This window comes from Chrysemys picta, chromosome 2, assembly GCF_011386835.1.
Source record: "Chrysemys picta bellii isolate R12L10 chromosome 2, ASM1138683v2, whole genome shotgun sequence".
Taxonomy (NCBI): domain Eukaryota; kingdom Metazoa; phylum Chordata; order Testudines; family Emydidae; genus Chrysemys; species Chrysemys picta.
The window spans coordinates 215,990,542-216,052,055 of NC_088792.1; the positions used below are offsets into that span (position 1 = coordinate 215,990,542).

A 61,514-nucleotide genomic window follows, 5' to 3' on the forward strand; every position below is an offset into this window, starting at 1 on the left:
CTAGTAGAAGCTGTTTAGACATGCACTAAAGAGGATTATACACTACAAACTTTTGACCACACATTACATTGGGATAAAGCTACTGCACTTAGTATATCACGTATGTGTGTGCATGTGTGGGTCCCTGTGTATGTGCTGCACGTACTCACCAGGCATGCTTTTTTGATGCACAGTGCAGAGCACAATGGGTAGGTATCCCAATGTGCAACTCGTCATTATCCAGTTCACTGACTTTTAGGAAGTTTTGGCAATGCATGGTGGGGCAGAAAGGAGTCACGCAGGGGTTACTGGGATTGAGGAGTCAAGTTCACATCATGCAACTTTCTCCATTCCATAATGCCATCTCTATCACATAATTTTCATGCCTATTTTGAAAATCCGATGAATCCACATGAGACATTTTGCTGTCCACCATCTCTGACAGAAGCATGGAGCCTGCACAGCTCTGTGCTATTGTCATGAACGTTGCAAGCACAGGACGCATGATCCTCTGGTATTTGCAGAACCTCAAGAAGAGCCATGGGGAATATGATGATTTCATGGAGGACAGATTGCTGTGGGACATAGCAAGAACCAGTACCAGATTCTTAGTGGCATTCATTGAGCAGATGTAAATGGTGGAGCCCACAAAACAAGCACTGACTGGTGAGATTGCATCATAATGCAGGCTTGAGATGACAAGCAATGGCTGCAGAACTTTTGGATGCGAATTCCTGGATCTGCGTGCCAAGCTCACCCCTGCCCTCCAGTGCAGTGACTCCAGAATGAGAGCTGCACTGAGAGTAGAGAAGTGAGTGGCGATTGCACTGTGAAAACTTGCAACACTGGATTGCTACCAATCAGTGGGAAATCATTTTGGAGTTGAAAAATGCACTGTGGAGCCATTGTCATGCAAGTGTGCAGGGCCATTAATCGTCTCCTGCTACACAGGCCTATGATTCTTGGCAACGTGCAAGAACTAATGGCTGGATTTGCAGCAATGGGGTTCCCAAACAGCGGTGGAGCAATACACAGCACCAGGGCCGGCTCTAACTCTTTTGCCGCCCCACTCAAAAAAGAAGAGTGCTGCCCCCCCCCCGGGAGCGCCACGCCACGCCACCGTACCCCCTGCAGTGCCGCCGAAATCCCCGCCCCCACAGCGCTGCGCCGTGCCAGCCCCCGCCCCTCCTCCGAGCGCCAGCCCCCGCCCCCCCAGTGCCGTGCCGCTCCAGCACCCGCCCCTCCTCCAAGCGCCAGCCCCCGCCCCCTCAGCGCCGCGCCGCGCCAACCCCCGCCCCTCCTCCGAGCGCCAGCCCCTGCCCCCCCAGCGCTGCGCCAACCCCCGCCCCTCCTCTGAGCGCCAGCCCCCGCCCCCCCAGCACCACGCCACGCCGCACCAACCCCCGCCCCTCCTCCGAGCGCCAGCCCCCGCCCCCGTCCCCCCAGCGCCGCGCCGCACCAGCCCCCGCCCCTCCTCCGAGCGCCAGCCCCCGCCCCCTCAGCGCTGCGCCGCACCAACCCCCGCCCCTCCTCTGAGCGCCAGCCCCCGTTCCCCCAGCGCTGCGCCGCGCCAGCCCCCGCCCCTCTGAGCGCCAGCCCCCGCCCCCCAGCACCGCGCCGCACCAGCTCCCGCCCCTCCTCTGAGCGCCAGCCCCCACCCCCCCAGCGCCGCGCCGCGCCAGCCCCCGCCCAATAAATAAATTAATAAAAACCTGAGGGCCGCCCCGACCCAAGGTGCCGCCCCAAGCACGTGCTTGGTTGGCTGGTGCCTGGAGCCGGCCCTGCACAGCATGCGCATCCCTATTTTGGCATCAGATTGCCCTGCCACAGAGTACATCAACAGAAAGCTACAAGCAGGGACTTTCTTTCCTGACTGGTGGATTATCATTGGTGATGTTGAAATGCCAATAGTGATCCTGGGGGACCCAGCCAACCCCTTGATCCCTTGGCTCATGAAGCCATACACCAGCCACCTCCACAACACCAAGGAAAGATTCAACTACCAGTTCACCAGGTGCAGAATGACAGCTGAATGTGCTTTTGGTAGATTGATGGGGCACTGGCATTATTTACTCACCAGATTGGATCTCAGTGAAAAAAATATCCCATTGGTTATAGTTGTCTGCTCTAATCTGCATTATATCTGTGAAGCAAAGGTTGCCCCCAGGGCAGAGGGTGGAGGTGAAGCAGCTCTCTGCTGAGTTTGAACAGCCAGATACAAGGGCTGTCAGAAGAGCTCCATGAGGGGCTCAACAGCTCAGGAAGGCTTTGACAGAGCACTTTAGCAGCACGCCACAGTAATGTGTTATGGTGTACCGTGCTCTCCCTGGCCTTGCAGTTTGGGGGCCTGTTAGGAATTACGTGGTGCTTGGTGCACAACTGTATGAATAACACTAACAATGCACCTATTACTTTTGAGGTGCTTGCTGCACATTTATGATCTGTGTTTGACACTGATCCTATGAGTTGTGTCAAAGTGCACAATCACAAGTAAGTGGGTGCTTTCAATACCGCCAGCCATTCTGCAGCATATCTTGGGAATGAAGAAAGATGAATTATTTTCCAAACAATAAGAGTTTTATTGAGTAAAAAAAAAAAACCAGGTTAAAATTCTATGCAAGTTACAAGCAAATACATTAAAACCTTAACAGATTTATGGAACAGAGCTTAAAGAGGAGGGAGGAAGATTCATGTCCATTTTAGCCACATATACATCAACCGTGGCTCTCACAAATCAGCACATTTGAAGTTATGGTTGTCCTTAATGTCCTTCGGAGTGGAGTGGTAGGGGTAGGGATGCGATTCCATATGCCATGTGTAATGTTGAGGGGGTATGTAGGAAGGTGCTCTGCTGCAGCTGTTCATGGACTGCGAAGGCAGGTGTGCCTGGGATTGTTGAATCTGTTGGACCACAAGAGTCTGCAGCTTCTGTGTTTGCTACCAGAAAAGCCCCATCATGTCTTGGTGCATCTTCCTCTCCAATTCCTTGGCCTTTCTCCTGACTGCTCCTTCCTTTTCCATACAGTCTGCAATATTCATCCTCCAGACCCTCTGTTCATGGTCTGATGCTGCACTGGCTTGCGGGGGGGGGGGGGGGGGGGGGGGGGGGGAGGGATCTTTCTGAAAGTGTCATCCCAAGTCCTCTTCTTTCTTCTCCTTATCTGGCTCAGGCATTCCTCAGGTGTGGAGAGGGAACCCTTCAAGTCTGCAATGGCAGCAGCTACAGGTAAAACACACTGTCGGTATAGCTCCCAGGAAAGCAAAAGTTAAGATTCAGAACTCCCTCCCCTGGCTCCCCTAAAGTTGAAAACAAGACATACTTATTGATACTTCTGCTTCGGGGTGCTTGTGTACGGTGCCACTCACAGCTCCAGCCATGGTATGACCCGCCAGAGGTGAGGGAAATAAGGAGGGAATTGCTCAGTTGTGTGAAACTATGGGTACACAGGCCAGGGCAATGGTACTAAATATTGGCACCATTTTCCACAGGCAGTAGTGATTTTAGCTGATACCTCAGTCCTGCGGGCAACAAATGCAAAGAAAGCACAGCTGCTACTGGTGTCCTGAAACCGCCTGGGCCTTTACGCTGCTACCCTGTCTACTGCAATAGTTATTGTCAATTGGCAAGGGAAAGTGTCCTACTGCAGAGGAAGAGATAAGGCTCCCATCCCTAGAAACCTTCAGCAGAGGATAGCAGAGTACCTCCATGAAAGTGTCACCAAGATCTCTCAGGAGGATTCAAGGGACATCCCTGTGTACATAAACTGCTCTGCCTGGCTCCTCCGCATAACTCTACTGTGGGAATGAAAAGCCAATAACAATGCTACCTCTCTTTGTTGTTCCGCTACCTCTTCTAGTATAAATAAATTAATGAAAAGTTGACAGCTGTGTCCTGCTAATTTGAGGGCACCAGCACTGTAATGGGAAATAAATTTACACTCTTACCTGAGGTTCCATCTCCTGCACCGGGCTTGCCTGTGCTCAACTACCAGGACTGACTGGACTGCAGTGGAATCTCAAACAGGTCCTGGCTCGCAGCATAGCTGGACCCCGGTCACGTGTTCCCTATCCTCTTCTTTCTCTTCTGCCTTCTCCTCATCCTCACTGTTCATACCATGGGCCAGTGACTCAGGATCCTCAGAGGTATCCATGGTGGTGTGGGGAGGGGTCTACACCAATTATGGCATGCAGCTTTTTGTAAAAGCAGCAGGTCTGCGACCTAGCACCGTATCTACTTTTGGCCTCCCTGGCCTTCTAATATGCTTGCCACAGTTCCTTCGCTTTCATACGGCACTCCTGCTGATCCCTGTTGTAGCTCTTCTCCTGAATTCCCTGTGCAATCCACTCATAGGCTTGGTCTACACTACCCCCCCTAATTCGAACTAAGGTACGCAACTTCAGCTACGTGAATAACGTAGCTGAAGTCGAAGTACCTTAGTTCGAACTTACCTTGGTCCACACTCGGCAGGCAGGCTCCCCCGTCGACTCCGCGGTACTCCTCTCGCCGAGCTGGAGTACCGCAGTCGACGGCAAGCACTTCCGGGTTCGACTTATCGCGTCCAGACTAGACGCGATAAGTCGAACCCAGAACTTCGATTTCCAGCCATCGAACTAGCTGGTAAGTGTAGCCAAGGCCATAGATGTCCACCTTTCTACAGCTAGTCCATAGCTGTTCTTGGACAGCCTCTTCTCCCCACAGACCAAACCAGAGCACATCTGGATCATGTAACGGGATGGTCAGCTGGGCAGTTGTGCATAACAAAGGAGAGCTGCTACGTATGCTTACCAACTTGAACAATCAGGAAAAGGCACTTCAAAAATTTGCAGGGCTTGAAAGCAGAAGGGGCCTTCTGGTCCCCATGACCCTGGGCAGTGGAATTAACAATTGTAACCAGAGCGCTCAGCGTCAAGCATTGTGGGACAGCTTCTAGAGAACTGTTAGGGTCAACATAGGTAACACATTGTCTATATTTGTACTGCATCAAACTCAATGCATTGACCATGGCTCAATGCCACTTGGGGATGTGGTGTTACTACATCAGAATAACAGACAATAACAGACATTGGGAGACACATTTAAGTGTAGAAATTTGCACAATTAGGTCAACAATAGGCAGCTTATGTCAATCTAACTTTGTAGTATAGAAAAGGCCTCTGTTACTAATGGATTGGAAAGCAGGTCATCACCCTTCTGTGATATAAATACATCATCCTGCTTCTTTCCAAATATAAAACAGAAATAGTTATAGAACGCTTCTGCCTTTTTTGGATCATGAATAATAATTTTATCACCTCCATCTAGTATACCTATATACCCTATATACCCATGCCAGGATTTTTTTGTTCCTAGAATACTTTAAAAAAATCCTTCTTATTGTTCTTAGCCATGCCAGCCATAGATTTTTCCCTGATGTGATTAGCTTCCCTTTTCAATTTTCATTATATATCTAATTTATATTGATTGCTATCTACTTCGCTTCTTTTCCATTTGTTATGTGGATAATTGCTGCCTCCACTATTTCTCTTAACCAGGATGGACTTTTAATCAAAGTTGTCCTCTTTCATGTTTGTGGAATTGTGGTATTTTGGTAATCTAATAAACTCTTCTAAAATAAATCCCCATTTTCATTCACATTTTTCTGTCTAAATTTTTCCTTCCAATCAATTTCACTTATAATCTTCCTCACCTCACCTTCCTCATCATCATCATCATCTATAATTTTTAGAAATTCTAGTGATGTTTTACTATTGGCTCCATGAGACCTCCATTTTATGTCTCCCAAATTAAAGTCCCCCATCATATGCAATATTTCTTTCCACACATTAGAGATAGGTGTGTAATTGCTTATTAATTCATTTTGCTCTTATCTTGCATGATATAGTGTATTTCACACATTATTCATACAGAAAGTAGATCAGTGTGGTTAATCTTTGAGCACAGTCTAATTTACCAAGAAGCCTATAGTTTGTTAGTCACTGATTACTTTTCCTTGCATTCTTGTTGGAGAAAATTGAATTGATATACACTGAGTATTGGCTAATGACATTTTTATCATGTAGCATCACTAATGTCTGCCATTGACTTTGAGCTGACATAGGGTGAGATTACACCCATAAAATGACTCCACAGTTACTCAGGTATAAATTATATTAGAGCAGCGATTCTCAAACTGTGGGTCAAAACCCCAAAGTGGGTCACGACCCTGTTTTAATGGGGTCGCCAGGGCTGGCGTTAGACTTGCTGGGGCCTGGGGCCCAAGCCCAAGCCTGAGCCCTGGGCAATGGGGCTCACACTTCAGCTTCAGCCCTGGGTGGTGGAGCTCAGGTTACAGGCCCCCCGCCCGGGGCTGAAGCCCTTGGGCTTCAGCTTTGGCACCCCCGCCTGGGCAGTGGGGCTTGGGCAGGCTCAGGCTTCAGCACCTCCTCCCCACCTCCACCCCTGGGGTAGTGTAGTATGTTTTGTTGTCCGAAGGGGGTCATGGTGCAATAAAGTTTGAGAAACCCTGGATTAGCGTTTGGCCCATAACAGAGAATATACACATTGTTTCCTTGCTCTTTAGCAGCATGTAAAAGTAAGAGAAAACAGTAACTGGTAAAAGGAAGTACATTTACTTACAGAAAATACTAAATTCCAGGAGTCTGACAGGAATGTAATCCTGACCTGATCAATTTGTCAGCACCAGCATTTGAGCTCTTAAAATATATCATATGCATTAAGGCATGTTTAGCTGCATTTTTTAATAGAAAAGTACATCATTTGATATTTTGCCCGCCTATTATTTGTCATGAAATATAAATATAACTTCTATTACACTTATTGTAATCATTCATCAGTAGTGTGATGTATGAGCATATACTACATGAAGAGGAAGTATTCCTTTTACTGTCATTACATCTTTTATTTGGTAAGTTAATGATATTACTATAAAAGTTACTTATATTTAAACATTAAGGAGATGTAATCACCCCTGTAAAGTATGATGCCAGAAAATTGGAAAAAAATTGTATTTTACTCCCAAATCAAAGCTGCAACTTAAATTTACAAAAAAAACCACTTTAACAAGAGCTGGCTAATTCCAGTCAGGTCTGGATACAGCTATGTAAATTATCTATATGAGAGGGTATTCTGGTTATATCTGGGATATGTCAAACCTTTTGGGGTCTCATTTTTATTCCTTACTAAAAAGTGGGTCACATTTGGTTTTTCTCATATAAAGGTATTAAACTACAGAAAATATAGACTGGAACTTGAATACTTATCCAAGCTTCATGATAATTTATTTATATTTTGTTAATATTAATAAAATTGTCCCATTTTCTTAGGAAAAATATGTAGCACAAAAAAATAACTGGCACATCCCAAATATATCTTATATATCAGGTTCCATTCTTAACCAAATATTAAAAATCAGGATAAAAATCTGGATACATTTCTGTGCATTACTAAATTTGGAATATAGCAATCTAAAACTTAAAACTTCCAGTACTTGTTATATATTAATAATTTTCAGAATGCCACTTTTGTTCAATATATACTTGCATATTAACAAATGCAATAGGTGAAATTCTGCTTTCATTTTTATTGATGCAAGTCCTGAGTATCCCCGCTAGCATCAATTGCTCTGGGTTTATGTCACTGGTATGATTACACTGCAGTCAGGAGGTATGATTGATCTAGCTACATGTACTGCAAAGCTAACTCCGATAACAATAGCAGTGACGCAGCACACCACGTCATGCACTAGCCACTCTAGTGTGTGCCCAGAGTTCTGGGCAGGTGGGGCTAGATGCCGTGTTGGCTTCACAGCTGTTGTTAGTCCAGCTAACTACATCAAAAATAACTCTAGTATGTCTGCAGAAGATGGTGCAATCACACCTCCCAATTGCAGTGCAGACATACTCACAACAGAGAGCAGTATTAAGACCAATGTGAGAAGCTCAGGCTTATTCACCTTTTTCATAATTATCTCCCTGTCTCTTACAAATCCATCAGTGGTCATTTCCATGTGGGTATGAGAGATCCAGGTATGGAGGGACTCCTCTATGAGAGGGTCTGGCAAGAACAATCAAGGCCTTGTTCCCCAATCCTACATTCCCTGTGCCTCAAAAACTCCCAGTGCAATCAGTGCCCATTTTGGGTGGGCAATGAACACAGGATCATGCCCTTTGTCCAGCAACAGCTAAGACAGTGGTTCTCAAACTTTTGTACTGGTGATCCCTTTCACATAGCAAGCCTCTGAATGCGACCCCTCTTATAAATTAAAAACACTTGTAAATATATCTGACACCGTTATAAATGCTGGAGGCAAAGCAGGATTTGGGGGGAGGCTGACTGCTCACAACCCCCTATGTAATAACCTCGTGACCCCCTGTGGGATCCTGACCCCCCAGTTTGAGAACCCCCGAACTAAGACAATGTACTGCTTATATCTTTCTGGTAAATAATGTTAACTATTTTTATTTGCCACATGAATTTCTAAAGTGCTTAACATCAGGGTATTGAGTACAAAATCAGAAGTTAGGACAGGTAGAATAAAAAAATAAATCTCTTCAAAAATTCCACCAGTGCAGGAAGCAAGACAATGAGAAATTGCTGCAATACTCTATAGATTCCTGTTGTCCTTGTTTATAAGCTCTATCTCCCAAGCTGTTTCCTGAATTTGAATGATTCGTTTTAAAAATCTGCTCCACCTTCCCTGCATGTGACATCTAAGCCATTAGAAATGAAAGGGCTGCTTTCAAAATGATCTGTCAGCAGAAAAGCAAATTAAAAATCTTATCTTCATTAATTTAACACTGCAAAGCAATAGTAAACTGCATCCTAACATAATACAGAATGAATGTACTGACCTTTCAAAAAATGAGAGGTTATTTTACTTTCAAGACCATTAATCAGTGAAGTAACAATGCAATTCTACTGATAACCCACAGCCTACAATTTTATGCACTGCAGAATACTTACAGATTTTAACACATGACAAGAAAAAGTAAGCATCATTTGTAAGAAAACATGTCTGGTTGCACCATTTCTTTGTTTTGTTTATTCTTCTTATATTTGAGGATTCATTCCAGGATTCTTTCAGTCTTTTTAAAAGTATTGAGCTTGTTCCCCGTTGTTGTTTCATTATGACATATGCAGAAAGGCCCCCTCCCACCCACCAAAAAAGTATTCATTTTCTGCTTGTTTCTTACATTATAAATTCAGGGTTTGTCTATCCGGCAAGACTTTATAAAAAACTAGTGAAGTAATGACACCACAAGTGACAACAAATGGAAAGGTGTGCAGTTGAGAAGGAAAATTATTTTTATCCATTTAAAACTTTGTTTTTTACTAGCTTTTGAAAGCACTTTTATAATTACGGTGTCTAATGAACTCTTTGGACAAAGGATATCTTTGTTAAAGATTCAACACCATAGGCATATTCAGGACATGTCTACATTGCAGGGATTATAGTTAAGGCTATGATTTAGTCACAGAGGTTGCGGAAGTCACGGAATCCGTGATTTTTAGCGACCTCCATGACGTCAGCCTGCAGTGGTTGGGAGCTGCAGGGTACCCCATCCCCCTCAGGGGCAGGGAGCTGCAGGGTACCCCCACTGCCTGTGACGGCCCCCAGAGCTCCAAGCCACCGCAGGTGGTAGGGTATCCCGCAGCTTCCGTCCCAGCCGCAGTAGGCAGTGGGGGAAACCCCTGAGCTGTCGGCTACCACGGGCTCCCAGAGCTGCAGGCAGCCAGGACCCCGCAGCTCCCAGCCGGGGCTGGTGGTGGGGATACCCCGCAGCTCCCAGCTGTGGTTAGGGAACTGCTGAGCTCAAGGCTGCTGCGGGCCTCTAGAGCTGCAGGCAGCAGGGGGTACCCGCAGTCCTCACTTAAGGTGGGAAAGCTCAATAACATCACTCATACATGAAGTCTATCAGAAAAACCAGAGAAAGGCCAGACTTGAGATATCTGATAGTTTAGGGTTACCATATTTTGTGCCTCCAAATGGAGGACACTCCACGGCCCCCGGTCCCGCCCCCAGCCCCGCCCAACCCCGCCCCCTCCCCAAAGTCTCCGCCCCCTCCCCTGCTTCCCGCGAATATTTGATTCGCGGGAAGCCTGAAGCAGGTAAGGGGGGTGTGGGGGGAGGAGACGCGGCCCAGGCTGGCCCCCCGGCGTTTCCAGCCTGAGTCGGCTCGGGCCCTGGGGTGCCGGCCCCGGCCGACCACCCCCGGCCCGCCCAGCACTGCCGGCCCCCGGCGGCCCGGCGCACCCCCCGGCTCCCGGCCCGGCGCACCCCCCGGCTCCCCGCGGGCCCGGCTGACCCGGCTCCCCGCGGGCCCGGCTGACCCGGCTCCCCGCGGGCCCGGCTCCCCGCGGGCCCGGCCGACCCGGCTCCCCGCGGGCCCGGCCGACCCGGCTCCCCGCGGGCCTGGCTCCCCGCGGGCCCGGCCGACCCGGCTCCCCGCCGGCCCGGCCGACCCGGCTCCCCGCGGGTAGGGTGACCAGATGTCCCGATTTTATAGGGACAGTCCCGATATTTGTGGCTTTGTCTTATATAGGTGCCTATTACCCCTCTCCCCCCCGCCCCCCAGTCCTGATTTTTCACAGTTGCTGTCTGGTCACCCTACCCGCGGGCCCGGCTGACCTCCCGATTTTCCCGGACATGCCCGGCTTTTGGGGATTTCCCCCCGGACGGGGATTTGAGCCCCCAAAAGCCGGACATGTCCGGGAAAATCCGGACGTATGGTAACCCTATGATAGTTTGAAGCTAAGCAAACAAACAGAAAAAAAACAACCTTAAATAAAAAACTACACAACTTTACAGGCCTCCTTTATGCATCATAAATAAGCAAATAAAAATGTGCCCAATCCCAATTTTTCAATATCTTTCACAGGTCACTTTAAGAATCTTCATTGGAAGGCATTCTAAATCAGCCAAATGGAGCAGCTCAACCTGGGTTACGCTGTGATTTACTAAAAGGCAGAGAGCTCTGCTTCCACCACTACCTCAACATCTCAGACTGTTACTTTGGAGTCTAGCCTGTTGGATTTTGAATTCCAAAAGTTTGGTGCCTTTTCACAGACTGGATAATTAATCTGCAAGCTAGCATGGTTAGTGGGAAAGGTTTTTCTAATAGGTAAATACATACCTTTCCTGGGGGTGTATCTGCATGCCAGTGCAGCTGCCCTGTGGTTGCATTAGGCAGAGGAGGAGATGGATGGGTATAATTTGCATTCCTCCTGTGCCCACAGAAGTGAATCTGGCCCATGGCTGTTTGCATCTGAAACAATAACTTAACGCAAAGGAAAATTTCTTAAAAATGTGTTTGCACCTATGTTAATAGCCCTTGCATAAAAACCTGCTAACTGCTGTCACCATTTTAAGCACACTGTCAAATAGACCGACACCAAACAGGGTTACGTGGCAGAGTGGTTAAAATCACCTCTTTTCAAGCATCCTTATATTTTATTTTATAACATTATTACTCATGCATATACTGCCTTCCACCCGAGCAGCTCTATGATCTCATTGGGTCATACTTCATTTTGATCTTTGTCATACTCCAAAAATACATACATAGGTAGATAGATTTGACCCTGACCTTTTAAAGGCACCTATCACCACACTATCCAGATACCTGTACGCAATTAAGGAAAGTAAAACGTCATCCAAAAGGATTATTACTCCCCTCCCCCCCAAAAAGATTTTGCCATTTTCTAAAGGGGGGTCATTCTTCCAAGGGTTGTCTTCTGGACAACGGAACTCTGCTGGTAATATAATATGGATCCATCACAAAACAAATTGGTAACCAACTGTTAACTGAATTTACAAATTCCCTGTGCTTATGAACCAAAAAAGAGCACATATGATAATACTGTACGTGCACAAATATCTATTGTGTATGTATTGTTTAGACTAGAATTGCTAGAAATAAAATAGTAAGCAGAGCATAATAAAAATTTAGGGCCATATTCTGCCAGCCTTACTCACACTGAGTCGTACCCAATGTAAGAGCAATAGAACTCATCAGAAGCGGTAGCATGTCCCTGCAGCCTCTAGGCCGGGAACTGCAGCCAATGGGAGCTGCAGGGGCGGTGCCTGTGGGTCCTCCACCTAGGAGCCACTGGGACATGCCACCACTTCAGGGAGCCACGCAGAGCCTGGGCATGCAGGGAGCCTTCCTAAGGTAAGCGCCACCTGGCCAGAGCCTGCACTGCCTCTCACACCCCAACCCCCTGCCCACCCCGAGACCTCTCCTACACCCAAACTCCCTCCCAGAGCCTGCACCCTGCACCCCAACTCCCTGCCCCAGCGCTGAGCCCCCTCCTGCACCCTAAACCTCTCATTCCTGGCCCCATCCCAGAGCCTGCACCCCCCAGCTGGAGCCCATGCCCCCTGTACACCCCAGCCCTGAGCCCCCTCCCGCACGCCGAACCCTTCGGCCCCAGCCCGGAGTCCCCTCCTGCCCCCCAAGCCTCTCATCCCCAGCCTCACCCCAGAGCCCTCACCCCTTCCTGGAGCTCTCACCCCCTCATTTCTGGCCTCACCCCGGAGCCTGCACCCCCCAGCCAAAGCCCTCACCCTTTCCTGCACCCCAATCCACTGCTCCAACCCGAAGAAAGTGAGTGAGTGAGGAAGAGCGAGCAACGGAGGGAGGGGGGATGGAGTGAGCGGGAGTGGTGCTCAGAGAAGGGGCAGGGTAAGGGTGTTCGGTTTTGTGCGATTAGAAAGTTGGCAACCCTAGCTTAGGGGCCAGCCTGCTAAATAAAAATATAACTGGGTGAAGTAGCTTAAAAAAAATAACACTTCACTCCATTTATCCCCCAACTTTCTCCCCTTAAAAAAACCCCTAAACTAAACAGAACCACTATTAAAAAAAAACAAAAAAACAAGGGCTGTCAAGCCATTCATCATGCTGTTAAACAATGGAATATCATTTATTTAAATATTTTTGGATGTTTTCTACATTTTCAAATATTGATTTCAGGTACAACACAGAATACAAAGTGTACAGTGCTCACTTTATATTATTTTTATTACAAATATTTGCACTGTAAAAATGATAAACAAAAGAAATAGTATTTTTCAATTCACCTAATACAAATACTGTAGTGCAATCTCTTTATCATGAAACTTGAACTTACAAATGTAGAATAATGTACAAAAAATAACTGCATTCAAAAATAAAACAATGTAAAACTTTAGCGTCTTCAAGTCCACTCAGTCCTACTTCAGCCAATAGCTCAGACAAAACAAGTTTGGTTACAATTTGCAGCGGATAACGCTGCCCACTTGTTTACAATGTCACCTGAAAGTGAGAATAGGCATTTGCGTGGCACTGTTGTAGCCGGTGTCGCAAGATATTTACGTGCCAGATGTGCCAATATGTCCCTTCATGTTTCAGTCACCATTCCAGAGGACATGCATCCATGCTGATGATGGGTTCTGCTCGATAATTATCTAAAGCAGAGCGGACTGACGCATGTTCATTTTCATCATCTGAGTCAGATGCCACCAGCAGAAGGTTGATTTTTTTTGTGTGTGTGTGTGGTCGTTCAGGTTCTGTAGGTTCCACGTCGGAGTGTTGCTCTTTTAAGACTTCTGAAAGCATCCTTCACCCCTCGTCCCTCTCAGATTTTGGAGAGCACATCAGATTCTTAAACCTTGGGTTGAGTGCTGTAGCTGTTTTTAGAAATCTCACATTGGTACCTTCTTTGCGTTTTGTCAAATCTGCTGTGAAAGTGTTCTTAAAACGAACATGTGCTGGTTCATCATCCCAGTCTGTTATAACATGAAATATATGGCAGAGTGCTGGTAAAACAGAGCAGGGGACGTACAATTCTCCCCCAAGGAGCTCAATCACAAATTTATTTAATTATTTTTTAAATGAGCATCATCTGCATGGAAGCATGTCCTCTGGAATGGTGGCCGAAGCATGAAGGGGCATACGATTGTTTAGCATATCTGGCACGTAAATAACTTGCAATGCCGGCTACAAAAGTGCCATGCAAACACCTGTTCTCACTTTCTGGTGACATTAGAAATAAGAAGCAGGCAGCAGTATCTCCCATAAATGTAAACAAACTTGTTTGTCGTAGCGATTGGCTCGACAAGAAGTAGGACCGAGTGGACTTGTAGTCTCAAATTTTACATTCTTTTATTTTTGAATGCAGTTACATAACAACAACAACAAAATCAACATTTGTAAGTTACACTTTCACGATAAAGAGATTGTACTACAGTACTTGTATGAGGTGAATTGAAAAATACTATTTCTTGTGTTTATCATTTTTTTACAGTGCAAATATTTGTAATAAAAATAATATAAAGTGAGCACTGTACACTTTGTGTTCTGTGTTGTAACCGAAATCAATGTATTTGAAAATGTAGAAAACATCCAAACATATTTAATAAATTTCAATTGGTATTCTATTGTTTAACAGTGCGATTAATCACAATAAATTTTTTTAATTGCAATTAATTTTTTTTTAGTTAATCGCGTGAGTTAACTGCGATTAATCGACAACCCTAAAAAAACCAAAACCTCATCAGTCCTTGGGAGGGGAAAAGGTGGAGAGAGAGCGTAAGTAACCATGGGTAACTCTATTAACTTCAGTAAAGTTACATCACAGATCTGTTTGGCCCAATCTCTTTAGACTTCAGATGAGTATTTTTAGGTCTTGTCTTCATTGCAAAGTTAACTCAAGTTAGGACTCAAGTCCTGCCCCTAAATCAAGTCCTGACCAAAAAGAAAACCCCTTAATTTCTGTGACAGCGTACCCCATAAGGCTTTATGGGGGGACGTTTATAAATGTATGTATGATATAACTGGCTGTATGCTTGCTTGATTTCTAAGTAAGCTCTGTGAGGCATTTGGTCAGCTTTTTTAGGAAGGAATTCACCAGGTTAAGTACCTGATCAGGAAACACTTGGGGAACAATGCATCTTGGAATGCTCCAATCCACATGAGAAGTCTTCCTGGAGACATGCAAGATGCCATGTGGACAAGGGCGTCGGCCTGCAAAGACTGAGTCATGCAGGGGCATGTGACTTGCCCAGGTGACTCCAAAACTCCATCTTGGAGCTGGACTTTGCAGAGGAGGGAGGAGGGGGGTCTCCACCCACAAGAGAGAGTCTATTTAAACCCAGGGGAGACCCCTCCATTTTGTCTTCAGCTGGCTAAAGAAGGAGCCTCTCCACCCCCCCCAGGATACTTGAAGGAGACTGAAACAAAGGACAGTAACTGCAGGGGGTGTGAGTGATTGCTGGACCCAGGCTAAAAGGAGATTAGCCTGTAAAAGGGAGCACTCTGGAACTGGTGAGGAAATTATCTGTATTCAGGTTGATTAGGCATAGATTCGCACATTTTATTTTATTTTGCTTGGTGACTTACTTTGTTCTGTCTGTTACTACTTTGAACCACTTAAATCCTACTGTCTGTATTTAATAAAATCACTTTCTATTTAGTAATTCACTCAGAGTATGTATTAATACCTGGGGGAGCAAACAACTGTGCATATCTCTCTATCAGTGTTATAGAGGGCGAACAATTTATGAGTTTGCCCTGCATAAACTTTATGCAGGGTAAAACGGATTTATCTGGGTTTAGACCCCATTGGGAGTTGGGCATCTGAGTGCTAAAGACAAGCACGCTACTGCGAGCTGTTTTCAGGTAAACTTGCAGCTTTGGGACAAGTGATTCAGACCCTGGGTCTGTGTCTGGAGCCAGACGGGAGTGTCTGGCTCAGCAAGACAGGGTGCTGGAGTCCTGAGCTGGCAGGGAAAACAGAAGCAGGGGTAGTCTTTGCACATCGGGTGGCAGCTCCCAAGGGGGTTTCTGTGATCCAACCCGTGCAAAGTTAACTCAAGTTAGGACTCAAGTCCTGCCCCTAAATCAAGTCCTGACCAAAAAGAAAACCCCTTAATTTCAACCTGGTGCTGCTTTTAACTCAAGTTGGCTGGCCTAGTAGGGGGTACAGGCTAAAGCTCAAGTTAGCACAACTCATCACACTACTCAGGCTAAGTCTACTCATTTTATGCCACTGTCCTCCCAATACCTTCCTACAATTCCTCCCCATGTGCCCCTGAGAGACAAGTTCTTGCACAAGATTTCAATCAATCAATCAATCATCCAGAAGTTGTATTTGGAGAGCAGAGAAATAGGGCCCTCAACAAGATTCAGGGACAACATCCTGAGAAGCTCAGAGCTTATTTCTTCTACCCCCATTCTGGCTGTTTTGTGGTACACCTCTACCTCAATATAACGCGACCTGATATAGCACGAATTCGGATATAACGCGGTAAAGCAGTGCTCTGGGGGGGCGGGGCTGCGCACTCCAGCGAATCAAAGCAAGTTCAATATAACGCGGTTTCACCTATAATGCGGTAAGATTTTTTGGCTCCCGAGGACAGCGTTATATAGGGGTAGAGGTGTGTTTATGTATTCACATTTGTATTGAGCAAATAAAACTGGCCAACTGTTTTAATGGTAGGATTTCAGCTGTAGAGTAGTTTATGTTATAGCCTGAAATGTATCCAAATTGTTTCTTGGTTAGTCAGTAGAGGGAAGAAGTCTGCCCAGTAACAGAATATTATCTGTATACAATAAATTCTTGTGTTTCTATCTGTCCTGATATGCTATATCACCCTTCCCCAATGGCGATTTGATAGGTAGAGTGGACAAAGAGCAATCCGGTTTTATGCCATGTGACATTAATAGGGGAGGGGCCCCGACAACTCACCTGAACCATGATCACGGATGTTTACAGAAGACTATTCCGTTTGTTAGAGAAACAGAAACACCTTTTAAACCCTGTCTAAAATACAAACATAATCCAGATTAAAACCTGGCTGTGAAACATGGCTGGAGGTCAAATCATGTTAGAACATGGTTTATTCTTGGATAGAAAACATGTTAGGCCTGATGTACCAGTCCCTTGTGCATTGTGTAGTTGTTTGCACTTCGCAGAGTAGGTGCAAAATGCCACCATCAGTCTCAGAAGTCTGATTTGGTAGTATTACTTTGCACAGGTGTAAATTACTATACAAGGGGCAAGGGAGTGAAGATTCAGAACCACTACAACTGTGTTACAGAATTGTTTTAGCCTAGGTGGGGGTGTCTACATTTTGGACATTTTCCAAAGATTTCCCAGTGTTGCTAACACCAGCTGAGCTCCAGCACTGTTAGCAACATTTGGAGCTCTAGGTCCAAATCCTCAGGATCAGTGCTACTGCACCTAGCAAGAAAGAAAAAAACTATAATACAATTTTCCTGCATTCATAGTCAAATGTGGTGGTGGCGGGGTTAGTGCAGCTAGGTCCTTAGACCTTTTTAAATGTATAGTTTGAGTAAAGGACAATTATGAAAAACTCATTATTCTCAGCCAGTTTTCACATGGTTAATTTACATACTGCAGACCCATTGATTAGATTGCTAATTAGATTGATTAGAGGACACGTCAATCTCTCTGTACATTCAATAACAGATTTAAAAGCAGCCGTCCCTCAACAAAAAAAGACTTCAAAGAGAAACTGCAGAGCTTCAATTCATTTGCAAACTTAACACCATTAATTTGGGCTTGAATAGGGACTGGAAATGGCTGGCTCACTACAAAAGCAATTTTTCCTCTTTTGGTATTGACACCTCCTCATCAGTTATTGGGAGTGGACTATATCCACCCTGACTGAATTGGCCTTGTCTACACTGGTTCTCCACTTCTAATCATAGAAGATTAGGGTTGGAAGAGACCTCAGGAGGTCATCTAGTCCAACCCCCTGCTCAAAGCAGGACCAACACCAACTAAATCATCGCAGCCAGGGCTTTGTCAAGCCAGGCCTTAAAAACCTCTAAGGTAACTCCCTTCTCTTCATGTGCCAGTATATTTATGCCTGTATCTGTAATTTTCACTCCATGCATCTGAAAACGTGGGTTTTTTTACCCACGGAAGCTTATGCCCAAATAAATCCCTTAGTCTTTACGGTGCCACTGGACTCCTCGTTGTTTTTGTGGACACAGACTAACACGCCTACCTCTCTGATATGCCACGATACCACACCTTTATACCAATTTATATTAATATTCTGCCTTAAAAGACACCTCCAAAGCCAATTCTATCACATTTCCAATAAGACTGGTGTCTGACTAGATAATTCTTCCAGTTCCTTATACCACTTTCTTTCCAATTTTCCCAGTTTGTAGGCTCCAGTTTAATCTTGGGGTAAACACAATCCTGATATAACTGAACTGCCTGATGTGTTGTGAATCCATTTTTTCTCTCTTGAACAGGTCCTGAAATAGGGTATTCCCCCACCAGCCCCTATTCCTGGGCCGACAGGGCTCAAATTAAAGGCTATGTCCTCCGATCCCTCCCACTACCTACGGTGCACCAGCCAAGCAGGCTGGACCATATCCAGCTGCTCTGTCTGCAAAACTAGCCAGAGATCATAACTACATACTCCTGCTCCAAACAGGGCATATCCGTAGCCTTATGTTCTACAGTGATGTGTGTTCTATCACCTTGCAAGGATGAGGAACCCCAGTGAGCCAACCTTTACTCCACCTAGGTCCGCCAGGAATAATGGTAACTAATGTCCCTGACGCCTGTCCCCCCGCTGCCTGCAGCTCTAGAGGCGCACAGCAGCCTGTCCCATCTGTGATAAGATGAAATCGTTGCTGCATGTCCACCTTCAATGTGCGAGATTGCAGCCCCTCTTTTGGCTCCTTCAGAACCTCCTGCTGAGTTTCTGTTTGCACTTTACTCCACATCTATTCTGCTATGCACTCCCTATCTGTGATCCCAAGAAATCATATGACTTCCTAGTCAACCTCCTCCTAGCACTGACCATGATGGCCATACCTCAGTCAAGGAGGAGGACACTCAACCGAGACGTTCTTTGCAACTGTAGGGCCTACTTCCATTCCCTTGTCATTTCACTGCTCTCAGCAGAGTGTCTCTGGGCAGCATCCACTGACTCCTTGGACTCCTTTATGAAGCAGTGGATGCTGTCTAGAGTTCTCTCTGCTGTCTCTGCTTATTGTCCCCATCTGGTACCCTTGTTTTGAACTTTTGACCCCCACTCCTATTTGTGTTTTATCATTTGTTGTCTCGTGGAATCTTGTTTTCTGGGCTCTGTGGCCCCTCCCTCAATTGAGGAGGTGGGCCTCTTGTCTAGGTGGACTTAGGCCCACCCTCCCAAAATTCACATTAGCCCTCAAACCTTCCTCACACCCCAATCCACCCCTATATCCCTCTTGCATTTGTTCTCTTTCTACTGAATACCAAACTCTTAGATGTACTATGATTTATCATGTTGAAATTCAAAAGCATCTAATTGCCTCCATAGTTCATTGTGCATTTGTGACCTTATAGCCACTTCATTTACATAAAGTAACCTAAGCATTATCTTCCTGTCCAGGTTTTTAAGTAATTTACATAGATGTTAAAAAGGGTTGCAGACAAGTTAACCCCTTGTTATCCTGAACCCTTAACTATTCTTATTTTAGCCTAGATATTGCTGTCTGAATAAACCTCCCCTACACTCATTCCTTCCAAGGTATTACAGCTTCTGCCATAATTAACTTCTATTCACAATATCAAGTGCAGGAGAAATCTGCCAAACAAACCTACAGCTTATTGTTTTGAAGCCAATATACAGCCCTTAAATACTCTTAGTGAACACACACGTGCACAGTGATGCTGCAAAAGCAGGGTTATTGTGGGTTTATAGTCAGACCAGGGCCCTGACATTCTACCAACCCCCAGGCAGATTATTCCTGCCAGGGGCAGCATTAATATGTGGGACATGGGCTGATCAGGTCAAGGGGCAACATGCTCAAATGTGGCATTTTTACTGCCTGCACTTACAGGAGTCACCCTTGCTACCATCAGTGTTGCTGTACTAATGGAACATTATGGATAAAATTTTTCCTATTGTAGAAACTCCAATGACATTACTTTATCAACAAAGCTGTAGAGTAGGATGCTGCGAGCAAACACACCTATTAACTGACTAGAACTGCAATAGAAACTGATCATCATGCCGTATTATATTAGTGATGACATATATACACATACCCAACTGGAATGTTACCATAATTATGATTTATTTGCACTACTTTAAAACAAATAGAACACTTTCCATTAAATTCTTTATGCAGCTTCTGTCACTCCTGTATTGTTACAAGTTTAAGGAATAATACATGGACATGTCCTTATTGCCGGGCTTATCTTCCTTCGGAAGGAATTCCAGCTACTGATATTGCCAAGAAGATGAAAAGTGTATACCAAAACTGCACAGAGTGTGACACACAGGTTTGCAAACCTAACATTCATTACTGATTAACTCTAAAGATATTCTGTACACAAGAAGTGATAAGATTAAGGACTCTTTTCTAGGCTGTGTCTACAGTTAAATTGCTACAGTAGCACACTGCAGTTGGTGCTTCAGAGTAGCCATACACCGCAGCAATGAGAGGGGTTCTCCCAGCGCAGTCGTTGAGACAGTAGCTAAGTCAATGGAAATGTTTTGCCATTGACCTAGTGCTGTGAACACTGGGGCTCAGGTCCCTTGAACTATGTCACTCTGGGGTGTGGACTTTCACACCCCTGAAAGATGTAGCGGGGTTGACCTAATTTTTTAGCATAGACCTGGCCTCAGGGCAAGCAGAATATTTTGCTGTAGCGATGCCAGTCAATTTCCTCATATAAACAAACTCTAAAATAAACCCAGTCAGACCAATTGGACCTACTTATCCCAGGTCCAGATTTGCCAGGATTTACCTTAGACTGTGGCCTTGTTTAGACTAGAGAAAAAGTGCTTTTTTAAATTGAGTTAGCTCAGCTGCAAAACCTTACGCTATAACAGGTGTCTCAAACACGTGGGCCGCATGCAGCCCATGGGGTTCTTTCGTGCGACCCGCCAAACTCCCCGCGCTCCCCCCCCCCCGCCTACCCCATGTTGCCGCAAGCCCCACGCTGCTCCCTGAAGCAGCTGAACTACTGTATGTCCCTGCAGCCCTGAGCAGGGGGGTGGGAGGCAAGTAGAGGGCTCCGTGCTCTTTCAGCTCCCATTGGCCAGGAACTGGGAACCGTGGCCAATGGGAGCTTTGGGGGAGGTACCTGGAGGAGCAGCAAGAGCAGCACATGGAGCCGTTTCTCCCCCCACCCCTCCTCCGAGACTCTGGCTGCTTCCTGGAGTGGAGCGGAGACAGGGCAGGCAGGCAGGGAGCCTGCCCTGGCCATGGGGCGCGGCGCTGCCACCCTGCTCTAGGTAAGCGGTGCTGGGCTGGAGCCCGTACCCCGCACCCCTTCTGCACCCCAACCTCCTGCCCAGAGCCCCCTGCCACACCCTGCACCCCAACCCCTGCTGCACCCCTCACCCCTCCTGCACCCCAACTCCCTGCCCTGAGCCCCCTGCCACACCCTGCACACCTCTTGCACTCCCTGCCTTGAGCCCCCGCTGCACCCCTCACCCTTCCTGCACCCCCTGCCCTGAGCCCCCGCTGCACCTCTCACCCCTCCTGCACCCCACACCCCAATTCCCTGCCGTACCCTGCACACCTCCTGCACCTCAACTCCCGGCCCTGATCCCCCTCCTGCACCCCCTGGGGTGAGGACTTCGGGGAAGGGGTTGGAATGGGGGCAGGGAACGGGCGAGAAGAGGTGAGGCGGGGCAGGGGCGGGGCCTCATGGAAGGGGTGGAGTGGAGGCGGGGCCGGGAGCAACGAGGGGGGGTGTCAGTGATGCGGCCCTCGGGCCAATGCACTAGTCCTCATGCGGCCCTCGAGGTCATCTGAGTTTGAGACCCCTGCGCTATAACAACCTGCTAGAATCAAACTAAAGGTATTAAATTGCATCTACATTAGAGTTACTGGTGTTTTCCCATCAAGTTAAACTACCTCAATTGAGCTAACAACTGGAAAAACAAAAACAAAAAAACCCACCTTTTTTTCTTAATTTAGGCAAGGCATTTGTGTTATCATTTACCCCTGTGCAAATTTGCTTGTAAAAGCTACCATTGTCCACATGTGTAAATCACTAAACAAATTGCAAAGCTGTAGAGAATTAGACCCATCATTTCTAACTTTGCAGGGCAGAGCAAGAGAGTGAATTAGCAGGTCTGGACAAGGAAGACAGTTGATTGGTACTTTACTCATATACATTAATTTGAAAGTTTATACAAAACCAAAACATTTTTTCACTTTGTTCACAACTTTTCACTGCTTACTTGTCCCCTTTTCATTCTGCATAATGAATACCCCACCCTGTTTTGATTTTAAGTATAGGCCAGAACAGCATCTCCTTCCTCATTCTTCTTTCTCAGTGTCTTACTTCCTTTTGTCTTGTCAGCTGCAAAATAAAACCTAATTCTTCTATATCAGCTGTAAGCTGAACATATTGCAGCGGAATGCCAAAATGAAGGGATAAATTTAGGCAGGGCTGTTGTTATCTGATTAGTTAGACAGATTACAAACAGCATGAGAAACATATCAGGAATGTTATATTATAATAGTGTGATTTTTAATTTTTATTTTTGCCTTGTGTTTTGTATTTCAGAAAACTATTTCACTGGTAATGGATGGTTTAAGGCAGGATCTTAATATTACTACATGTGCATTTTTGTATTTTTTTTTATTTGAGACATATCAGAGGCAACAAAAATGTCATTGATATGTCAAAGAGTACAAGGCTCTTGTTGTTTTTCTTTGTAGAAAATACTTAAAGGGCCCGGTTCACAAGATTTACTGTAACAGGGTCCTGAAGTAAAGTGAATGGGCCAGATCTCAGTTACATCAGTGTAAGACCCAAATCCCAGCCCCAGTGAAGCCAATGAGAGTATTGCTACTGACTTCGTCAGGACTAGGATTTGGTCCTCAGTCTAGTAAAAGTATAGTTGATTTTAGTGGAGTCAGTCAAGATTTGCACCAGTGTAACAGAGCAGAATGTGATCAAATAGGTCTTTTTACCTGCATAAGACGCGGTGGGTAGGGCCCACTATCTCCAACAGTTCATTTCACGATCTAAAGTGTTAGTCTGAAAACCAGGCCAAAAGCCTCAAACTGCTAGATATCTAGTTCTAATTAATTTTACATTCAAAACATGCACTTTTTTGTTAGGTAATGTATTAAAATAATGTGCTCAGTCAGTAAGATCTTGTAACTCCTGAGAAGTTGGGCTAATAATAGAAATTATGATATATCCTTAATTAAAGTTCTACCAGTCTAATGAAAATAGCTCTTAAGCACACTGGCCTCTAAGTTTTCAGGCTTGGTTTACAATAGGTTGATACAGCTATGGTACTCAGTGGGGTGAAAAATCCAAGGGAAGGGAAAAAACCCTTCCATCGCTGTAGTCTGCATCTACACTACAGGGTTATAGCAGGGTAGCTACAGCATCATAGCTATGCTACTGTAGTGCAGCTAATGTAAACCTGGCCTCAGAATGGCAAAGATAATAAGCTATGCCAAGTGAACAAGACCACCGGGTATATGACATGTCTGTTGGGCTAAAGAATAACAGGTTGCGTTTTAACATTGCCTAGGTATGTCTGAGTGAAATGAGAGTTCATTTAAGGACTTGTGAGCAATATGTAGAAAAATATGGACCTCTACAAGAACTCGGAGACACAGTAACAAGGTACAGCCCTTTGATGATCATAATGTGACCACTGTGCTGTTGAGTTTACTATGTATTGGTGTTGGGATAAAATAGTACGAAGTACAGCTAGTCAATTAAAAAAAGAAAAAGGTCAAAATTTGGAAGTTGTTTCCATTTCACAGGGTTTGACATGTAGCCATTTTCACTTTTTTCACAGTCACTTTTTTATCAAAATGGTCATCAGTTTTTTTGTATATTGAAACCCCAGTAATGATTTTGAGAATGTTTTCAATAAAAAACAAATATGAAATGTGACACTTTGCAAAAATACAAAAAATCAAGTCAACAGCTTTTTCGTTAACATTTTTATTTTTGAAAAAAGGCCTTTTTTAAATCAGATTCTTTCTTTGAAAAATTTCAACCATCGTATAGCATAAAGCTAAGAATCAACATTTTTAAATATTTAGGGTAATTAAAATCCTCATTACTTTTTGGAAAACAAAATCTACCCGTGTTTTTTTATAAACAAAGAAAGTCATTCATAATTATACCATCTTTGTAATTCCCAGATATGCCTGTCCATTTTGCCAGTGTGAGTGCATGAAGATGATCTAATGGACCATTGTCTCACTTACCATAGAACAGAAAGGAGAGCAGTGGTAACTATCTTGCAGTCAGTTATATGTGCAAATGTGTACTTTATTGAACGTACATATTAAATTGATTGATTCTGTTTGGCTGTAGATAGTAGTAGACATGACAACAGGTAAAAAAAAGCGTTAATTACAAACTTGGCTTGGATGACACAGTAATTAAAAAAAATAAGTGGCCTGGTCCCAATCTGTACCAGTGATTCCACCCCAGCTAGCACGGGTGCTAGAAAATGGTATCAAAAGTTCTATGCTAGAAATACACCCAATATGTCATGATGGCTCCAAAGGATAGTTTATAGTTAGCCCTTTGGACTAATTGCATGCATTTTCAAAATGCCATGCCACCAACATTTTTACAAGATTCAGTGATTCTTCCACTTTTAAAATTCTGTATTCGTCATTTCTCTCCATGGACCCAACATCCGCGCCTAACCTCCCAGACTCCACTTTCTGTGCAGTATTTTCTGTCTATCTTGATAGTCCTCTTGCCTAGCACAATCTATGGATCATTGATCTATGGATCATTATTTGAGAACTACTCCAATGATTCATAAGAGCTACAAAGGACTCACAGGACAAGGACAAATTATTCCAGTTGTACAAACAAAAATACATAGCATGGCCCCAAGCCTAGGGCTCTGTGAGGCATAAGGGTCTGACTGTGGGGATCAAATTACAGGATCAAGACCTCTATATAGGCCTGATCTTGACAAGTTCTGTGCACGACTCTCATTGACTTCACTGGGAGTTGAATTTGCTTAAGACCTGATCCTGAGGGATGCCAAGTCAAAAAGTTAACAAACTTGAATGACTGATATATGACACAACCATCCCTCATCACTAACAAAACAAAGGACAACATTCTCTTCTCCCTTATGGTGCAGGTTAGTTCTCAATCTGCTTAACTACTATCGTATTGATGTTAACATTTTGGTAGGTCTGTGTACATCGGGGTGGGCAAACTTTTTAGCCCGAGGGCCACATCTAGGTTTGAAAATTGTATGACCGGCCATGAATGCTCACGGTTCCCGGCCAATGGGAGCTGCAGGGGCAGTGCTTGGGGCAGAGGCAGCGTGCGGAGCCCTCTGGCTGCCCCTACATGTAGAAGCCGGAGTGGGGACATCCCACTGCTTCCGGGAGCTGCGCGGAGCCCTGGCGCATGCGGAGCAGGGCAAACCTCGGACCCCGCTCCCCGTTGGGAGCTCAAGGGCCAGATTAAAACGTCTAAGGGGCCGGATGCGGCCCCTGGGCCATAATTTACCCACCCCTGGTGTCTGTAGTACTGAGAGTACAAATTAAGGGAAGAATAAATAAGGTTACAGTTAAAGATTGGGTTCACCATTAAGAGTTACTACCCTAGCAGACCATATTTTGCCAAATTTTAGTTGTGTGGTTTTAAATTAGGTTCAGCATTTATTTGTTCAAGTCCACTGATTGTCCAGCACATATAGAAGCCAACTTGGTAATCGCCAAACAAAAATGTTATATTTTTTAGCATAAATATGTTTATTTATAGTACTTAGAGCAAATGCATAAACAGTAGCTGTGTGCAGTTATGGGGCAGAATAAGCCCCTTAAAACTTAGTTAACCCTCTTGTGTTAAAAGATCTCACTCCACAATTAAACAAGTTTATCCCTTATAGTCCAGTAAATAATATACATCACACAGCATTTCATTAAAATAGTCTAACATCGTCCTTGAAAACCTCACACAAATATACAAACTATAGTTTAATTTAAATAATGTTTAGATTATAGAACAAACCCCAAAAAGAGTCAAGAAATTTCTCTGTCACACTGATGTCATAGCAACATGATCTATAAATGTAACTATCTGGTACAGCAAGCGGATAGACACTGTTTATTGCATAATTTGCTACCAGAATCCTGCCACATAGCAAAGAGTTCTCCAGGGCAGATTGGAGAAATACTCCATAGGACAGTGGTTGCAGTTAGAGACTGGCCTCTCCCCTTAATCTTGAAACCCTAGAAGGATAGGACTGGAAGGGACCTCAGTATGTCATCTAGTCCACTCCCCTGCACTCAAGGCAGGACTAAGTAATAACTAGACCATCCACCCTCCATGGGATGTATTGTGTGGGTTGGCACATTAGATATCTGTTTCTGAGCGTGCTCACTTGAGGTTCATGGAGAGATTCTAGTCTGCTGTTTCTACCTCCTCTTTCATACCAGAAGAGCACAGAGCAGGATTTAGCTCTAAAAGTATTAATCAATAAGTTAGCCTTTTACACTTTTCTATAAGTATGTTATTCAAATGCTGTTTTAAGTGTGCACTAATATTTTTATGATATTATTTGAACTAAATGTTGCAACAATTACAATGGTTAGCTATATTGCAGAGGACCAAAAATTACGAAGGAACTAAAATCTCCTTCCAAAACAATGAAGGCATTTTTGTTTTAAGTAGTACAGTAATCCACCACATATGTAAGTGGGAGCCCCATTATTTTCAGTGGATGCCCCATTATTTTCAGTGGAAGAATAAATCATGCAGCACATAGGTTGGGAGCACAACAAATAACATTTCATTTAAACACTCTTGGGTTAGCCAGTACCAGGGAAGGAGTTAAGCATGAGATGAGGGCAGACAGACATCCCCATGGGTATCTACTGAACAGAAAACACGCAACTGGGATTAACCTAATTTTACTGCTGGACTGCGGGTGTATTGCGTCTGGCAGTAAATTTATGTCACTCAGAGAATGCCATTTAGCTATTACTGTTCCAGACATTTCACTCTCCCCTTATCACTGATATTTCCTTCTGCAATGTCTTTGTAATGAAAACTCAATAGTTATAGTTTTTTCCCCTTCTTACAGTACTGTCCAATTTGTCGTTTAATACCTGGTGGAGATCCAAGCTATTTTAGCAGGAATTTTATAAGGCATCTTCAACTCAGACACACATTCAACCATGAAGACTACATAGTGAGTAAATAATCATTTTTATAAGCTACTGTCCTGACTTCTTTACATATGTCCCTCCGTACCTCTGACAATCAATATGTCATGTGAGCGTATGCATTAGATTGCCAGAATGTCATGCTTAGGGCACGTTGTGATGTTACGAAGATGTAACAGATATGAATGGGGGCAACACTCTAATGGTAAGAACCCCGACTCTAATGGTAAGAACACAAGACAGAGTTGGGAGACATGGATTCTTTTCCCAGTTCTGCTACTAAGTCATGGTGTGACTTTTGGCAAATACTTAGGCTTGGTCTACACTACCCCCCTAATTCGAACTAAGGTACGCAACTTCAGCTACGTGAATAACGTAGCTGAAGTCGAAGTACCTTAGTTCGAACTTATCTTGGTCCACACTCGGCAGGCAGGCTCCCCCGTCGACTCCGCGGTACTCCTCTCGCCGAGCTGGAGTACCGCAGTCGACGGCGAGCACTTCCGGGTTCGACTTATCGCGTCCAGACTAGACGCGATAAGTCGAACCCAGAAGTTCGATTGCCAGCCGCCGAACTAGCGGGTAAGTGTAGCCAAGGCCTTAGCCTCTCTTTGTTCCTCAACTTACCCCACTGGCTTCAATGAATTGAGCTATTAAACAACAGCTACTTACACTTTCATAACTCAATAAAATTTAGACTATACATCACAAGAGTCAAAACACTATTAAAAATTCCAAAAAACATTTTTCTGTGGTTTCCTTTATCGCCTTGACTGATGTCCATTCAGACACCATCCTGAAAAAAAGAGATGAATCTAATACTTTCTAAAGTGAGGGCAGACCCCTGAGAAAGTGCTGCCAGACTTGAGAGAACCACATGTGCCATCAATAAAATGTTAATCTATACTACGTGCATATAAGAGCAATACACCTGGGTTGGGTAATATTTTATTGATGGCTCATGTATTTTTTTATCTTGTTTGCAACAGAGTGCTGAGATATGCAACATTTTGTTATTTATATATGTAATTATATAATATGCATCTCTATGTCTGGGGCCTGTAATAAATAACATAGGAGTTACTGGTGTTTGCATATCATATTTTACTTGTCTGTCTCCTCTGGAATTCTTCCTTTTATAATTAAATTTGTTTCATAGTAAAGATTTCTCCCACTATAAACTGTCAGTGCTTAAAATTGAGTAGTATAAAATAAGTCCCCAATCCTGCAAACTACTTATGTATGTGCTTAACTTTAAGCATGCACATAGTTCCATTGAAATCAACGTTTAGTTGGGTCATGGTCTAAGCAAGCTCTCAAGAATAGAAGTAGCTTGTTAAAGCGGTATTTGTTTTTATCTGCATGCCTAAATATCTTTTTCTTTTCTTATTCCAGGATACAAACATAGTAGAAGAAGCCCTTATTGAAAACATTCTATACCAGTCATTTTTAGAATATATGCAAGTGAATCATCCAAACAGCACATAATTCTACTGAAAAGGGTGGGATAGATGTTCAACAGATTACATTGTTCATTCAAATTCAATTTTTACAGTTACCGGGACATTGTCAGATTTTAGACCTAAACAGGTTGACTTAAAAAATAGTTTTGTTTTTAAATTAAATTCCAACTCCATCACAGAAAAATGTAAAAGATCACACTACCATATTGCTGGTTTTGAACACCTAAAATGCAATAGTCACTGGCTGCCTGTACTACCTTATTGCTCATTGACAAACACCTTTACCTTTATACAAAGGAAAGGCAATGACTGGAGCAGAGAGCAGCTTGTGATTGCACATTCCACGAGCAGGCCAGAGTCTCCATGATACTGCTGATGATGTTGCAATGCTTGGGACAGACAGCAAACAAGGCACAGCCTTTTTTGAATTATGTAGCCTATCAGACTGGGGGCGGGGGGGGGAGCACTCAGCCCTTCTGGCCTGCACCAGGGTGGTGGGGCTAGGGTCTTCTCTGCCCAGCAGGGATGGGGTCCCGGGGCTTCAGCCCTGCAGGGCATGCCTGCCGGGGCTCAGGACATCAGCAGGTGCCTCCTGTGGGGCAGGAGCCCCGGCAATCGCACCCTGGCTCTCAAACTTCTGAAGTTTGTCGTATGCGGCTCCGAGGATCAGTACGTTTGGCCACCCCTGTTCTAAAGTGACCAGAAGATAGGGCTATAGAATTGTTTCAAAATGTACCTACAACAGAGAAGTAAGCACACAAACTTCTGTGTGTAATTCTACACATTTTCATTGTTGATTTAATTTCACAAATATGTTTTATCGTGAGGAATAAAAAGTTGGCAGGGCCACTGATTTCATCTAAAAAAAATAGTCTGATTTAAAAGGCTTTCCTTCAAATAAATGTTCTTCATAAACCTCTGCTGTCTGATTTCTTTTTACATGTTGTCTATGACAGTGGCAAAAATGACATGAGATTTACAAGGTTGGTGCCACACTATATATTGCTCTATGGCATACTACCTGTCAACATCAAGGTCACAGCTTTATTAAAGGATTAAGATTTACAGTAACATTAACAACATGAACACCTTCACATAAACCTCCCTGTAGTTTACTTCTTTGAGGTCAACAGCCCACGTTCTTCCCCTTCCAGAAGCTGCTAATCAATAATTACTGCAGTCTACTGAATAAAGTTCAAATGGACTAGCACTTTCTTTTTATCATATTTTGCTTTCTATAGTATCTAACCCTCTTTACCAACAGTAATTAATTTAGCTTCATAACATCCCTATGAAGTAAGTAAAATCTATTCCCTATTTACAGATGTGGAAACTGAAGCACAAGAGAAGTTAAGTGTCTTGCTTAAAGCAACACAAGAAAGCTGCAGCAGAGCCTGAAATACCACAGATCTCCCTGACTCCCAGTCACTTGCTTTAACCACAAGGCCATGATGACTTTCAACCTGTGCTGGATATGAACAGGATTTGTAAGATTCACCCCTTTTCCAATCCTCAAAACAAAGTGCGGAAAAACTGTCCTGTCTACACTGCAGCTGCTATCACTAGTAGCATCAGGGAAGCTGCATCAACGCAAAAATTTTAAAAAGGCTTCAAATTTTCCCAGTGTGCATGTACCCAAAAAGGTAGTAGCAGAGCTGGGAACAGAACTCAGGAGTCAAAGCACTGCCATGTAATCATCAGAAATAAAACACAAATCATTACAATCATTTTGTCTGAGGAAACATGCAGTACGTAATTATAATAATGAAATCTCTATTTAGCCAGTGTTGGCATATTACAGAGTCAGCCTCTTTACAACACCCAAGTCATGTTTCTGGTGATTTTCTTAAACTGAGGAAAGTACTGACTGCTCATATTTATCTAACCAGGTGTGTACATCAAACCTTAATATTCAAAACCATTGGATAGGTATGCTGGGATTTCTGCAGTACTTTGTAAGAGTATTGGCTAAACAGTAACCACATATCTAAGTATCTGTTTGTCCTTGTCTGTTTTGCTGGATACATAACAGGCATCAATATTTCTATAACAAACTCCCATAGTTTTTGGAATGATTCCTCTAATTTTGGGCTATTTTTCTTTTTTCCAATGAGAAGCTATCAGCAGCCTACCAGCTACTAGCAGATGACAGATTAATTCTTCATTTCTTTGAGTCTGAACACTTCTGTTAGGAAGCCCAGAAGGATTAGTAAAGGGTCATTTGGTAATAAATATCCAATAATTTGTAATATTTAGTTACTAATCACATCCCAACACTCTCTAACTGGACATATCCGCCATATATGCATGAAAATCTCTATATATTTTTAACCTGACTGATGTGAGGTACCATTGAAAGAGTATCATAAAGACATTTTTATTTACCATAATACAAACTGAGGTTTCTCATCTTTTCCAAATCAATCTGTCATCCAAATCTTTTCCCCCCACCATGTCATATATGGACACTTCTTTGTTAGGAATGTTGACTACAAAGACAGAAATAAATTAGTTTCTTTTTTCCCCAAATCCACCAGAAGCCAGCATGTCTACTAAAGTTTCTCTATAAAACAACTTTTCTATAATGTTGATAAGCATAATGCCTACCTTGAAAATATTTGTACTATGGGAGAGCAGGTGAGTTATAGTTTTGATTTCTAAGAAGTTAGAAAAAAGTTTATTCGGTGAACAGCTGGCCAGCCATACGTATTATATGGCTCACAGAACCCTTAAAACGCTGATCTGTGATTTGATTTAAAATCTGGATTATTTGCATTGGGTTTCAATGGTGAAGAAAAATATTGCATTTCGAGTTCTATCATAAACCACAGAGTAGTCTTTGCTAAAGGATGTATATAAATTGCTGAAGAGTGATTTTTTATTAAACTGGTAACCTAGCAATATTTACATTGCCACCATTTTCTTACTCAGTAAAGACCCAGTGTTTAGCTGAATTAGAGCACCCCAATCCACTAATATTTTGGGTTGATAGTACCATATATTTGGAACAGCTAGTCCACCCTGTTTAGTGGGTCTGTACAAAGTATCTGCACTCACTGTTTTTTTTTTTTTTTTATTACATATAAATTCAAACAGTCTCTGTTCCTGCTAGAGTTTTATCTAGGATGATTATAGGAATATTGTGAAACAAGAAAGATATCCTTGGCAGAATAGTCATTTTGACTATTTTTCCTAACCAATACATTGTATACTTTCCCCACACCCCAAATCTTTTTTCATTCGCTGAAACAGCGATTTGACATTTAAATCATATAGCTCTCATTGGATGTTTGAGAGTTGAATTCACCAGTATTTTATAGAATTTGTTGCCCATTTGTACCCCAATGTTTTATGGAGGAATAGGTTCTCTAAATTGGGCACATTTATAACTAGTAGTTAAAATCTGGCATAATTCACTTTAAACCAGACCAAAGATTTCTTTAGACTCTAATTTTAGAGAAATGTTCAGGTTAGATAAAAACAACATTATGTCATCAGTGTTTTTTTCTGATGTATTCCTGCAAGTTTTATTCTTGAGATAAATTCACTAGTTCTATCCTCTGCAATGTGAAGAGTAAAGGAGGCAATGAACATCCCTGCCTAGTTCCCATGTATAATTCAAACAGGAAAGAATTAACCTCATTGGCTTGCACAACTGCTTCTGGGCTGGTATAAAGAGCTGTTTGTGATGTGTTCCCCCCAGGGTGCCAACTGGAACTGGGATACCACTGAGCCGCCGACACACCCGCCTGAGCTCCCTTTAGGCCTGGTCTACACTAGGCGTTTATGTCGAAGTTAGCGCCGTTAAATCGAATTAACCCTGCACCCGTCCACACTGCGATGCTATTTAGTTCGACATAGAGGTCTCTTTAATTCGACTTCTGTACTCCTCCCCGACGAGGGGAGTAGCGCTAAATTCGACATGGCCATGTCGAATTAGGCTAGGTGTGGATGGAAATCGACGCTAATAGCTCCGGGAGCTATCCCACAGTGCACCACTCTGTTGACGCTCTGGACAGCAGTGCGAGCTCGGATGCTCTGACCAGCCACACAGGAAAAGCCCCGGGAAAATTTGAATTTGAATTCCTTTTCCTGTCTGGCCAGTTTGAATCTCATTTCCTGTCTGGACATCGTGGCGAGCACAGCAGCACTGGCAACGACGCAGAGCTCTCCAGCAGTGATGGCCATGCAGTCTGGGAATAGAAAGAGAGCCCCAGCATGGACTGATCGTGAAGTCTTGGATCTCATCGCTGTGTGGGGCGATGAGTCCGTGCTTTCCGAGCTGCGATCCAAAAGAAGGAATGCAAAGATCTACGAGAAGATCTCTAAAGACATGGCAGAGAGAGGATACAGCCGGGATGCAACGCAGTGCCGCGTGAAAATCAAGGAGCTGAGACAAGGCTACCAGAAGACCAAAGAGGCAAACGGACGCTCCGGATCCCATCCCCAGACATCCCGTTTCTACGAGGCACTGCATTCCATCCTCGGTGCTGCCGCCACCACTACCCCACCAGTGACCGTGGACTCTGAGGATGGGATACTGTCCACGGCCGGTTCCTCAGACATGTTAGGGGACGGGGAAGATGAGGAAGGAGATGAGGAGGGCGAGGCAGTTGGCAGCTCTCACAACGCTGATTTCCCCGACAGCCAGGATCTCTTCATCACCCTTACAGAGATCCCCTACGAAGCGTCCCCAGCCATTACCCCGGACACAGAATCTGGTGAAGGATCAGCCAGTAAGTGTTGTAAACATCTAAACATTTATTTTTAACAAAACAGGAATATTAACAATTAAAAGAATGGGTTGTTCATGATTAGTGTGCCCTAGGCGCTTAACGGTTTAGTAAGGGGCAGTGCAAGTTTTGAAAAGAAATCTAGCAATGTCCGGTTTTCAGTGATTGTCCTGCACAAGCCGCTCTACTGTGTATTCCCTGCTACTGCAGCTACAGTAAAATGCGGTCTATATGTGCGGGGATAGAGCAGTAATCCTCCTGGGACATCTCGATGAAGCTCTCCTGGAGGTAACTTGAAAGCCGTTGCATGAGGTTCTTGGGGAGAGCGGCCTTATTGGGTCCTCCGAAGTACGACACGTTGCCGCGCCACGAGATTATCAGGTACTCGGGGATCATTGCTCTGCACAGCAGGGCGGCATACGGCCCTGGTCTTTGGAGGCTTTCCCGGAGCATTCTCTCTTTGTCGCTCTCGGAGATCCTCATCAGGGTGATGTCGGCCATGGTGACCTGCTTTTAATTAGGTAGGGGAATGTTAGTGTTGGGACTGCTTTCCCGTTCCTTTACAGAACTGTCACCGCTGGTTTGCAGCCACGCGGTGGAGGCGGGAGAGGGGCAGCCGAAAGGGATCATTCCCGGGGACAGCCGCGAGGGGGTGGGACAGGGGCAGAGTTCCCGCTTGCCGGATTGCTGGCAGCAGGGACTGACATTGATTTAAATGTGAAATGAGGCCAGTGGTAATATAAAAGTTTTAAACTGCCACAAGTGTACGGCTTACCATGTCTGCCTGCAACAGAAATTCCGTTGTGCTGCCTCGCTTCTCAAATGTGCTGTTCAAGACCCCAGGCACAGAATGCGAAGGCCGAGAATTCGACCTTGTGCTGAGTGCGCATGTGAAAGGTGCTGTGCATGGTCTTGTTCACAGAGAAAGACTATGTTCTTTGTTCACAACTACATTTATCTTTCAGAGGAATTCACTCCCTTTTTCCCATTTCCACAGCCCCGTCTGCGACTGTCTCACAACCTAGCCTGGAATCACACTCCCAGAGGCTAGCGCGGATTAGGCGTAGGAAGAAGAGGACACGGGAGGACATGTTCTCTGAGCTTATGGCCTCTTCCCAAGCCCAGGCAGCACAGCAGACCCAGTGGCGGGAGAACTTGACCCGAATGCACCAAGCCAACATGGATCGGGAGGAGAGGTGGCGGCAGGAAGACCAGCAGGCGACTCAAACGCTGCTTGGACTACTGAGGGAGCAAACGGACACGCTCCGGCGCCTTGTGGATGTTCTGCAGGAACGGAGGCAGGAGGACAGAGCCCCGCTGCAGTCCATCTCTAACCGCCCTCCCCCGCCACCAAGTCCCATACCCACCTCACCCAAAGTGCAAAGAAGGAGAGGCGGCAGAGTCCCTGCTAACTCTCACTCCACCCCTGCAGAGAGCTCTAGTAGCAGAAGGCTCTCATTTCCCAAAATTTGAAAAGTTCTTTCCTTCCTGCCTGACACAAGCCCACGTCCAAGTTTCACCTCCCAATGCCATGTGTAGTTGATAATAAAAAATTCGTTTCTGTTAACTACTGTTTCAATCATGTTCTTTTGGAGGAGGAGGGGAAAGGGGGTTGGAAATTGGACAGGACAGTCTCCTTTGGCAGGGTACATAGTCGGGGGCAGGCACAGCAGCAGGGCACATACACAGTGCAGTGATGCAGTGACTAGTTGCCCCGGTTAGTCTGGGAGGTTGTTTTGATGTAATGTTGGGGGGGGGTGGGTTGCTCTGTGACTTTGTGGCGGGGGAGGGCAGTTACAGATCTTAAGCGCCGGTCCTTAGACAGGATCACAGAGCCACACAGCATGGGATCTGTAACCGTCCTCCCCCTGCCACAAAGTCAAATAGACCTCCCATACACACAGTCCCGATCAGGAGGGGTGACAGGCTCCGTTGAAACAAGCATCCCACCGCAGCGGAGCCTGTCAATCCTTGAGTTTAGAAGCTGCATTCGCATCACAACACTAGACCCGCCCCGCACCACAGTCTGCGTCCCAGTTTTAAAAAATTCCCGCTAAAACAGTATTAAAGAAAACGGTGTGCTTTAACAAAGTAGAACTATTTTTATTTCGACACGTGTGTTGGAGGGGGGGTGAAGGGGGTATGTAACTGGATAGGATAGTCAACATTACCTGGGTAAAGAAACGGGGGCAGGTTTAGCTTCTCAGTACACAAACTATAAAATCACAGGTTACCCTGCTCACTCAGGAACTTTGCTTTCAAAGCCTCCCGGATGCACAGCGCTTCCCGCTGGTCTCTTCTAATCGCCCGGCTGTCTGGCTGTGAGTAATCACCAGCCAGGCTATTTTCCTCAACCTCCCACCCCGCCATAAAGGTCTCCCCCTTGCTCTCACAGAGATTGTGGAGCACACAGCAAGCTGCTATAACAATGGGGATATTGGTTTCGCTGAGATCACAGCGAGTCAGTAAGCTTCTCCATCTCCCCTTGAGACGGCCAAAAGCACACTCCACCACCATTCTGCACTTGCTCAGCCGGTAGTTGAAGAGTTCTTTTTCAGTGTCCAGGGCGCCAGTATAGGGCTTCATGAGCCAGGGCATTAGCGGGTAGGCTGGGTCCCCGAGGATGACTATAGGCATCTCCACATCCCCAACAGTTATTTTGTGGTCCGGGAAGTAAATACCTTGTTGCAGCCGTCTAAACAGACCAGAGTTCCTGAAAACACGAGCGTCATGAACCTTGCCCGGCCATCCCACGTAGATGTTGGTAAAACGTCCCCTGTGGTCCACCAGTGCTTGCAGCACCATGGAAAAGTATCCCTTTCGGTTAATGTACTGGGTGGCCTGGTGGTCCGGTGCCAGGATAGGGATGTGAGTTCCATCTATGGCCCCACCGCAGTTTGGGAATCCCATCGCTGCGAAGCCATCTATGATCGCCTCCACGTTTCCCAGGGTCACTACCTTTGGCAGCAGTACATCAACGATTGCCTTCGCTACTTGCATCACAACAACCCCCACGGTAGATTTGCCCACCCCAAACTGGTTCGCGACTGACCGGTAGCTGTCTGGCGTTGCAAGCTTCCACAGGGCTATGGCCACTCGCTTCTGTACACTCAGTGCAGCTCGCAACCGGGTGTCACTGCGCTTCAGGGCAGGGGACAGCAACTCACAAAGTTCCAGGAAAGTTCCCTTCCGCATGCGAAAGTTTCGCAGCCACTGGGATTCATCCCAGACCTGCAGCACTATGCGGTCCCACCACTCAGTGCTTGTCTCCCGTGCCCAGAATCGCCGTTCCACGGCATCAACATGACCCATTGCCACTGTGATGTCCTCGGCGCTGGGTCGCCTGCTTTCTGACAGGTCTGTGCTACTCTCAGACTTCAGGACATCACCGCGGTGCCGTAGCCTCCTCGCCTGACTTTTCTGCATCTGCCTCAGGGAAACCTTTATGATAAGCTGCGAAACGTTGAGAGCGGCCACAACTGCAGCGATGGTCGCAGCGGGCTCCATGCTCGGAGTACAGTGGCGTCCGCGCTGTCAATGACTGGAAAAGCGCGCGAACTGTTTTCCCGCCGGCGCTTTCAGGGAGGGAGGGCGGGAGTGATGGACGGATGACGACAGTTTCCCAAAAGCACCCTCGACTCATTTTGTTACCCAGAAGGCATTGCCGGCTACACCCAGAATTCCAATGGGCAGAGGGGACTGCGGGAACTGTGGGATAGCTGACCACAGTGCACCGCTTCGAATGTCGACGCTATCACCGTTAGTGTGGACGCACAAAGTCGAATTACTGTCCTTAGTGTGGACACACACGTTCGACTTTGCAATATCGATTACAAAAATTCGATGCAAGTAAAATCGAACTACTCTCGTAGTGTAGACAAGGCCTTACACTGTACAGCTGTGTCCATCCTGCACTTTCACCAGCACACAAACAGGTAGGGACACACTGAGCTGCAGTTACATGCAGACACTGTGATCAGCTCTGCATGGGAAGGCTCCAGCTAAGGAATCATTTTTTCTCTTTAGTGACAGGGGAGGCTAGTGCACGTTCTTTGGGGGTATGTCTTAACTGCAGAGTTAGCACAGGTTCCAACTGGGTTTTACCTTAATCCTCCTGTCCCCACACAAAAACCTCTGACCAAGTCTGGTGGTGCTTTCAGCCTGAACGAGCTAGTGTAATTGGAGCTATAGGCTAAAGCCTGAGAGAGGCTTTCAGTCAGGCTGGTAACCTTCCCACTTTGCAATGAGGACACAGGCTGAGCAACTAGAGTACTGACAGTTCTCCAATGCTTTCCCATCATTCCCCCAGGTTCCCCGGGATAGACAGGTTCTCCTACAATTCAGTAGGAAAGAACCATAGAGCTGCTCATCTTACTGCAGTACAAAGAACCATGGGATACACTCCCAGAAGTCCTAGTGGCACACATAAATGAGTGCACCACTAGCCCAGTAACTCAAGGGCGGCTTTGCAGTGTGGTTGCTCACTTTTGGGAGCCAAGCGCTTAGCCTCAGGCACCTTACCTGAGATAACTCTGAAGCGAAGACATACCCTAGAGATGCTGCCAGGCTCGCTACTACCAGCATCTTCATGTCAGGTCAGAAAACGGAGGGAGCTGCTTTGGCATGTGTGGGAGGAGGGTAAAAGAGCAGAAATCAACAGCCCTTGGAGACTGAAACCCACATATCCCTAGAGTGGGCACAGCCTGGGAAACAGCTGGGAGAGTCTTCCCACTGACTCCTGGCCAATGTATCTCAGCACAGCCTGAAAGGAACCTGTAGGAACAAGAAGAGAGTTCAGCCTCTCTGGGCCATTCAGCCCTTAATCTATCTACTGAGGCTTATAATGAGGGGGACAGTTAGGCCCATCTGTGGTTATTTGTGTGATGCAAACACTATTTGACTGGGAACCAGGCTGAGCTCTCCATCTTCTTTAGCTCCCGCAACTCCCCACCTAGTATATGTGACACACACAAAACGTTTAATCAGCTCTCAGAAAGCATTAACTGTACATCCAATGGACAGAGACACTCAGGAAGCATCTTTGCTCTTGTTTCTGGCCCTGAGGTCTCTGGATACATCTACTTTTCAGTGGAACAGCAGGTGTCCAGAGAAAAGGCAACACCTGGGGGATCCACAATGTAGAGACCAGAACAATCTTCAGGGAGGCTTGTCTACATAGGGAAATTATTCTGGAATAAGGTCATATATGAATTTAAAGTCCTATTCCTATTCCAGAATAACTCTTCATGTGGACACTCTTATTTGGGAATAACAGTGCAAACTGGGCTAAACTAAACCAGAAAAAGGCATTCATATTCCAGAATAAGAATGTTCACACAGTGAGCTATTCCAGAACAGCTATCTGGTCAATCTCACCATGTAAACAAGCCCCCGTACATCTCCTCCCCACACACTACATCCATGCAGTCTAGAGCTCATCAATCAGGGTTTCTCTGTCTGGTTTCACAGATCTTTAGAAAGAGTTTCCATCTCCCCTTGGGTCTGGGACTTGGCTCTTCTCCTTCAGAGCCTGCCTTGGTCTTCTACTTGTCCTTTCTCTTACTGGAGGTCCATGCTTTGGGCTGCCTCCTCCCCAGCAGGGAGAAGAGTTGTTGATCTCCCCCATGGGGCTGTCAGGATGGCAGATTGGCTCTGGGTGTTCAGGCCAAGCTGCCTGCTCCACCATCCAAAAAAATTCACTTCATCCTATCCAGAGGAAGGAGAAGTCACAAGTCTGGGTTCAGTGTAGCCTCTTCCTAATGGGCTCACAGGTCCCCACAGCTGTGGAACATTCCACTTCTCATCTCACTGACATGGTCACACTGATGGGAACAAAGAACCAGGAAACCTCAGACACAGACATGACAGCATGTCACATAGTAACTAACTAAATGGTACCAAGCATGAGAATGTATACCATTGATTGAAACTCAACAATTAAATAATACTCTTCCATGTTCTAGCACCTTTGAAACAAGACTCTGAAAGCACTTTATTAATGTGATATTACCGGGTGGGGGGGAGGGGAGTGTGGTCTAGTGGTTACAGCAAGAGATCAGGAATCAGGACTCCTGGTTTCTATTCTCAGTCCTGGGAGGGAAGCATGAACATCTCCTTCCTAAACTGGGAAGATGTCATTTTATTTTAACATCTGTATCCTCAAATGGATGATTACTGACATATAGTACTTTTATAGTGCATGACACGTTCAAAGGCCTTTACAAACAGCATAATCTACCTGAGAGATGCTCATGAAACAGCATAATCTGCCTGGGAGGTGGGTGTGTATCATAAATCCCATTTTACAGGGAAGCAAACTGAGGAGGCATGGATGGGGAAGTGGATTTACCCCACGGCCACACAACAAGCCAGAACTGAGAATAGAACTGAGGACAGAACTGAGAATAGAATCCAGGTGTCCTGACTTCCAGTCCTGTGTTCTATCCCATAGACCAGGATACAGAAAGAGGGTGGAAGAGTCCTTCTAAACACTAGACAGATTTTGTGAAATAGATACCATCAATGTAAAGAAATGTACTTGCACCATATTATATTAATCTATGTTATTCACACCACCCATTAATTAATAAATAACATTATAAGTGAAATCAGTTTTTAAATACATTTTATTTCTATTGTGCTCTTTGTTCAACTTAGTCAGTTTCAGTATTATTTTATCATCAGTTTCACATTCAAGTTCTCTATGCTACAATATTAGGGTCCAAACCTTGAAGGGAAATATGTATTGATTTAAAATTCATCTGTTTGCATTGGACTTATTAAAATTTAGAAACATTTCAATTGTCTTACAAAAGTGGGTGGGTTGTTTGTTTTTTTTACAAAAATTAAATATTGGGGAAAACTAAAGTTGGCAATGTCCCATTACCATCTTCATTACCAAGTTGAAAGGAAAGGGGAAATGGGATGTTAATGAAATTTGCAGGTGATGCAACACTGGGAGGAACTGTAAATACCAGTGAGGACAGGGAAATAATTTAAAAGGATGTAAAAAGTTTAGAAAGATGGACAAGGCACCATAAAACTAGATGTAATCTGGACAAATACAAAGTATTATATCTGGGGAAAGAAATCCAAAACACATGCACAGGGAGAAACCTGGGAAGTAGGCTGAGAGAGACTAAGGCTTTGTCTACACTACGCACCTTTTAGCCACACAGCTGTGCCACTACAGCCATGCCGCTAAAGGGCGCGCAGTGTAGCTGCTGTTTGTTGGCAGGAGAGAGCTCTCCCACCGACAAAAAACATCCACCCCCAACAAGCGACAGCAGCTTTGTCGGCACAAAGCGCTGTTCACACCGGCGCTTTTCATCGGTAAAACTTTTGTCATGCGGGGGGTAGTTTGGGGTTTTTTTTTTAACACCCCTGAACAAAGTTCCAGTGTAGACAAAGCCTCAGGGGATGAGTAGACAAGAAATTAGCTATGAGCTTGCAATGCGAAGTGCCAGAAAATAAAAAGCCAATAAGATTTAGAGCTGCCTATGTAGAGGTATAAAACCATTGAGCATATAGTCCCTCTTTATTTGGTTTCTGATACTCCTACTCAGCTTCCATACCAGGAAGATAACAAGCTGGTTACAATTCAGATATGAACCAAAAATGTAAAGGCAGAGCAATTATGACACCCCCAGAACAAACAGCAGAAAGCAATCAAGAAAAGAGCAATTATTTAACCACACTATCCAGGCAATTAATATTTACTTCTATTGTGGCAGCACCTAGAAGTTCCAATCTGAGGGACTCATTGTTATAGGTGTTTTAGATGCATTCAGTAAGATAGCCCACAAAAATAGCATCATCATAAATTTGAAACTATCTATGGACTTCACTATGTTGTCCACTGTAACTATATGGGAGCAGCAGAGACTGATCTCAGATCTTCTTACTCCCAAACTATTTGTCTTGAACAATTGAAGAGTGTTCTTCAGTGGTTAGCAGTACAGGACCTATCACATACAAAGTAACAATTCTGATTCCATTCAGAAGAGGGCAGTGGTCTGTCTGTGTCTCTCTCTCACTCTCATACACACACAAGCCAGTTCCATACAGTAGCAAGTTTTGTGTGTGTCTCCTTACCCTCCACCCCTACTTCTCCCATTTCTTTATTCCCAATTTCTCTTTCCTTCCATCTCTGAATCATTCTCTCCATCTCTACACCGTTTTCTCTACCCCTCTGTCTTCATTTTTGTTTTCTCTCTGGGTTTCTCTCTGAAAAGCAGCCTCTCCCTTTCATTCTGACCCCTCTCATAGTCACCCCCTATTCTGCTGCCCAAAGGGGCAGCTTTAGAGTTCATGGTTTCAATAGCCCCCATAGAAATCATGAAACCAAGGGTGCAAAAACAGGGGCAGGGGTGTTCGGTTTTGTGTGATTAGAAAGTTGGCGATGGCAACCCTAGTAGAAGATCCGACTCTTGGCTTCTTCCCAAGGTTAGGCTCACAACTGCTTCTTCAGCTTTCTCCTTCACACGGAAGATCATTAAACAGTTGCAACCCATACTCAATGGGGACCCTATCCTGAAAGAAATCTTTCCTGAACCTCCACTTCTGGCCTTCAAATAACTCCCCAACCTCTCCAAACTCATAATCAGAAGCAAGATCCCCACAGACTAGGACACCAACTCAAAGCAGCACCAACCCTGCCAGAACAACAGATGCAAAACCTGCAGACATATCTCCACTGCTATAGTGATCAATTTCCCTTACAACACACCTTTCATGATCCAGGGGTCCTACACATGCCTATCACAACATGTTATACCTCATCCAGTGCACTAAATGCCCCAATAACAACTATGTGGGTGAAACCAGACAATCACTATGCTCTCGAATGAACTCACACAGGAAAATGATAAAAGACAAAAACACCCTATCACCTGTGGGTGACACTTTTCACAAAGCGATCACTCTGTGTCTGACCTATCAGTTATCATCCTCAAAGGAAACCTGCACGACACTTCAAAAGATGAGCCTGGGATCTTAAATTCATTACTTTGCTAGACTCTAAAAAATCATGGACTGAATAGAGACCCTGGATTTATGGCTTATTACAACAATCTGTAACCAACTAACCCCCTCTTTTGTCCTATGACTGCAAAGGTGTTAACAGGCCACTCTATTTTGAATGGCTCTTTAGATTAGAATATATGCTAACTACTTATGTTAAACAAACCGTTCCACAAGCTTTGGAGCTCTGTGTGGCTTAGTAGAAGAGAACAGAAGTTGGTTTTAGTAAAAGAGAATATCTCACCCACTTTGTCTCTCCTACAAAACACAGACACAAACTCAAACCTTTAGCCCCTGCCTGCATTTTCAATCAGCAAACTCTGACAAGGCCTCACCATGTGGCCCATCACTTTGGGCAGTAACCAGGAGCGCCGCCAGCTTTTCTGCCGCTGTAGGCGGCGGAAGGTCCCGCCCCGAAATACCGCTGCGGTCACTGCCCCCCAAATTGTAGTGCCCTAGGCGAACGCCTAGGTCACCTAATGGGTTGCGACAGCCCTGGCAGTAACCATTGTTTCCAGCTCTTAAGTAACATAAAAGGTATTTTACTGCTCCTCCCACTAAGCCTGAAAGAATGGTGCTTAGCACACCCATCAGCTTTAACCAGGTCTTTGATAGTCTCTGGATCAAAGATTGCCATCAAGTGTATTATTAGCACCTTTGGCTTTCTGCATAACAATATTAATAACTGGAGTTAGACCTGAATTAGGACTCCATACCCAACATCCACTGATCTGATCCTGAAGGATGGACCTCAGCTCCAGCTCAGTTTCCTCCAATAGATTTACCTCCACCCACCCCAAAAACTACAGGCCCCGCCTGAGTCTTTGAATAAGGGGCTACGCAGGGGTTCTCAAACTGGGGGTCACAAGGTTATTACATGGGGGTTCATGAGCTGTCAGCCTCCATCCCAAACCCCACTTTGCCTCCAACATTTATAATAGTGTTAAATATATAAAAAAGTGTGTTTAATTTATAAGGGGGGGGTCGCACTCAGTGGCTTGCTATGTGAAAGGGGTCACCAGTACAAAAGTTTGAGAACCACTGGACTACAGGCTTCGATCTTGAGCCAAGGCTCTTACCCTCCAGACAGTCAAGATCAGTCAGGCAGGGCCACCAATCTTCAGGGTATTATTCTGTGTATTTGGGTAGTCCTCACTGCACCAGAAAGTAGCATAAGGCTACCTGTTGCAATCACCACTGGCTGATGCAGTATAGAGCTACGGTTGTTTGCTAGGATCCTAAATGGTCCTAAAAGGCCATGTAGGCCCAGGGATTTAGGGTTTCAGGTTGCATTCCTCCCACTTGAAGACCCATGGACTTAGAAAGAGGGGTGGGGGTTCCCCTGTTTGGCAACCCCTTCTATACATTCACTGTGGAGAGTAGCCAGCTGTCAGCTTCAAAGTGTTGGCAGAGTAGAAGTCAAGGGCAACATTTCCTTCCATCCTTTTTTTCCAACAAGGGCTTCAAATAAGGGGACTGTGCTTTATTTTAAAGTCATCTAATCCCTACAAATGAGACCTGTTTATCTTTAAAAGGGAAACTAAGGGTTTGTTTGTTTGTTAACCACCAAGACCCAAATTCAGGTAGGTCACTACAGAATCTGCTTAATGTGTCTGAGTGCTTATCTACACAGGGAAATTTGCCAGCATAATTATACCACTATAGTTATATCAGTAAATGCATACTGTGAATACTATTATTTGAGTATTATCAACCTGTAGAGATCAAAACTCATGAGTCAGTGTTTCCCCTTCCAAATCATGAGATTAGCTGAAAATCCTGTTGGTGGGTGGGTGGGTAGGAGGTAATTCAAATTGTGTTTTTTAGTCTGTCTTTTGACTTTAACTCTTTTGCCAATGTGTGTGAGATAATTTCAGGTTGAAAAATCAAACCTTTAATGCATACAAAAATACACACTTACCTCTACCTCCTCTTAAGGAGATTCCATTTACCTTCTTCTTCTCACCTCTAATACAGGGGAATCGCCATCTATTTTCTTTTACTTGCTTGACCTAACAGCAATGCTTCTCTGCCTCCGGACTTCTCTGTCTGTGACCCAGTGGCAACTGTTCGCTGACTTCTTCCCTCCGCCCGGGAGTTTCTCCTCCATCAGGGTCCCAGCAGAACCACTCTCCATCCCAACTCCTCCCTGCTGCTACTCCAGGCCTTCTCTCTCTGATCTAGGCCCTTACCTGAAGGCAGGTCAGGTCTGTGTCCTTAGCTCCAAAGCTCTTCTACAGAGCTCTGCCCATGCGCTCAGCCCTGAAAATCATGGGTCCACAGGAGCTTCTGATGTCATTGTGACAACTCCTCCTGCAGGCACCAACATCCCGTCTCACACAATTAGTTTGTGAGAACTGGCAATACTACAACCCTGCCTTCCCCTGGCTGTTTGGAAGGTACTCCCCTTGCTCACCACTATCTCTATGCTGAGGCAGCTGCCATCAACCCATGCATCTCCCACCCTATCTGTATCCTCTGCAACTCCTTACTCTTCTCATCCACCTTTCACAGTGCCATTGCTGCTCCTCCCAGTCCCTGTGTCCATCTAGCCCCCTGAACCACAGACTAACAGCCCTTTTGCCTGGTTTAAATCTCTTTGAGAAGAGTGGGAAGTGGCAGACACCTTTATTAAGGGCACCCCCACTTCCACATGCAGATAGCATGTAAGGAAATGACAGCCATCATCCTGGCTTCACCCCCATTGACTGTAAAAGGAGATGGTGGCCATTTTGAATAAGGGAAAAATTGTGTGTTGGCACCTTTCATCATGAGACAGGTAAAACCACATCCCACAATTGCTAGTCACAATATAATCATGGCCATTGGCAATAATGTTATTCCCTGATGTCGCTGCCTGCACAGTGTACTCATCAAGTGAATACACAGCCCCTCTGTCTGGCAACAGACACTGTCACACTCTAAGATAACTAGCCAGATTTCCCCAGAACACACTGCTGCAAATGTAACTGGAAAGCACAGCAATTGGGAATGATGGTTGGACACTTTGAAGAAGGCAGCTCTGTGGACACTTCTACCAGAAGCTGGAAGTGGAGGACAGGGGATGGATCACTTGGTGATTGCCTGTTCTGTTCATTCCCTCTGAAACACCTAGCATTGGCTGGATACTGGGCTAGACGGACCATTCGTCTGACCCAGTATGGACATTCTTTAAGTACTTAAGTATTTCTTCACACAACGCACAGTCAATCTGTGGAACTCCTTGCCAGAGGATGTTGTGAAGGCCAAGACCATAACTAGGTTCAAAAAAAGAACTAGATAAATTCATGAAGGATAGGTCCATCAATGGCTATTAGGCAGGATGGGCAGAAAAGGTGTGTCTAGCCTCTGTTTGCCAGAAGCTGGGAATGAGCGACAGGGGATGGATCACTTGATGATTGCCTGTTCTCTTCATTCCCTCTGGGGCATCTGGCACTGGCCACTGTTGGAAGACAGGATACTGGCCTAGATGGACCTTTGGTCTGACCGAGTAGGGCCATTCTTATGTTCTTATGTCCCAAACCATGCTGGCCAACAATCCCATCATTTTCCTCCTGCAGAAACAGCCAGTTACTTTCCTGTTAAGCAATCTGCTCAGCATAGGCCAGCAGCGGTAATTCCCCTATTACCCCTAGGTACTCCTACAATTGCCACATTATCTTGCATATTATTGCTGTATAGTGGACATCGCCTGTTCCCTCTCATCAGAGTTGAGAATTCTGAGATCTTAGCATCAATGTCCAGTCTATGCTCGGAATTAGCTTCAATTTCAGCCACCACAGTGCCAACCCCTAGTGCACAGAAGGTACCAATTCTGGGGGTTGTCTCTGCTAGTTTTTTCCTTGAGTTAACTTAGGACAAATATCTGCTTGCTGGGGCAACTATTTGGAGAGTGCTCCGATTAACCTTTACAAAAGGGCTCAAGTCAGTTACTCACCCAACGCCTGAGCACCGCCATACCCCTAGGGGTTTGCACCAATGCAGCTACAATAGAGGCTGAAATCAGAGCTAATTCCCCATTGAAAAGTACAATTGCTGCCCACTCCGCCCACTTTGCTTGACCCGGGGCAATGGACAAACCCATCGGGAAGGACAATGGTCTAGGAAAAGCCACACAGCAGAAAACAAAGGAGGGAGGGAGCTGCGGGCACCTCTGCTGCCAGGCTAGGCTGGGCTGACCCCCGTGCGAACGCCACGCAAGTCACTCCCACGGGACGCGGGGGCTGCTCGCCCCGGGCGTGAGAGGCGTTCGGGGCAAGCGGCGGGGCTGGCTGGGGGCTGAACCGGCCGGGCGCCCAGGGCCCCGGAACTGCTGTCACAGACTGGGCCCCTCCTTGGCCGACGCAAAGGGGAAGCTCAGGGCCTGACAGCGGCGGAGGGGCTCGAGCAAAGGGGTGGGAACGCGGGCGCGGCAGGGCTCGGGGCGGGCGCGGCAGGGCTCGGGGCGGGCTCCCGGGGGCTCTGGATAGCGGGGTGGTGGCGGGAAGGGGGCTGTCCCGCTAGGACCATCCAGCAGGCCACAGCGGGGCGGGGGAGCGCTTGTTGTTTCATAACAATCCCGCCGGGCCCAGCCGCAGGTAATCGCCATGGAAACCCGGCCCACCCCGCCCCGGGATAGCTGCTGCGGCTGAGAGACCCTGAAACACTGGAGCGGCGGCCCCGCCCAGGGGGCCCCCGCCAGGTACCGCGGGCCGCGCTCTCGGCCCCAGAGGGGGGAGGGCGCTTCCCGCTGCCATTCGGGCCCGGTAGAGAGACGGAAACAGACAGGGCCGGGGGGGGGACCGATCCTCTCGCTGCGACAGGGACCGGCCTGCCAGCCCCCTTCCCGCAGCCCCCTTTCCCCATTGGCCACCACCGCCTTCCTGCAGCTCTGGCCCTGGTTAGTAGGAGCACCCTCTGCCCCAGCTGCCTGCATCAGCGCCCCCTAGAAGTAAGCTGGCGAGGGACGCTGCCAACCAGAGGGCACGGGCCTGTTCCCCCACCAGCCCTTCATCCCCACAAGGGGGAAATCGGTTAAGACCTAAGTCTCCTTAAGTGAGTGATTTCCCCCCTTACTCCCACAGAGCGGTCAAGACTCACTGCCATGGCCGAGGAACCTGCCACTATTTGTTTCAATGAAGAGGATTTTTACTGTCCCGTGTGCCAGGAGGTGTTCAAAACGCCTGTGAGGACAGTAACCTGCCAACACGTGTAGGTATCTGTTGCCCCGACCTTCCCCTCTATGAGTGCTTGTCCTCTAGCCTCCTGAGAAGCTGTTATTCCTTTTGTCCCCCTCCTCCCCCCCCCCCCCCCCCCCCCCAGCTTTCCAACAACTTGGCCTGGGAGCAGCGTCTAGTGCAGTATGATACATACAGTAAAACTTTACAGACCTTTTTAAAGCTTTTTCATTCCACTGTGCTGATAATAAACCTCTATCCAATGCTGAATTTAGATTGTGTATGAGGTGTTTCAGAGCTTTTATCATCCTTATTTCATTTGTAATGAAAGAACAATCAGGTGAAAAATATTTTTTTTACATCCCTTGCTTGTATTACTAATGTTATGTTACATATTTAGAAGTGAAAGAATTTTACAAATCTTATTAAATGTGTACCTTTAATTTCTTATCCACTGGCTATTCTCTCAGATTGGAAAATGGAAAGAGTGTAATCACTTTCATTTTCTAGCTGTCATTCACAATGCTGCAAAAAGTGTATGTTACTTCTGAGAAATGTTTAATTACAAACTAGAAATTTGCCAAAAGCACCCCAAAAGTGTTCCTTTTAAAATCAACACAGACACTTAAAAGAATGCTGATTATATATGGAAGGTAAGGGGGACTGCACAAACCAACAAATTGGAATTTATGGGGGCAGTTGCGTGAGTGAAGGGCTGCAGTATTGGGCTATATTACAATTGGTCTAGAAATAAACATGAACATCTGATAATTTCCTCAATGTCACATGTTCAATATCTCATTAATGATCATTCAAGTTACACAACTCAAGTGTACTGGAATTAGAAACTACAATCTCTGTATACAATGAATTGCCAAACATCCCATAACTTGAGATCAGTGGTATGTTTCTATAATAACTTTACCTCTTTTGATCTGTATTGTTTTTATGAAGACTTATAGATACAGACTTCAGCCAGTGATCCTTATCCTGCAGAACTTCTTGCTGGTTCAAGGCCTGACTCTACTATTTTTATAATAAATAATAATATATCTACTCAACTATCCTTGGTGCTAAAGCAGAAAATATTGACCTACCCAACTTTTTTTTCCCCCTAATTTGTGTTTGTGTTAACTTTGAATTAGCTTCTGCAGGAAATGTTTCCTGACAGCAATCAGAGAAAGTGGAACGCATTGTCCTCTATGCCGTGGAACTGTGACTAAAAAAGAAAGATCATGTCCCAAAAGGGCTCTAGATGTTGAAAACAACATGAAGAAGCTTTCTGGGTGTTGTAGATGCTGTGAAAAACAGGTGGAGTAAACATAAGAGTTACTTATTACAAGTGAATAAACTTTCCTTCCTGGGGACCTGATCCTTCATGCTGCTATGTGTCATTAATGTCCAGTAGTTAAAGACTTGCAGCATTGAGCACCAAGTGAGGCAGGAGTGCATACACATGCATCTGAAGTAGAAGTTGGTCCTTAGCTATGAAACAAAGTTTGAAATCAGAGCAAAGTGGCTGCTGAAATAAAGTTGCTTTTCAAGAAAGATTTATTATTTTTTTTTTTTTGTAAAGTGCCAAACTGATAGTGCTCCGTAAGTTAGAATAACTGAGAGGAATGAATGAAAACTCTAAAACAGGCCAAGAGAACACGAATAACTATGACAATGAGAAATGGGGAACAACTAGAAAATAAACTAAAGAGCTCATAATGTGCTAGATTTTTTTAAAGTGCTCAAATTTGCAGCAGAAGAGCACAAAATTAAAAAATGCAAACAGCAATACAAATGTCAGTAAACACTACCATATTATTTAATCTCTCTGCTTTCCCTTTGGTAAAGAGATCACTAATGTTCAGAACACTATGGGTGGAATCCTGGCCCCCTTGAGGTCAATAGGAGTCTTGCTTAAATGGAGGCAGGATTTCATCCAATAGATTTTGTTTATGAAGCATTTGAATCCAAAAAGTCTTAATACTACCCTTCCTCACTCTTGGATCTCAGAGGATTGTGTGAGATCCTCCATGAGTACTGAGTTTGGTGCTTTGTTACTCATGATCTCTGTTTAAAATGAAATAAGGTGAGGGAATCATTTAAACGTTCAGGTTTATAAACTATAAAACCAAATGCCATTTACACTCAGTTGCAAACTGGTAGACTGGAAATAACAAAGTGGCTTACATGTGTCATTGAGCATACTAGCTGTGAAAGATAATGTGTTCTTAGAACCTTTGGACATGTTTCTATCTGTAGCTGTCCTGCTTTCACTTCTTTCTGTGAAGCTCTTCATTGTGCTCAAGGGAGCCAGTACTCTAGCTTGACAATAGGAATCCCTGAAAATGTTAGTTTGAGGTGTAACTGACTGCATAAATGGCAAGAGGGCTAGGATCGCAAAGTAATACATTATTGCTGAAGGGGAAGGGTGTATTTAAAACAAATGAATACCCCAGAGTGCCTTTTCCTTTTGTATCAAGAGTTGAATATAATGCCTAATACATTATTAAGTGTTCAGTGCATAGATGGAGTGGATACAGAATGTAGTTGTTAAAGTTGCATTAGAAGAGGAATTAGAATTTAATATATTGTTATACAGGGGTGTTCTGTTTTCCTTTCTTACATGCATTGTTTTATCAGAAGTACCGTCATTCTTTTCCCAGATGTTCTAGTTACACTGTAAAATCTAAATGGTTTGAAATTTCATTTACAGGTTAGGTTTTCTCGCATGAGACACCATTATAAAACATGTAAGAAGTATCAGGATGAATATGGTGTTCCTTCTATTGTTCCAAACTTTCAGATTTCCCAAGATTCAACAGGGAACAGGTAATTAATGTATTTCATGTATGACTCAGGGCACATTTTCTTTTTGTAAACAGTGTTGTCTAAGTTCTTGTGCTTCAAAAATGAATATTTCTCCAGAAACACCCTTTCGATCCTGTTTTTTATTCTTCAATCTGTGGCATTTAGAAAAGTGCTGTACAGCATGTTTTGGAATGACTTCCAGAAGCCTTCCCTAAAGGTTGTATAGTGTGAGAGTACCTCCGACTGTGGGGTTTTTTGTTTGTTTGTTTGTTTGTTTTTTGCCTTAACAGCAATTGAGTAAGTTGCTTTATAGGAGGTCTGATTGCTCTTAGGTTTAGAGAAGTTTTATTTTTCCCTTATTACTATTTAAATGGATAGATGGTCGCTTAGCCTCCTTGTTTCAAAATGTTGCTGTCTTCTGTTTAGGATTTTGTCTTCAGATTTGACTCATCTTGAGTTAATCTTCTTGAAAGTGAATAATAGCCCTTTGGCATCTTTACATGTTGGTTTATAAATTATATAACCAGATGCCATTTATCCTCTCTCAGTTGCAAGCCATAAGGCTAAAGAACCTGTTTTGTCAATACCGGAGTAAAAACAAAGCCAGGCATTCAAAATTCACATTTAGTTTAATAGATACTTACACATACTGTGTACTTTCGTTTATCACCATCTATTTTCAGTAGTTCGACCAGTTGGGGAAAAAAATCCATTTGAGTTTCAAATGAATCTATGGTAAAGAACGAGGAATATGTGGAAGTGGGCTCAAATGTGGGCATTTTCCATAACTATCATGCCATGCTGCTCTGAAGTGGTTGAGTTGGAAAAATATTCTGGAAGTTGTCATGTTACTGCACACCAAATTACACACTCAGAATTCCCATGTCTAACACTATAAGACATACATAGTCGAGCAATTTGGCTTGGCTTAGTTAAAGATACATGGTCAAAACCTGCATTTAAAGAAAGTAGCATTCTTGCAAATAACACACTGTATGAAGTACCTAGTGTGCACAAATTGCAGAAACTCATTTCTACAGTTTCAAATTATGGAGGATTAATGCCTTTAACTACTGTTGTAAAGTATCATCCTGAGCAAACAGCTGTCTAATTCCTTTTAGAAAACAGCCCCTGTCTTCTGTTTACACAGTCCATACTGCCATTGGAACTATTTGTCCTCTTCCCGTTCCCCTCCCTGCCCCAAAAATTCAGTCTTGCTGTTGAATGGATAAGCATATACTAAACACTATTTTCATACTAAATTACTTTACATTCTATTAAAGTTCATCACGCTAACCAAGTGAAAAATAACATCTTGATGGAAAAGAAAAGTTCTGAGCAGGGGTGATATTTAATTATTTGTCATGTTATATATGCTTACCATATGTTCTACCTATATGATCAGTTTACAATTAATGGGACTCCATGGATTTTTTTTTTAAATAGAAAAAAAACTATATTTTTGGTATCTAGGTATTCAAACACAAATTAAACTTGTATACTTTATCTAACATTTTATATAAAGTAATAGGAGTGATACATCTACATTTGATAACGGAGAGATGGCTAATCTTCAGACACTTCAGGGAGATGCAAGGTAGGCTTCTTCAATTCAATATTGTAAAAGTGATTAAGTTGTCCATATTTAGTTCTAGATATATTTCCAGTAGGGAGAAGACAATTCAAACTTCTTACGAGAGTCTGACAAACTTCTTTTAAATTTTTTTTTTAATCCTTGGATTCATGTACGTGCAAGTTTATCAATTAGAATCTGGTGTTCTTGTTGCTTCTTCTTACTTGAAGAATCTCCAGGATGCATTGTATGGCCTTAATAAAAAAGACAAAAGAATTGTCTAAACTCCCTAACGTAATGGAATACATATTGACACACAAATATACAGTTTTTCTTGAAATTTACAATTTAGCAAAGTGTCATCAGAATTCCTTTATTTTGACTACTAACAAAAAAGGCTATGACAACGTCAGCAGATGTTCTGTTATCTCCCTCTGATATCTCTTAAATTCTGTTTTAATAGATCCATATAATACTGTATAACTTCCATTTTCAGTGCACATCCCACATTCAAATGCCCCCTGTGTCAGGAAACCAACTTTACCCGGCAACACCTACTGGATCATTGTAACAATAGACACCTTTATCAGATAGTTCCTGTAGTAAGTATATATATTTTCAATGTAAGCATCTTAAACTCCCCTTATTTTAGTTATTTAGAGTAATAGTTTATTTCTCTGGGCTCTTACAGTTCCAAACAAGCATTATGCTCTAAGAAAAGAATTGCATTGATGACACTGTAGTTAAGTTGAAGAAGGGGTTTTCATTCAAAAACATTTCCCTATTAACTATAACTTTTCTTACTTCACTTCAGTCATAAGGCATTTGTTTTTTCTTTGTCATATTAGTTTCAGTTACTGTGTTGAGTTGAAATGTAAACTGTTTTGTTTTTTGAGCTTGATGCTTTTATTTTCTGGTCGCTTAACTAGAACTGCTGTTACTTATAGAAACATTGTCAATTTAAAAATCTTATTTGTCTTGTAACTTACTATTATTACATATGAAACCTAACATTTCTAAAACCAAAAGCTAAAGACGGAAAGATATTTTTATTTTACTCTGTGTAGTCAGTTTCACTGTTTCCTCTGTATAGTTTCCTCTTGCACCCTAGTTGTGTGCAAGACCAACACAAACATCAATGGAGCAGAAGGGAGAATAATTTTTTTAAAATACAGGAAATTTTTATTTAAAAAGCAACTTGGCAGGAGGACTTACAGGCAGATGTAGTAACAAATTCCTTTTAACCTCTTTTAAAAAACTTCAAGTTGACAGTCTCAAACGTTAGTCATATTATTCTGGAAAAGTGTAAATTGTGTAACATTCAAAATGTTTATGTAAAACTCTAGTACATTCACTTTTGAGGTGGATAAGTATCAGATGAACATTTTACATAGACTACACAATATAATGATGTCTTATTATTGGCTAATACTTTTTTTTTTTTTTTAATTTTTCAAATTTAGATTTGTCCAATTTGTGTGTCTCTTCCATGGGCAGATCCCAGTCAGGTTACTAGAAATCTTGTTAGCCATCTAAATCTAAGACACCAGTTTGACTATGGAGAATTTGTGGTAAGCATTTTTCCATTTTTCTTGCTCTTCAAAGAAATGGGAAACTTTTTTTTCTCTGAAGGAAAGTACTAAATTAGCCTCTGTGGCAGCAGAGCCCACAGAAGATTTGCAACTTTTACATGTTTCGCTGCTGTGGAACCTGCTACTTAGAAGTAGTTCTGCCACTTCTAAACTGTTGTCTACACTATAAACAGTAACTGCCATTGACATTGGGTATTGGCAACAGATGCTGCTAAATCATGCTGAACACCCATCTATAGGGTTACCATACGTCCGGATTTTCCCGGACATGTCCGGCTTTTTGGACTCCAAATCCCCGTCCGGGGGGAAATCCCAAAAAGCCGGACATGTCCGGGAAAATCGGACATGCGGTCGGTGGCTCCGGTGCCTGGCCGGGGGCTCGGGGGGCCTGGCTGGCGGTGCCGGGCCGGGGGCTCGGCCGGCGGTGCTCGGGGGGGCCCGGGGCCGGGCGGCTCGGCCGGCGGCTCGGGTGCCGGGCCGGGGGCTCGACCGGCGGTGCTCGGGGGGGCCCGGGGCCGGGCGGCTCGGCCGGCGGTGCTCGGGTGCCGGGTGCCGGGCCGGGGGCTCGGCCGGCGGTGCTCGGGGGGGCCGGGTGCCGGGCCGGGGGCTCGGCCGGCGGTGCTCGGGGGGGCCCGGGGCCGGGCGGCTCGGGTGCCGGGTCGGGTGCTGGGCCGGGGGCTCGGCCGGCGGTGCTCGGGGGGGCCCAGTGCCGGACCGGGCCGGGGGGCTCGGCCGGCGGCTCGGGTGCCGGGCCGGGTGCCAGCGGTGCTCGGGGGGGCCCGGGGCCGGGCCGGGCCGGGGGGGCTCGGCCGGCGGCTCGGGTGCCGGGCCGGGTGCCGGCGGTGCTCGGGGGGGCCGGGTGCCGGGCCGGGCCGGGGACTCGGGGGGCCCGGCCGGGGACTCGGGTGCCGGGTCGGGAGCTCGGCCGGCGGTGCCGGGCCGGGGGCTCGGGGGACGGGCTGGGGACCTGCGGTGCCGGGGGTGGGCCGCGCCTCCTCCCCCCCCCCCACACACACCCCCACCCTTACCTGCTTCAGGCTTCCCGCGACTCAAATGTTCGCGGGAAGCAGGGGAGGGGGCGGAGACTTTGGGGAGGGGGCGGGGTTGGGGCGGGAGCGGGGGCGGGGCTGGGGGCGGGGCTGGGGCCCCTTTAAAGTGTCCTCCTTTTGGAGGCACTAAATATGGTAACCCTACCCATCTAGTGTAGACAAGGTTGTTGCATAAAGCTAATTTCAGCCTTGCACAGCTGCCCAAGACTACCCCTATTCCCAAGGGAAGTGTGACAGACTCCAGACTGCCACCTTTATGGTGTCTGTTGCTTTGCCAACCAAAAGGGAACAATCAGAGGCCTTGGAAATACGGATTTAGGGTGCACCTTTGATGTTCTAGAGGTATATTGGCTGACTGAAAACCCTCTCATAAGAATTATATGGTAGAGAATCCCTCTCCCTAGCTAACTAGCCCACAATAAAATCAGGGAGAGGAGATTGATTGGGTTCATTCGGCTGAAGAGTTCTACTCCTCTGCTTTCATCTCTCTTTGGTATCTGTGTAAGATATAGTACTGAGTGTTTAGCCAACCTTCTTGATCAGGGTGGATTTGATTTAAATCAAATGGATTTAAATCAGGAAGTCAGGAAGACTCGATTTAATCACGGATTTCTACATAAAAGTGCATTCTTGTTGGTTGTTATAACCTTAATACATATTCTTCACAACTCAGAAATAGATGAGACCCAAACTGGGTCTCTTTTACGGTCTGCTGCTGTTATAGGTTTTCCCTTCTAGTGAGAGAATGGTATGGTAGATCTCAAATCAATGAAGGCTACACTCAGAAAGACCCCAAGACTCCTGGAATACGCTGCTCAAGTAGTTTCACTTTTGTTTCTACTGTTTGTCCCTCCCTTCTCACATTTATCTCCAGACTTCTTCTCCTTATCCAGATCTATTCCGCCCACAACAAACTTCTATTCATTGAACTTTTTGAAACTTTGCACTTTTAGTGAGACGTAAGGGACTGACTCTGTGTACACAAATTTACAGAGGGACAATAGGGTTGAGGTCTTGTTATTTCTCACCTCTATATATTATTTATTATTTAAAAACATTTTTGCTGTTAAGCAACATGTTATCTCTGGAGACACAGTCCACAGTTTGAGAAGTGCAAAAGTAAGCATCTCTGATGGTTGCTTCTAGACTGAGCACTGAGTCCCATTGGGAAGATAGAAAGATTAACCTAAATAATCTATACAGAAGCCCCTGGAACCCCATAAGATTGGGTCCCTAATCCATGAACTATTGGAACTCATTTACAAAACTTTTCTTAAACATTACATGAATATACTGTCTCATACTATAGAATTAGAATTTATAATCCCTATTCCATGATGAGCTATCTTTGAGCTATAATGTATCTTAATTAAAACTTAATTAAAAATATTTACATAGGTTTTTTCCTCAAAAAGCATTTTATCAAAAAAATCCAATTTAAATAAAAAAAAAACAGATTTTTTTTGTTTTGTTTAAATTCATTGATTTTTATCCACCCTTGATGCATATATTGTAACACAAGAGATTCTCTAGGTGCCATTTATAATACTATATGTGGGCAACAAATAATACAAAGAACCGGATGGAGTTGAACAGTTTGATAAGAGTGTACAGCATTTCTCAGTTTTTGATCAAATGTCTTATTGTTTTTAGAATCTTCAGCTTGATGAAGAAACCCAGTACCAAAATGCTGTTGAAGAATCTTGTCACGTGACTATTTAAAGTGTAGGTCCTCTGCATCTTACTGCACTCTGAGGGAAAAGCTACATGAATCCAATCAGTAATCTGAAATGTATATTAATAAAAAGGGAATTCAGTATCTGTTTTTTTAGGTTAAATAACTTTTCCAAGAACAAGAGTTTTTAAAATGCTTTTTGATTAGACAAAAATGGAGTAAATTTTACTACTAGATTTTTTTTTAATTCTGCATAATTGATCGTACAGCTATTGGAAAGGTGTTAAGTCATTTTACTGAGTAGAGTTCTGTTACTTTAAGTAGGGACCTTGGTGGAGCTATTCACTGGTGTCTTTTGATTTCTGTGTACATTTTCATGGTTTTGTTGATCTTGCAGTTATATTTTTGTTAATGCCAAATTCGGGGCGGAGGGTGGGAATCAGATGCAAAGATGCTGTATTGCACTTTGCTTTTTATAGTCAGGGTTTCATTTGCAAAATTATATCCTCGGGAGAATATTTGTGTGTAACTTTTGTTTAAAGCTGAAGTGATATTTTTACTACCATAATTTCTAATAATAAAAGTGAGAATGGCCAATTTGGAAAGTTGAAATAGTTGTTTTCAATAGTGCAGCATTTTAAAGCAGATTGGTTTCACTTACATCACTAAGAAGGAGTGCTATATCATGGCCTGAGGGAAATTATTTCTGTTTTGTTATTTCTCTGGTGTATCACTAAAATAGGACATTTTGCTTCCTGGGCGGAGAGGCTATGAGCTCTTCCCACACACCCTGCAAACTGGTGGGGAGAGGAAGTGCTTTGTGTCACTTGACAGTGTGCCTTGTGAATGATTTAAAGATAACATGCAAAGGAAAAAAAGTGTGTCTTTTTGATAAAAAGGCCAGAGTGTTTTGCCTTTATACATTATTTTTCTTGTTAGTTACATTAGAAATCCAGGTTGTGTCTACCATGAAAAACAGGGAAGACATTAAACTTGAAAACTGGTAGGATTAGGACATAATTGGTATCAAGGCATTGATATATGTTTTGTCAGTCATTGTTTAAAATTTTAACATGTGTTGTAAACCTGAATAAGCAGTTGAGAGGAAAAAAAATCTTGCTAAGAAGATTCACTACCTCCATATCTTACGCTAAGGGCTGCGAAAGTTCCTATTCTAGTTCTCCCTTCCTGCAAGATGACGTCCAACAAAAACAGGGAAGGCAAGACTTGATATTCCCACAATTTTAAAAACACAAACTTTTATTTTTAAGTTTGGACCTTTATAAATAAGAACCAAAAAGCCCTATTTTGTTCCTTTGCATGTCCCTTAAGAAATGGCTTTATCAGATGTATGGAGAATTCCCAAGCCTGGGAGAAATAGGATGTTTCCAAATACTGTAGTCAATTGGGACACAATGTTTTCCCCCTAACACATATTCCTAACTGTCATTATTGTACATCGGTGTTGTGTACATAAAAACGAGAATATCCAATAATTTTGCTGTGCAGTTAGTGATCTGACTAATGGTATTGTCTAAGCACAAGCAACAGTACAAATGGCATTCAGGTGCCTAACTCATTTGTGCCTTTGGAAAACCTCCCCTTAAAAGGTATGTGATGCTATTTCCAAACGAAGTAATCTGGAGAATGCAATGCATTTTCCTTAAGTGCTTCATATTCCAGATCTATCCAGACTGGAATGTATGTAAAGAACAGAATCTACAGTGTAAGGATTTTCAAAGTTGAAACCTAATTCTGTGGTCCATTCATGGAGGGGGAGGGAGAGGGCAGTATATAGAGCTATAATGCGGATATATAATAATTATTTGAAATGTTTATTCTCTATTTGAAAGTGTAAACAGATAGTATACTATCTCTCCTGCTGGCTTAAATTGCCAAAAAATGTAGAGGAATAGGCTATTTCACAGATCCCCTAAAGTTCTAGCCTAATTACAATATCTTAAAATGTGAGGGAGGGGAGTTAAATTTCAAGGTATTCCGCTGCTAAAAAGTTTGTAATTTTTAAAAAAAATAAAAGTTCAGAACATGCTAACTCTTCTACTGTGAACACTTCTTACAGAATTTTTTTATTTTTCAAAGTTCAGTTATGAATACATTTGTTCTCAGAGTCAACAAAATACTAATATAGTGGAGATGGCAATAAATGCCTAGAGCCAATACAGATTATTTTGAATCATTCTGAGATCAACACCTGATTGACTCTGAACAAGCCATTTCAGCTACCTGAACATGTCTTGAGAACTCTAGTTTAAATTACTTATGTTTTAAAACACTAACTCAGAGACACAAATCCTTCTACTGTTACAGCAATAATTAATAATTCACATTTGATGTGATTGTTGAAATAAAATTTTAGTAGAGTTTAAATGTTTTGAGACTTGAATTCATATTTTAAAAATAACATCCTTTTGCAGTATGTTACAAGGAATTTAATCTTGGAACAGTAATTTTCATTTATTGCATTCTATTTTGTGTATTTAAATGCAGTATGCAAATCCTTAATGCCTGGGATGTTTTCCCTATTTTGCATATGGTAAACTGTATATTGGCAAATCTTCCTTGTTTAAGTTTTTATATTTTTACTATGGTGAGACATCCTCCAACTACATTTTTTAGATAACTGATGAATGACAAGAAAATAAGCAGTTTGGTCAGATATTATACTGCCGTTGTCATTCTCTTTCCCTCTCTGCATCTCAAATGTACCCATGAGGAGGCTGTATATTGGTAATGGGTGATGATTGCAGTAAAATGTGCAAATTTTATTGGAAGTGTGCGGTTGAGAAACCCTTTTATTAACACATTCTAATGTACTGATGTTGAAGACAGGTGTCTGATGCTTGAATTGTACCTTCTTGGTTTTCTATTAAAACACTTTATTTTCTCTGTGTCTTCACTCTCTAACACGGAGGATCTTGTCATAAGGCTGGGAATAAGAACCAGTTCCCTTGACTCTACTTCATCCTTTGAGATTCTAATTCAGGAACTCTATACCTACTTCTGGTGGCATCACATTTAAATGATGATAAATATTTAAGCATGCACATTACTAATAACCTGTCCTGTGAGCTAATTGGTTTGACTGTATGATCCGTTCTGAGCAGGTCACTATTGATATAGTGATAGAGGCCTTACGTTCTTCATTCAACTTTGGGGTTAGAAGCACAAGACGTTTGGGCAGTGCAGAGAGGTACATGCTTCCAAGTCTATTTGCAGATTCAACTACAGCTGTCCCCTGGGTCATCACCGGGAAAAGCAGAATGTATTAAAGGGAGGGTTGGAGTTGCCTTGCAGCCATTGACGAAGATGGCAAATCTGGTTGCTGAAGAGATATCTTAAGGGCTTGTTTACAGATGGAGTTGTTCCATATTAATTTTTCCTGATTAACTCTACGTATGGACACTTATTCCAGAATAAGAGTTGATCAGGAGTAACTGTGTGTGTAGACAAGCCATATATCTACTTAAACAAGGCAACATTTTGTAAGGGATGATATGTGAAGAAGTTATGGTTGATTGCATTGCTGGACTATGCCCTTCTCACCCAGGTCACTCTCACCAATATCTTTGAGTTGGAAAATACTTGTGTTCCTCCTCCTCATGTTGTACATCACTTCTCCTAAGTACACATGCCCAATGAAACTCAGTACAGAACTTCCCTTTTGCCACAAAACACTGAAACATGCTTAATTCTCACTGAAGACCATGGGACTTAAACATATGCATCAGTGTTTTGTTGAACCGAGCCAGAAATGAATAATTAACTCCAGTCTTTTTACTATATTTTAACTAGTAGAAGTCCTAACAACCAAAATTAATTTATGGACAGTCCCAGGATACCTCTAAATAACTTGTCTGTTTTGCCAAAGATTTGTTTACGCAACAATTATCGGGTTTTTTTTATTCTGTTAATCATAGAACATACAAAATAAATGTAGTTAAACTTTTCTAGAATTAAATAGCATTGATAGAGAATAATTCCTTTATTATTACATAGCTAAACTGTCCTTTCCTGTGCCACTGGTACTATCAGATTGCTAAATACTCTCTCCTGGAATGCTTTACCAGTGGTCAGGAGGATATGGAGGAGTATTGCAGCCATAATGCAATTTTATGGACCAGCTGGAGTTTACCTTCTGGATGTTTTTTAGGTTCTCCATATGCCAGATTTGTATAACAGGTATGCACAGCTACATCCATATCTAGTCAAAGCCCCTACACCTTTTCACAGGATCTTACAACTGGAAAAGACCTTTTACACTAGTCTATCCTTCAAATGCATTCTTGATATTTGTGTCAGTCCTCATGAATGCCCTGATGATGTATGTTCATTTGAAAAACATATATACACGACAACCCCCAGCATCCCCTTTGTCGTGAGACTGCTTGTGAAGACAGGCCTTAAATATTGTTAAAATGTGCAGCTGCCTACTACAAGTGTGTGATTGACATTGAAATCATGGATATTAGGATTTCTTTATCTTCTGAAGTTCATTCAAGAAACCAGGGCTGTACCCTTTCTTGAGCTACTTCAAAAATACATCCTTATAGTGGGAAAGGCCAACCCTCACCTTTTACTTTTCAAAATTAAAGCCTTAAGCAATTTAGAGCATTTCCCATCACCAGTTCTCCTTTGGAGGGCCACTCCCACATTTTTGTGGACACATTCACCAGTAAGGACTAGTAAAAAAAGTTTAATCTGGATAAATATTAATTTTTCTCTTTCCTGCTAGACTGGGGGTGGGGTCAAACTCATTTTCAGGAGTGGGCCTAATTCTATTTTTAATTATTGTCAAGAATATAAATTTTGGATATCATACTCCCCTCAATCCATGGCACATCATCTTTATAGCAGTAGGGATATATTACAGACCACCTGACCAAGATGGTGATAGTGACTGTGAAATGCTCAGGGAGATTAGAGGGACTATTAAAATAAAAAAACTTAATAATAATGGGGGATTTCAACTATCCCCATATTGACTGGGTACATATCACCTCAGGAAGGGATGCAGAGATAAAGTTTCTTGACCTCTTAAATGACTGCTTCTTGGAGCAGCTAGTCCTGGAACCCACAAGAGGAGAGGCCATTCCTGGTCCTAAGTGGAGCACAGGTTCAGGTCCAAGAGGTGAATATAGTTGGACTGCTTGGTAATAGTGACCATAATATAATTAAATTTAACATCCCTGTGGCGGGGAAAACACCACAGCGGCCCAACACTAGCATTTAATTTCAGAAAGGGGAAACTACACAAAAATGAGGTTAGTTAAACAGAAATTAAAAGGTACAGCACAAAA

General features: G+C 44.0%; 3 protein-coding genes across 12 annotated transcripts; all 3 read left to right on the plus strand.

Annotated features, from left to right (window-relative positions):
• The first annotated feature begins 428 nt into the window (after nt 1-428).
• RNF125 (ring finger protein 125) lies at nt 429-28,756 on the plus strand. Its single transcript, XM_065582468.1, is given in 7 exon segments — nt 429-610; nt 20,122-20,275; nt 23,505-23,599; nt 24,130-24,155; nt 24,158-24,219; nt 27,054-27,161; nt 28,528-28,756. Coding segments are annotated over 7 exon segments (720 nt in total). The 3' UTR covers nt 28,621-28,756.
• A 3,885-nt stretch (nt 28,757-32,641) lies between these two features.
• LOC135981707 (uncharacterized) lies at nt 32,642-34,895 on the plus strand. Its single transcript, XM_065585440.1, has 2 exons — nt 32,642-33,331; nt 34,326-34,895. Exons 1-2 carry the CDS (start codon nt 32,776-32,778, stop codon nt 34,799-34,801), a joined length of 1,032 nt encoding a protein of 343 aa, XP_065441512.1. The 5' UTR covers nt 32,642-32,775; the 3' UTR covers nt 34,802-34,895.
• Nucleotides 34,896-46,404: 11,509 nt separating this feature from the next.
• Nucleotides 46,405-59,101, plus strand: RNF138 (ring finger protein 138). 10 transcript variants are annotated; one of them, XM_008168574.4, is made up of 8 exons: nt 46,405-46,545; nt 47,413-47,539; nt 48,651-48,816; nt 50,213-50,328; nt 51,833-51,904; nt 52,377-52,482; nt 53,344-53,451; nt 56,175-59,101. In XM_008168574.4, the coding sequence occupies exons 2-8, from the start codon at nt 47,433-47,435 to the stop codon at nt 56,241-56,243; spliced, it is 744 nt and encodes a 247-aa protein (XP_008166796.4). In that variant the 5' UTR covers nt 46,405-46,545; nt 47,413-47,432; the 3' UTR covers nt 56,244-59,101. The 10 variants fall into 10 exon arrangements, with proteins under 10 accessions (XP_008166796.4, XP_065441507.1, XP_005280033.1 ...); XM_065585435.1 differs by having other exon boundaries at nt 46,432-46,587; XM_005279976.5 differs by having other exon boundaries at nt 46,452-46,743.
• Nucleotides 59,102-61,514: the final 2,413 nt, after the last annotated feature.

What these genes read in the sequence shown, in the direction of transcription:
- LOC135981707 (XM_065585440.1), top strand. Translation starts at nt 32,776, where the DNA reads ATGGCCATGCAGTCTGGGAATAGAAAGAGAGCCCCAGCATGGACTGAT. An exon ending in ATCTGGTGAAGGATCAGCCA is followed by an intron (nt 33,332 to 34,325) that starts GTAAGTGTTGTA and finishes CCATTTCCACAG; the next exon opens with CCCCGTCTGCGACTGTCTCA.
- RNF138 (XM_008168574.4), top strand. Translation starts at nt 47,433, where the DNA reads ATGGCCGAGGAACCTGCCACTATTTGTTTCAATGAAGAGGATTTTTAC. An exon ending in ACAGTAACCTGCCAACACGT is followed by an intron (nt 47,540 to 48,650) that starts GTAGGTATCTGT and finishes ACTTTGAATTAG; the next exon opens with CTTCTGCAGGAAATGTTTCC. An exon ending in ACACTTCAGGGAGATGCAAG is followed by an intron (nt 51,905 to 52,376) that starts GTAGGCTTCTTC and finishes TTCCATTTTCAG; the next exon opens with TGCACATCCCACATTCAAAT.